Below are 72,089 nucleotides of genomic sequence, written 5' to 3'. Positions count from 1 at the left end.
GGACACGTTCTTCACATTGAAGCCCACGTTGTCACCGGGCAGGGCCTCGTGATGCATCTCGCACAGACTTGACCTCTGTGGTAAGGTTCATGGGGGCAAAGGTGACCTCCATCCCAGGCTTCAGGAAGCCTGTTGCCACACCGCCCACAGGCATGGTGCCAATGCCTGTTGGAGAGAAGTCAGAGTTGTTCCCCCCTTCCCCCAGAACTGACTTCTAGGGAGGTCCCTTGGTTCTGCATTTAAGGACAAAGGGCCACCTACAGAACCGGTATGAAGCACCGAATGGATCGGGAGCTATCTAATAAACGACCTATTGCATAAGCTGGAAACGCTGGGTGCTTTTGCACTTTGAATCCTAGCTCAGAAGCTGTGGATTCCAAGTCAGGATTCGAACCCTGGCCGTCACACACCAGAGCTCCTTGCACTCCACCTTCCAGCCCATGAACCAGGGCATCTGGGGGATGCAGAGCACAGGTGAGTCTGGGGCACGGTTCATGGCGTGCCCCCTCCAGGACCCAGGGCACCCGCCCACCCGGCCCGCACTCGTTGCTGCTGGGCTCCCGCATGTTGTTGCCATGTCAGCCCGAGATGGGCACGAAGGCCACGTAGGCCGGGTTGTAGCCGATCTTGAAGTAGGCGCTCACTTCCTTGGTGATCTCCTGGAAGCGTGCGGCACTGTGGGCGGGCTCAGTGGAGTCTATCTTGTTGACAGCCATGATGAGCGGCTTCATGCCCAGTGTGTGGGCCAGCAGCGCGTGCTCGCGGGTCTGCCGGTTCTTGGAGATGCCGACTTCGAACTCGCCCACGCTGCCCGCCACCAGGAGCACGGCGCAGTCGGCCTGCGGGCGGGATGAGCGTCTGGGGCACAGGGCCTCCGACAGGCCCTCCAGCCGGCCAGGGCTTGGGGCAGGCCCAGATCCCCTGGTAAAGCTGAGGAGCCCGCCCCGGAAACTTACAAAGACCGCCCACGGGGACTCACGGAGGCCCCACCGCCCCGCCCCACCGGTCCTGCCTCCCAGTGAAACTCTCCTCTAGTCCCACAAATGAGCTTTTAGTCCTTCCTGGAGCCCAAGGAGGCCCCTGGGGGCAGACTGCTTTACCTGGGATGTGCCAGTGATCATGTTCTTGATGAAGTCCCTGTGGCCTGGGACATCGATGATACAGTACTTGCCAGTCTCAAACTTCCACAGGGAGATGTCGATGGTGATGCCATGCTCTCTCTCTGGCTTCAGCTTGTCCAGCACCCAGGCATATTTGAAGGAGCCCTTGCCCACCTGGGGAAGGGCTGAGGGGTAGAGTGCACGGATGGCAAGTAGACAAATTACAGCCAACTTCAGGGGACTTTGACCTGCAGCACGCACCCTGCTTTCTGCACTCTGCAACCCACCCCGAAACGGGACGGACCCCAACCCCTGCCACTCCCAGCCGCACGCAGTGGGTGCCTTACCTCAGCTGCCTCCTTCTCTAACTTCAATTGTTCTCTTATTGATACCCCCACACTTGTAGATGAGGTGCCTGGTGGTGGTAGACTTGCTGGAGTCCACATGGCCGATGACAATATTGATATGGGTCTTCTCTTTGCCCATGGCTGAAGCTTCACAAGTCACTGCTGGACAGACAGTGGGAGTGGGTGAGGCCAAAGCATTCCAAGCCTGCCTCCTTCCTTTATTTCCCTCCAACACTGCTTGGGTAGAGCACCCCTTTCCACCTCAGTGCCTAGCCCAGAGTCCAGGACATGGCAGGCATAAGCTGACAAGTAACACTGACCCACCTAGGCTCACACACTGGGACTGGTGGGTATTCTGCAAAAATGGGGAAAGGGAAGATTTCAGTGTGGGTATGCTCACTGTCTTAAGACCTGGTGGATATTTCCAAGCAATCCTAGGATTCCTCATCCTTCCTCCTATGTGGGCCTTCCCCAGAATACCAAGTCTCAGCCAATCTCTACCCTTCCAATCCCCCCTCCCTCTGGCTCACTTCTAGTGCAAGAGACCCTGATGCTCCGTAGTTTGCAGCCAGTCCCCTTAAAGCCTCACCTTAAAGAAAAAGAGGCAAGCTTGATCCAAGGACCAGCGAGAACTACAGCAGCTATTAAGACAGAGAACTTCTTGCCTCTTGCTTTTATAAAGCTAGCTCTGGACCCTCCTTCTGGTTCCCACCAAATCTGAAACCAGAGCTAACTGGTTAGAAAATGCCACTCCCTAACCCCAGGCCCAATTTGGGAGACTTCTATCTTGATTCATTGGGTGTTTGGATGAAGAGAGGGTGGGTGAGGCTCACTAATCCTTTTTCAAATAGACTTGCTGGACGCGTGGAGTGGGAGGAGGGAGGGACTGGATATGAAAAAAAAGAAAATATAGAATACATATGCATAGTACCAGACTTTGTGCAGGTGCTCCCTCAAGACTAAGGTGCAGAGTGGTCATGACCATTCATTCATTCATTCATTCAGCATTTATTGAGGAGTATAGCACCCAACACTGTGCAGGAGGATGAGGACCCCCAAATTAGGAAGCAGTCATGGCCTCTGTTTTGAGAAGTTCTTGGGCCCCTGGAGAGATGGCAATCCCTTCTGGGTCTCCTCCAAGTCAGCAGTCCAGAATCACTTAAAGAGAGAGCTGCTTGGATTGAGTTGAGACTGGCTGTGGCTATTTGGAGGCTTCTCTGAGGCCAAGTATGCCCTCATCCTTCCCCTGGGAAGTCCTTGGCAGAGATCAGTCACACACAGTAAATGCTCACTCCTTTCCCCAGCCCCTTGCCTCAGCTCCTGCTTGGGCCCAGGAGGACAGAAGGCCTATGGGGAGTCTGGACTTCCAGGGTTCCTGGTCCCACTGAGGCCCACCTCCCTGAGTACTGCCCACTTCTCATTTTTTAAGTCACCATTTTCCACCTTTGCTCCTAAAGAACCAAGCAACTAGGATGTCAGAGAAGTGAGGTCCCTAGGAAATTTTGAAATCTTCCCTTTCCCCATTTTGCAGAAGCATCTAAGGTCTAAAGTGATAAAATGCTTCTTCAAAGATTCAGCAATTCCTTGTTCAGCACTCTCAGTATATTTTCTTCATCCATTCACCTTCTAGAAGAAAAGAAGCAGAGCTATAGAGCCCATTTATCCATTCCACTAACATCTAGGAGTAACCACTGCTTGGCTTTGCCCTGAGAGCTACAGATGCAAATATGAATGATACCTCCCTGTCTGTGAGTGTTTGAGGGGCTCACACTCTGGTAAGGGAGACAGACCACGAGAAGCTCTTTTGATGTAAAGATACAGGACAAGGAGTGCCGTCAGTGGGGCCGGCTGGTTTAGGAGAGTTCCAGGCATGTGGGGAGGTGAGGACTGCTTCATAGAGGAGAGACTTTATCGGGTTTTAGACAGTGTGTCCGAGCCCATGGTAGGGGTTGGGGTGTGGGGGGGAGAGTAATGGGGAGGGTGACTCGCCAAGCAGAGGAATCCGCTGAGCACAGGCCTATACTCTATTTGCCCAGAGGGCAGGGAATGGATTGGAGAAAATGGTAGCTAAAGAGATGAAGAGGGAATGATCATTATGCATTAACTCCTCAGCATTTAATTTTCCTAAACTGTAAATCTAATTATGTAATCCCCCTGCTTAAATCTCTTGATTACTCTTTATTGCCCTCAGGGGGAAAATTACCCGTTCATTACATGAGACTGAGACTGAAGGCAGGGGGCCCCTTAGGAGGCTAGTGCAGGAGTCCTGGAGGGAGGTGGTGGGGCCCTAGCCACGCCAAACAGTGGATGTGCATTTGATGTAAGTGGAAAGGGGATCAGAAGGGAGGGAGGAAGACCAGGAATGCTCCTGGGAGCACTTGCCATCAGGATGGGGAGCACAACTTGGTCAGTGTCTTTTCCCTCCTCCCAGAGTTAGGCTCACACCCTCGAAGCAGCTCCCGGAGGACTGTGCCATGAGCTCTAAGGAGTCGGAGCCTAGACCTCTCCCTGATGCGGCAGCCCATGCACAGATGCGACAGAAGTGATCCCTCCCTACGTGAAATTCCCCAGCTTTAACGGGAAACCGTAATGACATCTCATTTCAGCCTCCTCGCAGTAGCACAGAGGCAAATTCAACGTATAAGACAAGTCCACTTCAGAGTCAGGCCTGAGTCTAAATCCTGCCTCCCCGACTCATATGAGCTATGTGAACTAGCTTCTCTGAGCTTCAGTTTCCTTATCTTTAAAGTGGGGAACATGCCTACCTCCTGCTTCTTGACAGGATTACGTGAGATCATCTTGCAGAGTGCCTGGCTCATGGCAAGTGATAAATGATGGGTACCTACTAGCGTCCTGTCTTCCTCTCCCTCTCTTGGGTGGCCAGACTCCTCGGACTGAGAGGGGAAGCACTCCTATATAGACAAAATGATTTGCCCAAAGTCACAGAATACATTAATGAAGAAACAGGATGATACCTCTCAGTCTCTGGGCTTCCAGGCTTCTGAGCCAGACTGTCTCCTCATTAAGAATTATTGTTACCCTTCTTCCATTTGAACCACTTACATAGTGTCTCTGTGGTGTTGGCTGACTCAGAAGTGGAGGAATAATTAGAATTAAGAGGTTTTCTGACTTTGAAATAAGCTGAAGGGTAAGTGTTCCTGATAGAATGACTTTTCCTGCCTCGTGTAATTGGCCGTTGCTAGGGGAACTATCCCCCTTATTTACAAATTTGAAGGGACCTGGCAATTCATTATCAGTTTATTGGAAATAGTATTTACAATTCATAAGCACAAAGTCATCAGAGTTTCTGGAATGGGACGGTTATGAATTAGAATTGAATCTATAGTGACTATCATGCAGGCTTCAGATGGGATGAAATAAAATCACTTCGATTGACAAGCGCAATGCAGTGAGGAGCTGCTGAGATAAATGAAGTTCTACGGTCAAGATGTGCTTGCTGGTCAACTGCGTAAACACAGAGAGAGGTGACTTTGGGGAACACCACACCGAAAGGGTGAATTCCTAAAGGACTAGAAGATGTCTCCAATTTTGGCATGTGAAGTAAATACATTTATCAAGTAATTTATCTGTCTAGATAACTATTAGCCAAATCCCTTTGGTCTCTATAGCTAGTGAGCAGAGGTATAACTATCAGATTGCCCTACTTTGGGCACCTGGGTGGCTCAGTCGGTTGAGCATCTGCCTTCGGCTCTGGTCATGATCCTGGAGTCCTGGGATCGATTCCCACATCAGACTCTCTGCTCAGTGCAGAGCCTGCTTCTCCCTCTCCCTCTGCCTACTGCTCCCCCTGCTTGTGCTCTCTCTCTCTCTCCATGTCAAATAAATAAATAAAATCTTAAGAACAAAAACAAAAAAGATTCCTCTACTTTGTCCAAATTTCTAGACACAGAATGCATTGCAGATACAGACCAAGTCTGCGCTTGGCACCAGTTATTGACAAACAAATGAAATGGACCAGAGTTAGCGATGGGGAGCTTGAAAGATAGAAGTTTAACACCTAATACCGACAAGTCAGAAGAGCCACCAGCCATTTGGTTTTGGTGGGCCACGGAACTAGATCTAATTTGAACGAAATGGATTCACTGCATCATAGATCTATCTTCTGTGTCCCTGGTAGGTATAAAGCCATTCTCTTTGGGGGAAGTTTCAGTGAGATTATGGGTGTCTTCTATGAGGGGTTAACTTGAGGCAGATATGGGGAAGACTCCTTTTCTGATTCCTTCTACTGACTGGGCTCCTGGTATTCTAATTTATAAAATGGAATTTTCCCAACTTCACAATTGTTTTGACTTAGTTCAGCTGAGTTTTCAAGTGTGTGAACAGGTAGATAAAGCCAACTTGTTCTCAGGGTCTGATCATCTGAACAAAGAGGTATCTAGTTTTTAGACCTGCAGAAATAGGAAATCAAATCCTAACTAGGAAGGAGTTACTTCTTTGCAATGAATATTTATAAAATTCCTTTTCTGTGGCGGCCTTGAAATAGGAGATGGACCTTGATTATCTGCTCCCACTGAGTCAACAGACTCGGTCCCCACCATACCTGGGAGCTGAAGTCAAAGCCCTAGAGGAAACAAAGCACTCAATGTTGTAGTGACTCTAATTTGGTGATCTTTCTGCTCAAATAACTCTTGCTCAGGTCTGGAACAAAGGAAGAGGGTCTTTCCTTTATGTCCCAGAGCTTGACAGCTTCAGGGGAACATGGCAGTATGGGAAGTTCTGGCCAAGCCCCAGTAAAGTAGAAAGCTTTTCCTGTGAACTATCAAAGCATCATTCATTAAACAAAAATTTCTTGAGCACTTTGTGCTATTGAACTCCCACCCCAGTGCTGTGGATGGGTATTTTTGCCGAACCTTCCTTTTACAGATGGTTCAGAGAAGTAAAACAAATTATCCAAACCATATAACTAGTATGTAGATGGGAGTGTGGGGGTGTGGGGGTATGACTTTTAAACCAACATGTGCTCCCTTTTAACAACACCATTCTTACCCCAGCCGGGACACACTGCCTCTTTAGAAGTCCCCTAGGCATTATTCTAGTACAGCACCTCCATCTTAGTTGTGGAAACTGAGGCTCAGGGCAAGGGTAATTCAATCTGATTTGAGACCGTAAACATTTATGTGCCAGGCACCGAGCAAGGAGGATCCATGCTTCTAGAAATTCCCAGGCCAGCGAAGGTGATGCACTCGCACCCATACTCCATATGTTCTTGCGGTACAGAGGTCTGTCCATGGGAAGGGGTAGCACAAGCCTTCAGGGGACCCTGCCTAGTCACTTAACCACAGGTGCCTCAACTGAGCCAGCATCCATCCAACAAAGGGAGCCCCTGGTAATACTTACACGATTATTTTCCTCCTCTGATGCTCTAGAGTTAACATCTCTTTCTGCCAAGACTGCAGTTAATTTTAAGGCTCCCAATCTCTATTCACATTGGATCACAGGACAGATAGGAGTATAAATCCAAAAGTGAGTGGATTTTTGAACTTCAGCCCAGAGGCAGGGCAGGGCCCAGGATAAAACTGTCAAGGCTGCCCCTCCTCCAGCTGCAGAGTCCGCTCAGAGAAGCATCTGTCAGGGGAAGAACTGGAGCAAAGGAGAGCCCCCTTTCCTTTGCGTTTCAACCGGATAGAGAAGGAAGTAGGATGAGGCAAGGGTGGTAGTAGGTGGTGGTAAGAAGAGGATGCTAAGGACACAGTTAAAGTTAAATGTCCCAGGGGTTTTCCTTTTGAAAACAGCAAGTGTGTGGAAGTCAGGAGAGGGAAGTCAGCATAGAATTAATTGCCCATTCATTCATTCATTCATTCATTCATCCATGCAGCAATGGGAAAATACATATTTCCAGTTCTACCTTTTTTTTTTTACTGTAAAGCATATGATATGGGGAAAATCAGTTTGTAGATATCTCATATTTTTCTGCACCCTTCCCTCCTTTGATTCTAGAAATTTCAGTTCAGTTTCTGCCTTTATATATCACTGTGTGACTTTCCGTACGCCACCGATACTCTGAATCGCGGGCTCTTCACCTGTAGAACAGGACTGATAACCGTTCCTGCCCTGTCCCTCTACCAGTCCTTAGGAGAATCAGATAAGGGGTCGGAAGTAAATCCATAGGCTCCATGAGGGACCCACAGAGCAACTATAATCAAAGTGAGTAGAGACCGAGAGCTTTGAAATTAACTCTGCTGTGCTGGCAAGAATAGACATTACACCCAGAGCACTGGAGGAGAAAAGTGATTATGTAAATAGGACCAGGGACTTCCTTTATTTGATGGATGCTCAGGGATCATGACAGACTTAGCCATGGCTGTTTCCAAGTCGCCATTCACAGTGATTTGTGCAAAGTTCATTCATGAAAGATCAATGAAGTGCTCAGAATGTGTATTCAGTGTCCATACACTGGTTAATATTTAAAGCACCTATATATCTGAACTCATTGCTGTTAGCCCATGAACACATGCATGTTTTATGAATACTTTGGTTTGCTTTTGAGATAACTTTTATTTGGTCTATTGAGAGAGAGTAAGATACAGGGAAAAAAATTATAAAGCGAAACACGGTTCTCCTTCCTCTGGGATGCTTTTAAGGCAAGTACACTGCTCATGCTCACCTCTCCCACACACACGTATGTATCCTAATCCAAATGTCCCTGCTCCAGGGTTGAAAATACATCAGGCGAACAATTAAAATATTATCCCGAAAAATGTCAGTTTCCACTGCGCAGTGTTTGATAATTTAACTGTTATTTAGCACTTATGGATAACACACATACTTGCAAATTGTTTTACAATCATTTTATGGTTACTCTGTGAGAGATAATAAAAGCAAAACAAGTTTAAATGAAGCTACTCAAAGGGACAGAGTTGTTGTGCCAATAATGTGCTATATAAATGCAAATTATCAGGATTTGTAGCATAGTGAAAACTGCTTATATCATTTTTCATGGGACCAGCATGTAAATACTAGAATAGTTCCCTGATTTATAGATCACTTTTCTCCCCAAAAGATAAGCATACCTAGCCTTGTACTGTTTAACAGACCATCCCAACTCCCAGGGACGAGTAAATCCATTCATTCACTAATCCCTTCAATCAGATCCTGCAACAATGCCTAGCTCATGAAGGGTCCTCAATGTTTAACAACCAAATGAATGAATGATGTGGCATTTTAACAAGGCCCATAAATGTTTTGTAGCCTTTATCCAGAGAATGAGGGTAGGGGGACGGTCATGAAGTAGAAAAGGTCAAGGTCACAACATTTGTCGAAGTACTGAAGAAGTCAGAAGACTTGGCAAGGGCTAAGGTTAGGGAGATGAGTTGAGGCATGGCGAAAAATCTATTTTTCTAACCCTCAGAAAGTGAAACTGGAAGAGAAGAAAGGATGAGAAAATTCACTAGTAATTGGTGAGGTTAATGTTCTGGAGAAGTAACCCCAACTGAGCAATAATCTGTACATTTTAAGTGCCTGAGAAGCCAATAAAAATGTAATCTTGGGAGAATCCTGTCTTCATTAGCATGGAGAGGGCAACAGGCTCGTCAGCGGTGTGAAGAGAGCAATCCACTCTTTAGTTCTGCAGGAATCCGGTTTTATAGAAAGAAAACTTCTAAAACCATTTTTAGAAGCACACTATTAACCACTCATGGAACCAATGTGCTGAGGAATGTGTTTTGGAAAATACTGGTTTAGAGCATAGAAAAATAGGAAAGAAGAGTGGTCCCATAGTGGTCATATTTCTCATAAGAAACAAATCACTCCGTGCCCATGCCTGCTCTCTCTCTCTCTCAAATAAATACATAAAATCTTACAAAAGAAAGAAAAGAAACAAATCATGCTCCTGTTTATATTTGGCACTTAATCGCAAGAGCTGTCCCTGGGGGCACCTGGACGGCTCAGTCGTTAAGCGTCTGCCTTCGACTCAGGTCATGATCCGGGGGTCCTGGGATGGAGCCCCACCTCGGGCTCCCTGCTCCGCGGGAAGCCTGCTTCTCCCTCTCCCACTCCCCCTGCTTGTGTTCCCTCTCTCGCTGTGTCTCGCTTTGTCAAATAAATAAATAAAATCTTTAAAAAAAAAAAGAGATGTCCCCAGACCTTGAATCCCTAGATTTCTGAAAACCACCTATAGCCTATCATTTCTTCTATAGAACATAGTAAGAATATAACTAGAACATTCAAATGACCTCTTTAGTCCTCAGTGATTCTATCAACAGGATAGTCTTTTTATTAAAGCTATTGCTGTCATTTTTTCATACTATTAAAACACGAAACAGCGCCCGTTGGGCTGTTGGACTTATGGGGACTATGGCTGGGCCGACCTGTGAGTACCACACATCGCTTGGCCTCCTGGGGTCTGGACCAGGAATATAAAAGACTTAATAATTCCCACAGATTGTGATGATGATTGAACAAAGCAAGAGCCCGACTGTAAACTGCAAAGGTCATCACTATAGTTGCCACCCCCAAAGACTTGGCTACCCGCAAAATAGCAAGAGTCACTAAGAGTATGTGTTGACCTTCTGACACAGTTTCAAGCACTTTCCATGTATTGCCTTGTTTCATCCTCACTATAGCCCTATGAGCTGCGTACAGTTATATCCCTATTTCACAGCTGAAGCAACTGAGATACAGAAGTCCCACTGGAATACCGGTTTCCTGATACAATGCAAGGGCATCTCCTTATCCGGTAGAAGTGGAATTTCTTCTTGGTCTAAGAGAGAACGTTGGATATTTTTAATGATAATGGATGGGCCAGGACTCTAAGCAAAAGGAGCTTTAAAACACCCTCTGAGCTTGAAATGAATGTCATCAAGTCAACTTTGGGAACTTTCTCAATAGTCCTCTGCCCTCTAATGCTTTTATCAATTTGTGGCACAGAACTGACAAAATTATTCTTTTTTCTTTTCTTTTCTTTTTTTTTTTAAGATTTTATTTATTTATTTGACAGAGAGAGAGAGCACAAGCAGGGGGAGCGGGAGGGAGAGGGAGAAGCAGGCTCCCCACTGAGCAAGGATCCCAACACAGGACTCGATCCCAGGACCCTGAGATCATGACCTGAGCTGAAGGCAGACGCTTAATGGACTGAGCCACCCGGGCGCCCTGACAAAATTTCAAGTTCAAGGTCATAACAAAAGAAGGAGAAAATGCCTTGGTGATAGTGAGAGAAAAAGGAAGTTTTAAATGAATATGGAAAAATAAAGCAATATTTTAAAAACATAAAGGAAAGGGATGAGGGGACTTAGCTAGTACTTTACAATGATGGTGGGAAAAGGGTGAGATGCACTTGTGGCTTCCAGATTGCAAGGCAGAATCATTAGAAGTTCGGAGGCGTCAGACTGGCTGGGTCAAAACCTCACTCTACCGCTTCCTAGCTGAATGACTTTGAACCGGAACTTCATAAGCCTTGGTTTGTACCAGAAAGTTGAAACAATACTGTTATCTACCCCCTTACATTTACTCTGATGCTTTCATGGAAGAATCCATAGAATGGTGTCTAGCATATATTAAACTCTCAATAAGTGGTAGTTTTATTATGCCTCTCTTCGCAACAAATCTGAGAACAAGTCTAGAAAGGTAAGGTGACTGTGCCAAAGAGTAGATCAGTTTCAGTTACGGAAACAGCCACTAGGAGTGGAAACTCAGAGTGCTCGCTGGGGCAGGACACATGTGACTTCTGAATGACATGAGAGAATGTAGGCAATTTCTTTATGGACTGCAAGTTACTCTTCTGAGAACTTTGTGCTGTTTGCATTTTAGAAGAACTGATGCCAAAGCCTGGATGTCGTTACATGCTTGGAAGTCATTGGAGATATCCCAAGTTTGCAGTCTGGCTTATTTCCACCACTAGGGTTTGGTTTGGGACCCATCCGTGGAAGCCTGGAAGGGGAGAGTGTCATCCTTTTCAGTTAAGCCAGTTTCCAACCATTTTTGTTTGGTTTGGTCTTAGCAAATGTGTTATTTTTTTTTAAGATCTTATTTATTTGTCAGAGAGATGGAGCACAAGCAGGGGGAGCGGCAGGCAGAGGGAGAAGCAGACTCCCCCCTGAGCAAGGAGCCTGATGCGGGGCTCAATCCCGGGACTCCGGGATCATGACCTGAGCCGAAGGCAGACGCTCAACCGACTGAGCCACCCAGGTGTCCCTTAGCAAATGTGTTAAACATTTACCATGTGTTGGGAACTTTCTCACAACATCATTTCACCCAATCATCCTTACCAGTAAATGGCAATTGTGTTGAGGGGTTAAATGTTTTATCTCATTTTCATATCAACCGTGTGAAATATGGGTTTGTAAATTTGGAAGTGGAAGATCAGGATGAAAGTGACAGACGAAAAGAGAACTGACATTGGTTGAGAATCGAAAGGTGTTTCCCATTTTTTACTATTCTGAAATATACTGCAGAGAATAACACTGAAATAAAAAACATTCTGTCATGCAAAAATATTGATCTAAATTGTTGATTAACATTGACACTGCCTGAAACTAGTCTGTATTCCTCCAGTGGCTTCTGAATGTCCCCTGGGGAGGGTGTATATCATTCTGATACTGAGCCTGACCTTGGCAATGGACCCATTTTCCCCCCACACAGTGGAGACCATTAGCATCTATTGAAAAGGCGCACCTGGAGAGGTAATATTCTGGGAGCTCCACAACCTGGAGCCTCTGCCCTGTCCTTTCTTCCTTCTCTTTCCCCCATGCTAGTTCTCTCACTCCCCAACCCTGAGCTGATTTAGCCTGGCCCTGGGGGTCCTTGGTGTTGCTGCTGGTGAGCCTCTGGCTTGGGCATAGGAAGGGGATTTTCTACTTTCACTTTGGGATTTGGGCTTTCCCTGTCTAACATTGGACACCTACCCAGGTGGGACTAGAACATTTAGAGAGGGTCAATATCCTTACCAATGGAACTTCACAGCATGTGAAAAATTCACCTTTAAGGAGCTATGATTTATTTTGCCCACTAGGCCCCTTGATGTCGAGATTAGTAAATGAAAATCCAATAACTTTCTTTATAGTGAGTTGGTCTTTGTCTTATCTCTGCCTTCCTGTACGGCTACAAGAGGAGATAGTGAATGTAGAAATTGGACAGAATACTTCCCTGTGAGGCGATTCGTCGTCCTGACAAAACTCCAAATTTAATCCCTTATCATTTCCTACCCTTTGCAAGGGCAACTCAGCATTAGGGAGAGTGGCTCTGACACCCACAGATCCAGGCTCAGACTCCAAGAGCTCCCAGGGATTGGTAACGAAGGGGAGGCACAGGAGGACCTGGGCTTCTACCCACACAGTAACACAACATCCTGAGGACAGACTGCCTGAGAACTCACCTCAAGCTTTGCTACCTACTAGCTGTGTGACCTTGGGCAAGTCGCTTAACTTTTCTGAGTCTCAATTTCCTCATCTGTAAAGTGAGGATGATAATAGTACCTATTTCTTAGGATTGTGAATATCGTATGAATTAATCCACATTAAGGGCTTAAAACAGTGCCTGAACATAAGTGCCCAATAAATGTCCACTACTGTGTTTACTTCTACTTGTCATTGAGCTATAGAAAGGAAGCATCCAGGTCAGAGCTGCCCTGAGAAAAAAGATCTCACCTTTCATGGACAGACTTTACTTGACAGCTAGATCTTCACTTTAAGTAAATAAAATGCATTCGCTATTTGAATTATCCACCTGTTTTTCATCTGGTCACTGTGGCAAATGCTGAGATGTGGGGATAAAATCTATTCATTTATTTATTCATTCAATAAATACTCATTATCAGGCTCTGGGCTAGAGTGCAATAGAGGTCCACATAGCATGTGTCTAAATATTTAACAATTATAAATCAAGGTCACAAGTCATTACATAAAATGGGCTTTCCCCCTTCGACAAGTTCACTTTCAAGATGACCTAGAAAGCCAGGTTTGAGTTTAGAATTCTTGGAACTCTCAAAGTTCTGTGCCCAGATATGTCAGTTCCAGGATGGCTGGCTCTGGCCCCTGCCTATCACCTGATACCTGCTTTCCCCGCCCCACCCAGTTCAGTTCTTCCCCTGCGTCCTTGTGCACAAGCACATGGGCGCTCTAGCTTGCGTGTCCCAGCTGCACGCAGAGCTTCACCCACCCCAGGCTGCTCACCCTGATGGCATCATCCCCCCTGGTGAGGAGAGACCCAGGAAAGAGGTGCATGTAGGCAATGGAAGTGAATCCTGGACCACTGGGGTAGATCACTCCAGGGTCCTGGGCATCTAGAAGGAGCGTGTAGTCTTGGGCAAACAATTCTTTGGCCCTGTACACTCCTTATCCTGTGGGAAGAGGCATTGCCGGAGGAGGGTAGGACCGCATGCCAGGGAGGAGCATCTTGTTTGCATCTAAGGTCACTGCCCTCGACACTGGAGATGCCATGGTGAGAAGACAGACATGGTCCAGAGCCGATAACATGAATAAACGATAAACAACTACTTAAATAAATAATTACTCCAATTGTGTCGATGCCATGAAAGAGAAATCCAAGGTGTTGTAAGCATGTGGCGAGAGAGAGCTCTGACCTCCTCTGGGGTTTGTGGGAGGTTTTCCTGGGAAAGCTCCATGAGCTGAGAGCTGGAGGATGTGGAAGGTATAGAGGGTATGAGAGAGTCTTCTAGACAAAGGAAGGATTATGTGCAAAGACCCTGAAGTGGGAAGTAACTGAAGAAGGAATGGCAAAAGACTCGAGATGTAGGAAGGGCTGAGACACTTTACAGCATGAGAGGAATTTCTGTTTTGTAAGGACTTACTTAGGAGCAATGGGAAGGCGTGTAAGGATTTTAAGCAGGATATCACTTGATGGGGTGGGGGTGGGCAGGGGCACATGTTGTGAGCCATTTGAGAGGCTGGTGCAAACACTTCGCTGGCTTCAAAGGGATGTAGAGAGAAGTGGATGGCTCCACGGCCTGGAGCTAAGTGAACGTGGAGGTAAAGCGGGGGACACATGCAAGAGGAATTTCAAGTGTCCGGCTTAGCAACTGGGTGGGTGGGGCACGGCTAGTGGGGCAAGCCATACCGAGTTTGAGGTGATGGTGGGAAACCAGGTGGAGACATGGAGAGGGAGCTGAGAGAAGATGCTTGGGCTGGACCTGTCGGTGGGTAGAAGGCAGTGAAGCTCTGGGAGGAGATGGGGGTCCCCTCAGTGACGTCTCACTACAGGGCTCTCTCCTCAGGGAGAAGAGGCCAGAGGTGGCTGAGCCCTGGAAAATTCCACAATGCCCTGTTGGACTCCATGACTTCTCATCCTTTTACCTCCATCATTCTGGTCCAAGCCACCATCATCTCTGCTCCCCACAAGGCAGTCAGAGTGATCCTTTTAGAACACGTGAGATCAGGGGCGCCTGGGTGGCTCAGTCGTTAAACGTCTGCCTTCGGCTCAGGTCATGATCCCAGGGTCCTGGGATCGAGCCCCACGTCGGGCTTCCTGCTCCTCGGGAAGCCTGCTTCTCCCTCTCCCACTCCCCCTGCTTGCATTCCCTCTCTCGCTGTGTCTCTCTCTGTTAGATAAATAAATAAATAAAATCTTAAAAAAAAAAAAAAAAGAACATGTGAGATCATGTCTTTCCTTGGCTCAACCCCCCCCAACAGTCCTGAGCTCACTCAGAGGGAAAGCCAAAGTCCTTGTGGTAGACCACAGGGTCCTTCCTCCCTCCGCCCCATTACCACTCTCACCCGATGGTCAACTGCTCACCCTCTTATTTGGCATCAGAGCATTTGCACTGGATGATTCTTCTGTCTGAAATGCTTTGCTCTCAGATATCGCATGGCTTGCCTCCTCAGATCCATGTCACCTTCTCCGTGAAGCAACTCTAGCTCACATCTAGCACTCTCCACGTAACTGACTACTAGACTGTAAGCTCTGTGAGGGCAGAGATTTTTATCTTTTTATTTAGTACTGTGGTTTCCCAGCGCCTAAAAGAGTCCCTGGCATATACTTGGTCTTCAGTACAATTTGTTGAAGGAAAAAAAATGAAGGAAAAAAATTAAAACATCAAAGGAAGCTAAGATGTATCAGGCATTTAAGAACAATGATGCCCAGTACAAGATATTTCAAAAGTGAGTGAGTGATCTGCTTCCACCAAAGCTGAAATAAAGTGAAGACTGAAACGTGATCTTTACATTCCTACATGACCTGATCGATTTGGAGAAAATGATCCATGATCTTTTTCTGCTTTTACATTCTATAACTCTTGGGCCGTGCAGGTATCAGAACAATGATGTGGGCTCTTTATAGCATCTTAAGATAACTGAGAGATCTGTTTAGTTCCAGAGAGAAATTCCATTAGACACAGGGCTTTTGTCTTTTTTCCCCAACGTCTCTAGGAAACAACAACGCATTATTTTATGAACTGGAAAAAATCAGCCTGAGAATCTTTGCTGTTTACATTTGGGAATAGTGTGTGGGCATTGGCCTCCATGGGTGGCCTCAGGGATTCAAGCCTTCCAGTGGAGGATTCATCGCTGTGAGGTGCACAGCCCCTATTCCCAAGAGACCCTGCTGGAGCACAGTGAAAAAATGACCAGGTCTGGAGTTACAATCTGGGTCCAAATCCTAGATCTGCCACTTGGGGAAGAGAAGTCATGCTGATGGAGGGGACCTTTTCGGAGCCTCTGCTTCCCTAACTGAGGAGGGCAATAATATGGCCAGTCAACTACACACGGATACTTACTGGGATCCTTAATATTCTGTGAGTCAGTCACTACTGGGAGCATATCATATATGAAGTCATCTGATCTTCACAACCCTCTGAGAGGGTTCTATTTTCATCCTTCTTTGGCAGTTGAGGAAACTGAGGCACAAAGATATTAAATAACTTGCCCAAGGTCACCCAGCTAGTAAGAGCTGGGCCAGTCTGCCAAACTATGGGGAGAGCCCAAATGTCCATCGACTGATGAATGGATAAAGAAGAGGTGATACACACACACACACACACACAATATGGAATATTACTCAGTCATCAAAAAGAATGAAATCTTGCCATTTGCAATGACATGGATGCAGCTAGACTGTATTATGCTAAGCAAAATAAGTCAGAGAAAGACAAATACCATATGCTCTCACTCATATGTGGAATTTAGGAAACAAAACAGATGAACATATGAGAAGGAAAAAAAAGAGAGGCTGGGGCAACCATAAGAGACTCAATGATAGAGAACAAACTAAGGATTGCTGGAGGGAGGTGGGTGGGGGATGGGCTAGATGGGTGGTGGGTATTAAGGAGGGTACTTGTTAGGGGGCACCTGGGTGGCTCAGTTGCTTAAGCATCCGACCCTTGATTTCAGTTCAGGTCATGATCTCAGGGTTGTGAGATCCAGCCCCATGTCAGGCTCTGCTGGGCATGACACCTGCTTAAGATTTTCTCTCTCCCTCTCCCTCTGCCCCTCCCTTCACTCACATGCTTGCTCTCTCTCTCTCTCAAATAAATAAATAAATCTTTAAAAAAATAAAAGGAGGGCACTTGTTAGGATGAGTACTGGGTGTTATATGTAAATGATGAATCACTAAATTCTCCTCCTAAAACCAATATTACACTATATGTTAACTAACTAGGACTTAAATAAAAATTTTAAAAGAAAAAAAAAAGAGCTGAGTCTCTGAATACAGAACTGGTGTGCTCACCCACCCCCTGCAGCAGCTTCCAGACACCAGGGAGATTTACCACATATTGTGGACTGCCCACCTTATAATCATTATACTTAATTATCCCAATGACCTGCAACATCATTATCACATCTCTTTCTTGCGTGAGCCTCTCGAAAGTTCAGTCACTTGCGTAAGAGCACAGAGCCGCTCTGTGGCCGAGCTGGGTGGACGCTGAGGTTTATGGCTTCCAAAGCTTGCTCTCTCTTCCTTCCACACCAAAGTGCCCCGTCAAAATAAGGCAGCACAAGGAAATGCTTGACAACTTGCAAAACTCTCCACCGGTAATGACAAGCGTGTTACCTTTCTCAGAAGTTCTGGCCCTCTCCAGAGCTCGCAGGCTACCTACCATTGCCTTACGGGTCGGAAAACCGTTTCAGAGCAGGGAGTTCATTTGCCAAGGTCACACCGGAAACAGGAGAGCTGGGCTTGGGAGCAGTGAGTCCCACCCCGTGGTGCTGACCATGGTCTCCGTGTCCCTCACACGGGGGACCCGGAGGTTCAGGGGTACTGGCCAAGGTGCTCTGCATAAAAATGGTGTACCCTTCTACAGAGGTGATTGTATTCAGAGATCTGGGTAATGTATCACGCTTATGTTAAACATAGTGGTATTAGCGCGCTGGCATGTAGCATTCACCCAAGTGTTTATAATAAAACACGAAAACTTCAACAAGACAATTTTGCCTTTGCTACTGCAGCCTAGGACCACCCCCAGGCCCCCAGGGACATAGATTAGCCCTCTCAGCCCGGAGGGGTACTTAGGAAGCTTGAGAAGCTCCTCCGTCCCGCACCAGGATCCCAGGGACAAAATGCAGAGACAGCAAGGGGCATTTGTATCTTCCGGTCGTTTTTGTACTGGTGGAGGTGCTGATTGCTTAGATGTGAATAAAACTGCTCGGGACGTGAGGTGAGATGCAGAGGTGTCTTATCACTGTATGTTGTGTGTTGTTTCAGCCCCGCGTAGACACTGTTTCGTATAGAGTGTAGGCGGTGACTCCCGGCTTTGGTGAGAGCCTCTTCGTTCCCGCCTCGCAGACCTCACCGCATGTATTTCCCTTCTGCACCACCGGGGGGCACAAGTACCAACAAGAATGCTCCCTCTCTTTTCAAGAAAGCAGAGAAGTTACCTTTGGCTGAAGCAAGGTCCTTCTGCCTCTTTGTTAATGGAAAGGGTAAGGGCCCTGCCAGGTCGGGTGGGTGGGGATGTGGGTGGGGGTGGGGAGGGCAAATAACAAGGGGGCGGAGCTTGAAGCCACAGAGCTGGAGCTTGGGAAACGAAACAGATGAACATATGAGAAGGAAAAAACAAAGGGAGAGGGGGAGGGAAACCATAAGAGACTTTGTTTCCTCCCTGGGAAACTGCCACCTACCACCTGATGATCACTTGGGAATATTGAAACAGAGGTGTGGGTGCCTAAAAAATGAGGTGTGACTCTAACAAATTCCTAGAGAAGTAGAAATGTAGACAATGCGTGAAGCCTGGAAGGATTTGAGAGAAATTGTAGATTGCCTCGAGCAGGCTTTTTGTGGAAATCTGGGCTTCGAGGTCACTGCTCTTAATTACTGTACTTTCCATGCCTCCCAGGAAATGCAGAGACTCTGCACATATGCGAGAATCTTTATGCAAATATTTGTGTTCGTCTTCAACAACTCTGGAGAAATTAATTGCTTCTTATGTTTTTAAACACGTGCATGCTATCATTGTAATTATCCGACAGATACTTAAGCTCCTTTTATAGGCCATGCACCATGCCAGGCACTGGCAAGATGTAGGTGAATAAAGTCATTTTGCTCTTGAGAACATAGTCTAGTCAATTGTTTCTGTTTTCGTTTTTGTTTTAAAACAGGGCCCCAGGTTGAGAAGTCCTTGCATCTGAGGGCTACGTGGATTCCTTGCACTGATAGCAATGATGATTCAAGAGGCTCTGTGCCCTTTAGGATGTGATAGATTTGAGTCAAGTGCACACACAGAAGCTATTTTCTTAGTAACCATTTTCTCCTTTTAAGAGCCCTAACATAAGGTCAGCATGATCAGCTCCCAGCGATGTGTCGAAGGCGTCTTGTTGGGACAGATTCACTGAAAAGTGTCTGATGGGCTTCTGTGGACCCCATTTGACTCAAGGTCACTTTACTATCCGTGCAAACCCTGCAAGAATCAGGCTGAGAGCCAGAAGTAGGGGGCTGAATCTTGTCTTTGCCTTTGACTGAGTGATGCTGGGCTAATCACTTGGATTTTTTTGTACCTCAGAGAATCAGTAATAATGGAGAAACATGCCAACAGAGTTCTTGTGAATATGACAACAATATAGGTGGAAATGCTGACAAATGTTTTGTTCCTCACGTATGTGTTGATAATCTTGCAATATAATGGAGATCAAATTATAATTTCCCTTCTTTTTTTCCTGGCAACAATTTCCTGTGTTCCAACAAGCTTCCCACAAGTATTTCAGAGAAAAGCACCATTAGCCCCCAAAATGTTTTAGATTTAGCATTAACCTTATAAAATTTATAAAAGCAAATGAAATGCCTCTTGCCCATTTTCCCTTGGAGGACCCAACCAGGCACATCTTCACTTCCTTCAGGTGCTGCTTTCCTTTCCTCTTTTCCCACCTTCTTTCTGTCTGTCCTCCCTTTCTTCCCCTGAAAAAGAGGGGGGCTAAGATCCATTTGGCCAAGTAAGACATATAAATAGTTTTTAGGGTTAGCAAGGCAAAAGAGAAAAAGATGCTTTCATACTCTGGTGTTGGAACTACAAATTGTTACAGTCTTTTAAGAGGACTGGATGGTTATATTTCAAAATTTTAAAAATATGTGTCATTTGACCCCATAAAGTCCACTTCCAGGAATTATTTCTACAAGAATTACAAGCATAAATGTGTATTTCATATAAAGGGAGATGATCATTATGATGCTGTTTAAAATATGAAAAATCAGAAAGACTATAAATGCCATAGGGTGTTGATTATGGTCCACTGATACCATCGACTGCTAAGCGACCATTCAAAAGGATCTCATAGATCTATACGTGTATTGGCATGGAAAGATCTCTAAGACATTATAAGCAAGAAAACCAATTTACTGATACATTTTACTCATAGAACAAATATTTACTGAGCACTTGTATTTCAAACTCTGATATCAATGCAAGAAATATGGCAGTGAGCAATTTAGGCGAAATTCCTGCCCTCATGGGGTTCACATTATAGTTGAAGATTAATGTTTAAAATGTGACCCCAGGGGCGCCTGGGTAACTCAGTCATGAGCATCTGACTCTTGGTTTCGGCTCAGGTCATGATCTCAGTGTCATGGGATCGAGCCCCATGTTGGGCTCCATGCTGGGTGTGGAGCCTGCTTAAGATTCTCTCTCTCCCTCCGCCCCTCCCCCCTCACACTCTTGCATGCTCTCTCTGTCTCTCAAAAATAAAATAAGATAAAATAAAATAAAATGTGACCCCATTTAGGTTAGAAAGAACCATATATGGATGTGTTTCTAAATGAGTTGGAAATGACACAAAGGATATAAAGATGAATCTGACTTCGTCCCTACTCTTGTGGCTTTCAGTGGGTAGGAAGGATGTTCTTAACTCAGAGACAGGGACATGGGGAGAGGATGGGCCCAGTCCGTGTGCCTGAGTCCAGAGAGGTGTGCTGGGACATAAGGTAGAAGAGCAGTCAGGCATTACTGGACTGGCAGGAAGAGTACTAGATGATTCTTTTTCTCTTTTACACATGCATTTTACAAACAGAGAATATACAATCATTGATGACATACTATCGTACTATCAACAACCCAAAGAGTTCTGCAACCACATGGCTCCATGAGAATTCAGCAATTATACATTCCTCAGTGCTCATCTTGATAAGTGTGCTCTTAATCCCCTTCACCTGTTTCACCCATCCCCCCCACCACCACCCCTCTAGTAACCATCTGTTTGTTCTCTATAGTTAAGAGTCTGTGTTTTGGTTTGTCTCTTTTTTTATCTTTGCTCATTTGTCTTGTTTCTTTAATTCCACATATGAGTGAAATCATATGGTATTTGTCCTTCTCTGACAACTTATTTTGCTTAGCATTATACTCTCTAGATCCATTCATATTTTTGCAAATGGCAAGATCTCCTCCCTTTTTATGGCTGAATAATATTCCACTGTTTCTCTTTCTCTCTCTCTCTCTCTCTCACTTCTTCATCCATTCATCAATTGATGGGGACTTGGGCTGCTTCCATACCTTGGCTATTGTAAATAGTGCTGCAAAAACACAGGGGTGCATATATCTTTTTGAATTAATGCTTTCATATTCTTTGGGTGAGTAGTGCAATTACTGGATTATATGGTAGTTCTATTTTTAAGTTTTTGAGGAACCTCCACACTGCCTTCTACAGTGGCTGCACCAGTTTGCTTTCCCACCAACAGCACATGAGAGTTCCTTTTTCTCCACATCCTCACCAACACCTGTGGTTTCTTGTGTTTTTTATTTCAGCCATTCTGACAAGTGTGAGGTGCTATCTCACTGTGGTTTTGACTTGCATTTCCCTGATGATATGCATCATCTGTTGAGAATCTGTTCATATGTCCATTGGCCATCTGGATGTCTTCTGCCCATTTTTAAATTGCATTATTTGTTTTTTGGGTGTTGAGTTGTATAAGTTCTTTATATATTTTGGATACTACCTTTTATCAGCTATGTCATTTGCAAATATATTCTTCCATTTGGGAGGCTGTCTTTTAGTTTTGTGGATTGTTTCCTTTGTTGTGCAGAAGCTTTTTTTTTTTTTAATGCAGTCCCAATAATTTATTTTCACTTTTGTTTCCCTTGTCTCAGGAGACATATCTAGAAAAATGTTGTTATGGTCAATGTCAGAGAAATTACTGCCTGTGTTCCCCTCTAGGATTTTTATGGTCTCAGGTCTCACAGTTAGGTCCTTAGTCCATTTTGAGTTTATTTTTGTGTGTGGTGTAAGGAAATCGTCCAGTTTCATTCTTCTGCATGTTGCTGTCCAGTTTTCCCAACACCATTTGTTGAAGAGACTGTCTTTTCCCATTGCATATTCTTGCCTCCTTTGTGGAAGATTAATTAACCATATAAGTGTGGGTTTATTTCTGGACTTCCTATTCTTTCCATTGGTCTAGGTGTCTATTTTTTTTTTTAATTTGCCAGTACCATACTGTTTTGATTACTACAGCTTTGTAGCATATCTTAAAATCTGGGATTGTGATTGCTCTAGCTATTCAGGGTCTTTTGTGGTGTCATGCAGATTTTATGATTCTTTGTTTTAGTTCTGTGAAAAACGGTATTTTGATAAGGATTGCATTAAATTAGATCGCTTCCTTCCCCTTATCTCTTTATTCTGCAGAGCACTGAATGCTTGTTCAAGCTGTCACTTACTAGCTCTTTAACTTCTGGTCTTTGAGTTTCAGTTTCTTCATCTGTAAAATGAAGAGAAAAATTTCTGCCTCAAAGTGCCATGAGGATCAAATCAAAAGACACAGAAGAGAGCTTTCCCATCTATAAAACACTGTGAAAATATAAAATAAGCTTATTACTAATAAGGGGCCAGATTGAGGAACCAAGTTTTCAAGTAAAATTTTCAACATGCTTTAGAAAGAGCTCTCTGGTAGGGTATAAAACATGCTCTAGAGAGGGGAGGCTAGAATAAAGAGACCCGTCTGGGTTGTTGCAGGGGCAGAGGTAAGTGGTGATGAAGGACATTGGCAGTGGGGATAGACAGAAGGGACCCCCACATGGGAGGGGGGTAGAGAAGAAGGCAGCAGTGATGACCCTGAACTTGTAGTCTGAGTGACTGGGAAGAAAGGATGTGAACCACAATGAGTAATTTGTTTATGTGTTTAACAGTATTTATTGAGTACATGTTTTTCCCCAGGCATTGGTCCGGGGGCCTGGAGCACATCCATGAGCCCTACACTTAAGTTCCCTGCTCTCATGTGCGTACATTCTGGAGGGGGGTCCTGCATCTTTGCCAGCGGCTAAAATGAGGTATCCATAGCCCAGTCTAAGGATGAGCTTGAGTTGACATGATCTGAAATGCAGACAGTGTGTGTCTGTCTACAGGAAAGAGAATTTATGTCTAGGACAGGTCTCTGAAAATGTTGTAAGAATTTTTTTTCTTTCGTACTTTTCATTATGGAAAATTTCAAACATGTGTAGGTGTAGAAGGACTGGTGTAATGAACTCCCTTGAATTACTCAACACACAAAGCAGGGTGAAGGGAGGTCCTGGATGCCAGAGGATCCTGTGGGCAGGAACGGAGGTGGGCACAGATGGGCCACAGGCATGTTGGATGAAACAGCATGCAGCGAATCCTCAGTGACTTCAGCAAGTGCTCATCTACTGCTGTGATGTCCCAGGGCCTGGATGAAGAGGCCAGTCTCCTCTGAGGATGGACCATTTTGCACATCTAACCATCCATACCTTCAACGTCGGATTTGAAGCAGTCAACCAACCAATGGGTGGGTGGCGATGCTCTGCCTCCTGGCTGATGGTGCAGGTGATGACAGGCCCTTACGGACCAGGTGGCTTTCCATGTTCAATCCACACCTTCTTCAGTGACTCACAGAGCTCGTCTGGGATAGGTGGCTTTGGGGCCAAAGATACAGACATTCCCATCGGGCATTATTAAGAACAGCTCCTCCAAGCAGAGCAACAGACTCAAATCTACAATAAAGAAGCTTCAGCATGGATGTGGACATTAGCGTGGGGACCGGGCCAAGCTAGGTCCTAGCAAATTAACTTGGCTAGAAAAAAAAAATTAGCTCTAGTTAAGCAACCACAAGGAGAACCTAGAATGAATCACTCATGTTTAAAATTCTGCCCTAGGGGCGCCTGGGTGGCTCCAACGGTTAAGCATCCCGACTCTTCATTTTGGCTCAGGTCATGATCTCAGGGTGGTGAGATCGAGCCCTGCAATGGGCTCTGTGCTGGGCATGGAGCCTGCTTACGATTCTCTCTCTCCCTCTCCCTCCGCCCCTCCCGCACTCCCTCTCTTAAAAAGTTAAATAATTAAATAAATGAAATTCTGCCCTAGGCTAAGGTTGTTATTCATTGGCCTTAAAGACAAAAGTGCAACATTATTGACTGAGGCCCTTGTGGGCTGATAACAGCCAGTCTCCGGGCAAGAGGCCTGCGCTGCTACCAGCATCTCTGCAAGACACTGGGAATTCTTTGGTAATGACCGTGCTCCCTCGAGGCAGGAGGCTGGTCACACATCCAGTCCAGCTGAGGCTCCAGGACCATATGGTGGTACCCTCTACTCTGGGGACAGTGTTCTCATTGGCCCCTGGACCAGACTGTTCTGGCCAGAGCCTCCCTTCCCAAACAGCTTGTCTTTGGACTGATTTCCCTATGACGGGGTCCCCTCGTCCCCAGGGTTTAGAAACAAGCACTAAGATTCCAAAACAAATTTCCTTCTGTAAAAGTTAAAACCATCACAACATTGGTGTAGCTCTTACCCTCGGATCTTTCTGCTTATGATCTGCAGCTTATAATTACATATCTTTGCTAAGAAAGTATACTGTTCTGGTAAACTGTAAACCATGAACAAAAAACTTCTAATAAAGCAAAAATATTAAACAATTTTAACTGTCTCTCTATATAAATATAGATATATATAATTTTTCCCCTAAATAATCTATTCTGGACAGTGTACGATAATAAAAAAGCACTGAACTAATGTTCAGCAGATTCTGAGGGAAGGGTAGCCCCTTGTGCTTGAACATTGAACTGTTAGATTAGATTCACATCTGAAATAACCAGGGCACCAACTCTCACTCTGAGGTTTCCCCTGAAGGGAATGAAAAAGTCAGAAAAGGTAAAGATCATGCAACCAGCAGTAGAGAAAATTTGAGGCTCTGACCCTGCCCCGCCCTGCGAGGTCACTGGGTCCCCAACTGGTCTCTGCATGCTGGGTAACAGAAGGAAGACTGCCCAGGGGCGCCTGGGTGGCTCAGTCGGTTGAGCGACTGCCTTTGGCTCAGGTCATGATCCCGGGGGCCTTGGGATCGAGCCCCGCATCAGGCTTCCTGCTCGGCAGGAAGCCCGCTTCTCCCTCTCCCACTCCCCCTGCCGGTGTTCCCTCTCTCGCTGTCTCTCTCTCGTTCAAGTAAATAAATAAATAAAATCTTAAAAAAAAAAAAAAAAAAGGAAGGAAGACTGCCCAGAAAATGGTTTATTTTATACTCTTTTCTTGCACAATATCCATCTTTCCAGACTATTCTTCACTTCAGGAAAAGATTAGGGCAGCTTCCCGATGCTGGGTGGTGGTATATCTTCTAAGTGATCTATGTAAACCCATCTTTTTCAAAACTGACAGAACCATTCTCTCCCAAGGTTCAACCTCCCCAATGTCATCAAGCTTCCCCATCCTTCTCTTGACATTGAGAAGAGTCCAGAGGTTTTAATATTCACTGATGCCGTAGCCATACTGCACCCGGCGTTAGAATCAGCCTCGATCCTAATTTTAGCTCCTAGATCCACTAGCTGGGCAACCTGAGGCAGATTTCTTAACCTCTCTGAGTCTCAGTTCCTTCACGGTGCACAGCGAAGGTCTCCATCTCATAGAGATGTGAGGGTTAAGGGAGAAATCCATGTCTCATGTGTCGAGCACACGGAAAACACTCCCTATTAGCTGCGGCTGCTCTCATCAGCGTGTATAGTATTATTAAAAGGGCAAGTGGTTGCTTTAGTCATGTGGCAAACTGATGACCTGCACAAAATTTTGATTACATTCTTTGTATACTTCATACTGAGGGAGTCAGAGCCATTATACATTCAATAAAAGAAATGGATTCTGTTAGACAGCTGGTTTACAGACTCATCTTGGCCACTTATCAGCCACCAACCTTGGCAAGGGACTTTCTCTGAGAGCCTGTTCATCTCTTTTCCAGCTGGACCAATCATACCTGCCTCCCGGGCCTCACTGAGCTGTTGAAAGGGGACACGAGATGGCCCGTGTAAAGTGGTTTGGAAAAGGTTTCAATACTATCCAGATTGAAAGGTATTATTGTTGGTCTGTGGGAAGCTGAGCTTCTGTGAGCGTATTTTGATTTGCATTTGGACTTGGGGCCAGGTGTAAGAGACACCAGTCCTGCTCATTCTTGTAACACTGGAACTTTCCGTAGGTGTTCAATATGTTGATTTATTTTGTTGAGAAACCAGCTAGGAATCTTGAACCTCTCTCCTTTGTCTCTCTCCCTTCCTCCTCCAGGGTTTGATTTTTCCTCCCACATAATTTCATTTCACTGTTGGCAGCCACTGTGGGTTTTGCCTATTGTGAGAAGAATCTGCTCATGTTAAGAGGCCATCAGCCCGGAACACTGAAGCAATCACCACTCTTCTGTACTTGGAGGAGTCAGCATGGGAACTGCTTTCTGCAGCAGACATCGCTCTGCATTGGAAGGGCAGCCTGCAAAGGAGTGCAGAGCACAGATGTCTGACCCTTCAACAGACTTCACCACAAGGGGACAAGTCCAGAGTCCTCGATTCCTGGCTTTGGGGCCTCCCTGGACCAGTTCCTGCCCACTTCTCCAGCCCCATCTAGCCTCTCAGCCCTGAGTTCACTCCTTCTGGGATGTCTTCTCAGTTTCTCCAGTGTGATGCCCTCTCTCTCAAATCAGGGCACCCCCTTCCATCACCATGGGTATCCTAGCTCCAACCCCTTCACCATCGGGATTTTTCTTTCTAGGTTCGCTTATTGGTCTTGTTGCTAGTAAGTGGCGTAGATTCTGTGTTGGCTGAGGTCGTATGAGTCCTGGGGGCATTTTCACCTTCCCTGGCAACAATGCTCCTTCTTTCCCTTCCCTCCCCCTTTTAAGTAGACTATTTTTTAGAGCAGTTTTAGGTTCACAGCGAAATTGAGGGGAAAGTACAAAGAGTTCCCACACATTGCCATATGCATGACCTCCCCCATTATCAATATCCGCCCCCTCCCCAGAGTAGTACATTTGTTGCAGTTGATGAACTTACACTGATACATTGTCATCACCCAAAGCCCATGGTTTACATTAGCGTTCACTCTTGGTGTTGTATGAGTTTGAACAAATGTATAATGACACCAATTCACCACTATGGTATCATATAGAGTCGTTTCACTGCCCTAAACATCCTTTGTGCTCTGCCTATTCATCCCTCTCTCTCTATTTCCCCTAATCTCCAGCAACCACTGATCTTTTTTACTGTCTCCATAGTTTTGCCTTTTCCAGAATACTATATAATCGGAATCAATCATATCATATGTAGCCTTTTTAGATTGACTTCTTTCACTTAGGAATATGTAGTTAAGGTTCTTGCATGTCTTTTTGTGGCTTGATGGTGCATTTCTTTTTAGTGAGGAATACTATTCCATTGTCTGGATTACCACAGTTTATTTATCCATTAACCTACTGAAGGATATCTTGGTTGCTTCCAGTTTTTGGAAATTATGAATAAAGCTGCTATAAACATCCATGCGTAGGTTTTAGTATGGAGATAACTTTAACTCCTTTGAGTAGATACCAAGGAGTGTGATTGCCATATCAGATGGCAATAGTATGCTTAGTTTTGTAAGAAACCATCAAAGTGTCTTCCAAAGTCGCAGTACCATTCCCCTGCCCTTTTAAGTCACAGCCTAGTCCACTGTGCCAGGATATAATGCTGACTGCTTAGGCAGAGAGCAGCCCAAATCCTCGTGCCCAAAGGTCTGAGATACACTGTTGTGGATGTGTGCATGATCACATTCCAGGGCTGCTCCCTCTGGTTCGTACTCAATTAACCAAATGTGTGTTATTGGTGTGCTGAATGGGGGCAATTTATCTTGCACCCAACTCACCTGCTGTTATGAGGGCCATTGAAAGCCACAGAAGTGCCGCTATATGTTTGCTACATGTATGTATGTAAGAACAGGGAAGGTTATCTCTTCTTTGAAAACAGCCCGTGACATTTTCACACCATCCCACTGTCTCTCCTTCTCCTCTTTCCTGCATCCCTCTTACCAACTGGCTGGTCATTACTCTCTATTCACTGGGATTTGCCCCCTGACTCAGTTTCCCTTTTCTCTCACCACCACATGACCCACACTTGGGCTTCTCAGGTCCTTGACCTTCTCGTTTCTAATGAACTTTCCCTCACTTTTCTCCGGCCACTCATTCCCATCATCCTACTCAGAGCCCCCACTTCAACAGAATCTGCAGTCCTAAGAAATCTCAAACAAGTTTCAAACAAGTCACTCTCTCAATATCAAAGCCTATTTGTTCAAATTCACCACAATTCTTTGAATTCAGCTCCTCTGATCCCTTGATCCCATCTTTATCTCATGGTCCTTCAGCCCCCTCCTGTTTCCTCAGCATGCCTCATTTAATGTAGATCCTAGGGTCCATCTTCCCATCATGCCTTGCATTTCCTCCTGTTATTTACTCCTCCCTGGCAAACCCCAATCCTGGCTGAAGATCCTCCTGCCTCGTCAGTGCCTGTCCTGAGCAGATCCAAGTTGCTGACTGACAACCACACCATGAGGCTAACTGGCTTCACTTAGAGCCATGATCTGAAACTGTTCAGGGGTGCTCGCTCTCCTGACATATCTGCCACGGATCCTAGTTAGTGTACCTATTTTCTGAAATGACGTTTCATACCTTCTCCTGTCTTCAAACCTCCCACATTCTTTCCCCCAGTCCCAGCTAATGAGGTAGCCTCAAGCTCCTTGAGATTAGAGCAGCCAGAAGGCAGCTCCCTCATTTGCTCACACCAATCTAGAAACACTTTGAATTTGTCCCGGGCTTCTGCTTCTCTTCTACCATAGGGGTGAAGCCTCTCCTTGCTAACAATAATATTCCTTCCCTGGGCTCAGGATAGGCTCACTTCTCCAGGGATTTGTTCTCCAACTATCACATCCTTCTCCAGAATCATCACTCATCTCCACTGCATTCTTCCTTTTTGTTTTTGTTTCTTGGGGCCTGGGATAGGACCGAAGTGGGAGAGTATAATTTACATGAAATACACATATCATATTTACATAAAATATCATGAAATAACACCCCAGAAATTTATTTTGCGCTCTGTCCTGGTCCATCCTCACCCCCACAGGCAACCATTGTTCTAATTTTCTATCACCGTACATTAATTTTTCCTATTTTTTGACTTCATATAAATGAATTGTATAGTATGTACTCTTCTGTGTCTGGCTTCTTTTGTTCAATATAATATTTTTTTAGATTAATCCATGTTGTGTAGATCAGTAGTTTTTATTGCTGAGTGGTATTCCATGTGGGATTATACCACAATCTGTTTACCCACTCGTGGATATTTGGGCTGTTTCCAGGATTGGGCTACTATCAATAAGGCTGTTCTGGACATTCCGGCACAAGTCTTTTTTGTGGACATATGTTTCATTTTTATCTCATTTCTGGTTGTAGGATGATGTATGTTTAACTCCATAAGAAGCTACCGAACAGCTCTTTAAAGTGGCTGTACCATTTTGCATTCTCATGAAAGCAATGTATCCAGGTGCTTCACCTCCTCCTCAAATTTAAAATTGTCTGTCATTTTGATTTCAGTGGTTCTAGTGATGTGAAAGGAGCTAGGACAGTGCTTGGCATCAAATTCACCCTCAGAAGAGGTTAGCTGTTGCTCTTATCAGAGCAAGTGCTCAAACTTTTTAAATAAAGGGCATCTAAATTCCTTCTTTCCAGTAGTCCTATTTCACTCTTCTTTTTGTTCAAAAGCCCTCCAAAACCACATTATAATAACACCCAGTATTGACCACACATCTATTTAAGTATTGTCATATTTAAATAGATGTTCATACATCAATAGATGTCTTGGTTTCATGAAGAGGACAAGGCAGAGACATCATCAGTGTCTCCCAGGGTGAACAAGTGCTCAATAAATAGCAGGGGTTTGCTTTTCTCCTGCAGCTGCCAGGAGAAAAGCTCCCTCCACCGGACTTTGCCCTGGGATCTGTCCCCATACCCCGGGGACTACTTTCTCTTTGGAGCTGGGCAGCCCCCATGGGGGCCTCAAACCTTGCCCTTCTGACAACAGGTCTGCAGGTCTCCACGAACAACACCTTCTCCAGTCCGCAAATCTGGGTGTCCCTTCCTGGGCACAGCTTCTTTCGGGGGGTGGGGGAGGAGGGAATCTGGGATCTGGGCGTGGAAGTGCGCTCAGGAATTGAGGCCTGAGCTGGGCCAGGCAGTTTTGGGCTCTAGGTCTCAGATGCTCCTGAGCCAGCCCCCCAGGGAGGGAGAGGGAGGGATGCACTCCTTTTGGTAACGTCTGCACCCCAAGTCCTCCTCCCATTCTTACGTTTTTCTCCGCCCCCTGACCACGCTTAATTACTTCCTCTAGGTCCCTCCCTACTGGCCGGGGCATAGGTGCCGGCAGCAAGAACTCTGGGCGCGACAGCGCGCTCCCTGTGGCGACAGCACTTGGCGCGGTGGCTGGCGCGCGGCGCGGGACGGTCCACGATGCTGGAGAACGGCTCCTTCTCCCAACTGCTGCGAGGCGGGCGAGCTGGCTGTGCGCCCGGGCTGGCCGGGGGCGGGCAGCGCGCGGCCCTCCGGGACCGCCCGTCCTCCCTGGGTGGCGCCCGCACTGTCTGCCGTGCTCATCGTTACCACCGCGGTGGACGTCGTGGGCAACCTCCTGGTCATCCTGTCGGTGCTCAGGAACCGCCAGCTCCGGAACGCGGGTGAGCGCCACGCCCGCTGCTGGGGCGGACCCTTCCCTGGCGTCCGGTCCCGATCCTGACCTCGCCATCGGTCCCGGGCGCCCCTTTCCCTTTTCTCGAACCGCGTCCCCAAGTTGGGTCCTGTGCTCAAAAGTTTGGCAGAGCTGCTGCCTTTCCCCGACGTGCGGCTCTGGCGCCCGCGTCTCACCGCTGCCCGGGGCGCACTGGGTGCGTCTGTGCCGCGTGAACTGAGCAAAGTTTTTCTGCGCACTTTTTGGCAGGGCGCCCGCTCTGTGGGAACCCACGCGGCTGGAAGCTTCGGTCATCCAAGGCGCTCCAGTTTGTGCGGGTCCAGACAGTGCCCCTATCCGGCCACAGGAATCTCAGGATCTTTAACACCTCTCTCCCTCCCTCTGCAGTGGGTGCTGAGACAATGAAGCCCCCGGGGGATTTTGTCAGAAATTTACCTCCAGGTGATCTGAAGACCCATTTCCAACCAAGAGAGTGCAGATGCAGAAATCTGCAGGCTCTCCTTGGGTGGAACTGCATTGCTTTGGGATGATGTGGTCTTTTCTGAAGATAGGGAATTCGTGGGATTAAATGAAGATTAAAATAATGATTTGGCAAAATAGTGTTGCAATCGGGAAAAGTATTTTTCCCCTTTCTTTGCACTCTCCTTTCAATTTTTCCATTCCTTAGATCTGCAAGGGAACAAAACCAGAGGGAGGGAGTCTCTGAACTCTGACCCTGAGAGGTCACTGGAGCATGCTGACCATTTCAGTGTGGGCGGCTCAATGGCCTGTTTTCCAATTAGTAATTTTCTAATTTGGGTGTTAGGGGCAACTCAAATATTAGAGTGAATTACAATAAAAAGACAACAGCAGAAAGCCAGGCTTGTCTTGTCTTTAACCATGCTTTTCTAAGGAGCCCCAGACCATTCAGAAAGGCCAATTGTAGTAAATGGGCATGTGTGTACTTTGTGTGGCTGACTCCAGTGTATTTATCTACAGAACAAAAAAAATAAAAATATGAGCTTCTGTTTATAATACGGGAAACAACACTATCAAGTAGAAACAAGCTTTCTAACTCAGTCATTTCAGTAGTGGTGGTTAGTATCATCTGGAATACCTTTTTCAAGATATTGTCATGTCCTTTGACTAAAAGCCTATATATTAGGGAAGAGCAGGTTACGGCGAGGGGAAAGTTGTAGTTGATATTTTCGATTGAATCGCCCCTTTGCAGCAGCCACAAACACGAATCTCCTGTACAGAGGCAGGAAGGAGGCAGGGCTGGGCCCCCCAGATTCTGACACCCAGCCATTTCTCTCCCTGACTAACCAGGTGGGGTAGGCTATGGTTCCCTGGTCAGTAAAATTTGAGCTGCCTGAGGTTGGAGAGGTGGTTGAGGGGGGTGAATACAGCTTCCTTTTACCTGAGGCAGATAAGCAGCTTCTCCCGTCCTCCATCCCAGGAGGGCTGGCCTCTTCTGTGCTCCTAGTGGGGCGCACAGAAACTCTACTGATGTGGGAGCGTGGCCCAGGTGGGTACTGAGCTTTCAATTGCTGGCCCATCCCCTGCTCTATCCTTCCTGCCTCCTGTTGAGTCGGCTACAGCCCAGCACCAGAAACAAATGCTAACACTAGAGCTAAATGACATTAATTCCTGACACATTGGTGGCTGCTCCAGTCATGCAATTTAACCAGCTTTTATTTGACCGCTGGCTTTATTGATAACATTCATGAAAAATCTACTGTTGACTTCCGTTAAACCTTGGCAGAGTGAGATTTCAAAAGATGCTTAAAAACTGAGAGCCCTCGGAATTTGCACTCATTCCGCTAGGAATCAAGGTGCTCTACGGAGAGTTTAGAGTGACTTTAAGAAACCCTCATCTGAGACCTTTCTGTAATTAAGTCTGGTTCCTTAATTCATCGCTAATAAGAAGATAAGACTGTGGCGAAGGACACATAACCAAGGCACACAGTCCATATTAAGATCATAGACCTTTCTTAACAGACGTCAGTATCCTTCACTTGACTATGACAAATGTACTTCCTCTTGTCATCCATGACAGGGGTGATCCTGATAGCTGGGTGAGGGGTTAGATGAATCGTCCTTTTTCCCAGGACTGCCCCTGTCTGTAGCTTCTGTTGCTGCATGTGTTGGGTTGACTTTTTCAGAGATGACACTAGAGAAAGGGAGGGAGGGATGGAGGGAAGGTGGGAGACAGATTCAGGGCATTGACCCAACTTGGAAAGTAAGACCAGGTGTGCGTTTCACTCTTTAGTGTGTGCTTCCTGGGGACCTGTCGTATTTAGGGGTCTCCTGACAGGGTCTGAGGACATTTCCTGTGCCTGCCGTGGCCACGCTTGCCCTGGTCTAGACTTAGCCAATAATAATCTCTGTGTTTTTGGTTTTTATCTCTCCTTTCCCTGCTTTTCTGGAACCTTCCCCCATCAAGTTCTTTCTCTCTCTTCTGTGTTTTCTTTCCTTTTTTTTTTTTAAAGATTTATTTATTTATTTATTTATTTGAGAGAGAGAGAGAATGAGAGACAGAGAGCATGAGAGGGAGGAGGGTCAGAGGGAGAAGCAGACTCCCTGCCGAGCAGGGAGCCCAATGTGGGACTCGATCCCGGGACTCTAGGATCATGACCTGAGCCGAAGGCAGTTGCCCAACCAACTGAGCCACCCAGGCGCCCTCTTCTGTGTTTTCACTGTTTGTTTCTTTCCCTTTAGCCCACACATGTACACCCACACACAGGCACACACACACAAGGGTCTCTGGTGTTAAAAAAAAAATCTTTCCTTGATTTTGTGTCTTTTTTTTTTTTTTTTAAGATTTTATTTGAGAGAGAGAGAGCTCTAGCTAGGGAGCTTAGGGCAGCAGGGTAGAGGGGGAGATGGGAGGGAAAAGCAGACTCCACACTGAGCAGGGAGCCCAACTCGGGCTGGATCAATGGACCCCAAGATCACGACGGGAGCAGAAGGCAGACACTCAACCGAATGAGCCTCCCAGACGCCCGGATTTTAGGTCTGTTTCTGAGTTCATCGCTACTCTCTCCTTCCCTTCACAGCCAGACATCAATTTCCATGAACTGACTACCTCCTTGCTTCCCATTTCCTCTTTAGCGCTCTGGAGACTGGCCTCCAAAATGCCCCTCTGTGCAGTGTGTGAGCCTCAGGCCCAAACCCCCCTCAAAAACTTCCATTCCTTTGGCTTACCTGATGCTAGTTTTTGGGTCTCCTTCTTTTCCTCTCCTAGACACCTGACCCCTGGGCGTCATTCCTGGTTCCTTCATTCCCCAAGTTCCCATGATGTTTGCAGTCTGATATTTCTCAATATTCCCCTTTCCTGCCCTCTCTCCTCTCACTGCCTCATTTTACACGCTCACCATCTCTCTTAAAAAAAAAAAAAAAAAAAAAAAGATTATGTGACAGAGAGAACGAGAGAGAGCACAAGCCAGGGGAGGAGCAGAGGGAGAAGCAGGCTCCCCATTGAGCAGGGAGCGGATGCGGGACTCGATCCCAGGACGCCGGGATCATGACCTGAGCCCAAGGCAGACGCTTCACCAACTGAGCCACCCAGGCTCCCCGTGCTCACCATCTCTGGGACAAACTCTGTCCGTAGTGTCCGGACGGCTTTCCCTGCTTCCTCCTCCAGCAGCGGACGCCATCCCATCCGTGGCTGCCCTCTGTGTGTACAGCATGGGACTCCGGGCACTGCTCACACAGCCCTGCCCCGGCGCACCCGCCCAGCACCACAGCCTTGTCTCCCTCCTGTCATCCTGCTTGTGAGCTGCTACCGCTGCCATGCCATCCAGCCTCCTATGCCCTGCCTCATCTTGGGGAGCTCCCTGCCTCTTTTCTGCCAGTGAACCTCCTCCAGACCCCGTCCTCAACTCCCCTCTGTGGCGGTTGACATTGCTTAGTAATGGCAAGCAGGGCGTGGGGACCGTCTCCCGCCTCCGGCTTCCCTGTGCCCTCCCCAGACAGCACCCGCCTCACCGGGCTTGTCCAGTTCCCTCTCTGCCCACCGCACTGTGAGTCTGCTGAGACCTGAGGCTTTGATTCTGTACATAGTAAGAAATAAATACCGGTCTGTTGAGACAAACTGAAAACGGACAAGGCACCAGGAGAGCAGCGGGACAGAAGGAATGAATCGTGCGTCACGAGGTGGGGCGGACTCAGTTACAGCACTCAGCACTGCTCAGGCCACCAGCAGAGTCCTCACGGAACTGAATGGCTTCCAGCACGAAAAGCCCATGGCACACCTCACCCTTGTCCTTGCACAGAGGTGTGCCTGCTCCCGTTGCTCCTGAGGGCCTAGCGGTCTCCAGCTCTGCCTGGTCTCCCCCAAATTGTGCTTCCCTGCCTCCTTAGGGTGTTTGCCCCCTGCTGGTCTGGTCTGAGATTGCCTTCCGTTTGGGCTGCCTGTAGAATGTGAGCCTCCCGCCATTACCTTCGCCATCCAGACGGCCACACAGAAGAGAGCTGAGAGAAACATGTCCTTACTGAAAGGTCGAGGTAATCTCCGTTAGCAGAGGGGAAAGCCCAGAGTATCAGGTATTCCTGGCCCTTGGGCACAGTGCCCGATTTCCCAGGCTGTCGGGGAGGTGTTTTGTTTTTTTTTTTTTAAAGATTTTATTTATTTATTTGACAGAGAGACACAGTGAGAGAGGGAACACAAGCAGGGGGAGTGGGAGAGGGAGAAGCAGGCTTCCCGCCGAGCAGGGAGCCCGACGTGGGGCTCGATCCCAGGACCCTGGGATCATGACCTGAGCCGCAGGCAGTTGCTTAACCAACTGAGCCACCCAGGCACCCCCCTGGGGAGGTGTTTTGAGTGAGTGGATGCAAAGCCATACATAGGACAGTTGGGTGATATGTAAAGAGAAAGGATATGAAATACTTGACATTGGGATTGCCCAGAAAAACACGGAGGATTTGGTTGCTGAACACACAGGTCCTCGTCCAGAGTCTGCCCTGTTCTCTGGGCAACCCAGTGTTGCTCAGTCTGCACCATCTTTTGCCTGGAAGCAGCGACTACATTGCAGGCTTCCTGAGGGGAATTTTCAGCCCAGCAGGTGTTTTGCATCCCCAGTCAGATTGGAGCAGAGCCCATCTTCTCCCCTTGCTTGCTGATTGAGGGTGTAAATGATGAATGAATAGATAGACTCTTTCCGGATAAAGGCTCTTGGAAGGCTTGAAGGAAATACTTAATAGACCCACAGTACCAGTGCTCCAGGCATTGTAGGGTAAGGTGGAACTCACTTCGTCCGAGTTTTATCCTACCACTGACCACTCATGGAGACGCCACTTAGTGACCGGTGTCTTTTGACCCTCTCAGCCGGCGGGGTTTGGAGTGCTTGTTATCAGCTGAAGACCAAACTGGGTTAACTTGGATTCCCTCCCTGATGTGGCTTGAGCTCTCCACTTCAGGTTTCTGCTCTGAATACTTCCTTATCTCTTCACCAAGCAAAAATGAACACATTTTAAATCCCATAATTATGTCTTTAGCTGAACAATCAGGAAAGCTCATAATCCTCTTTAATTCCTCCCCTGTAGCTCTCAGTAGCCTGGGGGTATGAAGACTTTTGTGTTTGACTGCCTTTTTTTTTTCCAGAAATTGGGGCTCTGTATTTAGCATGATATATCACAAAACTCTGAAGATACCAATGCCACAATTAGGTCTTACGATTTAAAATACTTCTTGTTGAAAGAGTAGAATTTAGGGAGTTGAGAAGTAGAGTCCCCAGTACTCAGGGAGTTTCCACCCTAGAGGCAACATCCTACCTTCTTCATGGTCCTCCCTGCACTGTGACTTCTCCTATCTTAACTCCCAGGGATTGTAGTCCAATGTTCGGAGTCTCTTTCTTGTTCTTTCCACACAACTAATAATATAAAAGCAGCAGTAATAAATAATAGCTAATATTACTGTGTGCTTATTACGTGCTGGGTAAAATCTCTCCCATTTAGAAGAAAGAGAAAAGAAAAAAGACTCTGTACAACCGCCCCCCCCTCCCCCCACCACCAAAGGGATATCCCTTTGCAAGTACCACTCCATTTCTTTCCTTCTCTTGAAGCCAAAGCCGATTGGGAGAGCAACCTACAGTACAAAAGTTTATCCTCCAACATTGGGCAGAACCGTGCCCTTGCTAATACCACTCCTGACCTTCTAACTGCCAGGTTTAATGGGCGCGCTTTCCTCTTCTTTCTCGCTTTGGGGGATGACTAAGAAACTCTACACCCTTGCCCTTGACATTTCTTTTTCCTAATTTCCTCCTGTTTCTCTTCTTTCTCTGTTATGGCCATAGGCAATTCACATAATCTGAGTGTCAGTTTCTTGAAATGGAAATCACCCGATCAACCCTAAAGGATTCTTGTGAGAAACAATTCAGTCAATTTATGTAAAGGCACATTATAAACTTTAAGGTGATATACCAATTGTGGTTTTGTTGTTAGTGTTAAGTGTAATTGAAGTAATAAAATGCTACTGTAAGAGTCTCCAAATGATCTCTGGTGATGATTATGGAAAGATATTTTGTAATAGGCATCTCAGTTAGTCGTAAAAAAAATAGATGCTTATGCTTTTAAATACGTTCTCTTAAGTGGTTGAAATACCCCCATCCTGTTTTTGTTTACACGATTAGCTTGCTTTGCAGGCTTTTTTGTTTTTAATTAAAGCAAAGTTACATTTCAACTCGGCCCTTACATGATTCATCCGCACTCTCTAAGATTTTCACAAATAATGTAATTTTAGTGGAAAAAAATCTCTGCCCTCAAGGAATTTGGGAATCAAATTAGGAGTTTACTTTAATATAAAAGTGCCTTGTTTTTAGTATTTGTAAGGCAATCAAGTTCTTAACAAACAATCTGCCTACTGATTTCCAATGCTTATCTCCAGAAAGTAACTGATAAAAATATTTCACTTTCATTTGGAGATTACTAGTATTTCCTATGCCCTTCCTTTCCCATACGAATCCCTTTTGAGAAAAACAGCATTCTAAGAAGGAAGCAGGCCAGTGGCAAGGGTCTTTGTGATTTTGTCCTGCCCCTTGGTGAACTTTCCTGCCTGGCCAGCCCCATCCCCAGGCCGTCTTAGCTCTTCCCCACTGTTCCCTTGTCCTGGCCTCTCTCCTGGCTCAGCACACTGAAAGGCTGGCTAGCTGCTGATTCTCTTGTCTGTTGACCCAACAGCCTTGTTGGCATCTCGCCAGTGGGGGCCATGTCTTTGACCCATCCCTGTGCCCTGCCCAGACAGGGTAGGCACTCAGTATGTTTGAGTAGGTAAAGGATGGAAGAAGACCCCAAGGCACAGGAAGTTTACCCTTGTTAGAAATGATAGCTTATCTGTTGAATTCTCGTTTTTAACCTTTGCCATATCTTATTTTTATTTGTTTAATTGACTCCTCTGAGACCAGGAGCTTTGTAAGGGGAGGGGGTATGCCTCTTGCTCACCATGTTTCCTTCGGCCTTGGCAAAGGCAGATCTAGTCCCTAGTAGATACTCAGAAATATTTGTTGAAGAAATGACTCCTTGACTATTTATTTCTACACTGGCTTTTAGCTCAGTGACCAAGGACAATTTAAATTCAACACACTCTTTTTCTGGGCCTGCTGGGTGGGCACAGGGAGGAGGGGCAAGGGTGGCTTGAACTTCTGGAATTCTCCTATCTGATGAAGACTAGATCACTCAAGGCTTGTTGGCTCCCTCCTCCCCCCACCAGGGTTACCAGATCCTTCTCAAGAAATAGATTTCCTGGAAAAAAAGGGAAGAGGAAGCAAGGAGGGAGTGGATTGTGGAGGGATGTGCTTTGTGTAGGAATGTTAAAAGGGAATTCCATATTAGTGAACAAAGGCCTTTTGTTGAAGGCTGTCTCCACTAATACACCCTGTCTGGTGGAGGCAGATGGAAATAAGTCACGCCAGGACGTGTGACATGAATATTCATTAGACGCCTGTGCATAGCGGGATGAGCAGTGCTGTGTGCATCTGGATGGGTTTCTCACCTGTATTTGGGAGAACTAGATCTCCCTTGACTACCATCCAGACAGGACCTGGCTTCTTACAGATGGGAGACAAACAAGAATTTTATTTGCCTAATTTGGATTGGTGTCAAGAAATCTGGGAGACAGTACGATGTCTGGGCAGATGAACCTACAGCAGGAACTGGTTGATTTCAGCCTTCTAGAAACAGCCGGAGTAATAGGGGAGGGTAATTTAATCACTCTCCATGTGGAGTTGAATGTGTTCTTCCCACTATTTACAAGCTGCTTGCCAGCCTCTGGGGCATTATCAGGGATGAGCCACATTAACAGGCGGAGCTGGACTGGCTTTCGGGGGAAACGGCTGGCTGATCTAGCACCCGCTCCCAGCAGCCCTTGACTTTCTCTGCACGTGCTTGCCAGTGCGAACAGCTTCTTTGCTGCTCAACCAGGAGCCCAGAGGGCCCTGCAGGGACCAATATTCCTGTGTCCGAAAGAAGTGATTTTCTTCCCAGAAACAACCAAGTGGAATGCGTGTAAAGAAAAGGAAGGAGGGTCCCCAAAGAACAGGAGGGAAGCAATTAAGGAACAGTCATGGAGAAAGAAGTTTCAGGAACTTGCCCAACTTCGAAGTGGCAGAACTGAGATTACCCGGGTCATCCCACCTTCAAGCACCACCTCCCAATGTCAAAAAGACACATACAATTCTGGGAAGAAGCAAGGGCTCCTGATCCAGCTGAGAACAAGAACTTTGAGAGAGGAAATGCCCCCCATCTTGAGACCAGGTGAGGTCTGCGTAGGAGAGTCAGAGACTGACATCCACCAGTGGAGATAGTAAACAAGACTGGGAATTCAACGGAAAAGCGGGAGACCCCCTCCGTACCTGGAGCAGGTCCTCAGATGTGCGTTTCTTGCCTGGCTGTACCGGACAGAAAGAATGTGAGGGGGCTTTACCCCGCTCATAAATAGATCCCTAACATAGTTGAAGGGGAAGGAATCCAGCATTTCAACCTGAAGCCAGACTCCTTCACACCCCATCTCTATATGAATGTCTTGAGAGACAGGAGAGCTCACCACCTTGTAAGCACTTTAATTGTCCAAACCAAGGCTGCCTGGGGGGTCTTCCACGTTCCCACCCCCACATGGAGTGCATCCTGTGGAATGTTCTTTGAGGTGTGGTGAGTGAATGTGTGTGTGAACAGGGGAAGGCTGGAAGCACCCCTTTCTCTGCCTTGTGGGTTTATAACTGTAATCGTGGAGTCTACCTCACCCGAAGGCCTGACTCGGGGGGCCCCCAGCAGGGTGGCTCTGAGCCTCCCTTTTTCTCTACCCCCTTGAAGCCAGACCGCAGCCTGGCCTCTCCGATTGCTGCATCTTTTGGACCCTTTCCATCTGCCTGCTGCTTTTGCACCCCCGAGGTGGTCACATCAGCCAACGCAGTATGCAGAGCACACGCCTGGTGGTGGTGGAGCCAACGTCCTTAGCTCCACGAGAAGTCCCTCCCTGTGCCCTGCCCAGACAGGGTAGGCACTCAGTATGTTTGAGTAGGTAAAGGATGGAAGAAGACCCCAAGGCACAGGAAGTTTACCCTTGTTAGAAATGATAGCTTATCTGTTGATGGACAGATAAGTTCACCATGGACCCAGACTCACTCCCCCAGTGGAATATTATCATGGATGGCTGTGAATACAACCCGGACAACTACAGAACCACCTTCCATCCGGTTGGTTCCTCTGTGACATATCCTGATCACTATCAGAGGTTTGATGTGAAGACCTTTGCCTTTGTATCAGAGGCCCAAGTGCTCTCTAGCCTGGTCTGCTTCCACTGCCGTGCGTTAATCTGCAATCAACTCTCTCCTGATTCCCCTCTGTGTTCTGTGACTTGCCCTGTGTCATCCAGACAGCGGCAAGCCACAGGTGCCACTGAAGAGAAAATGATAGTAAGTCCCCCAGGACCCATCCTCCTGTTGTCAGATGGCTCTTCACTCAGAGATGCTGTGGACTCGAAAGGGCACGGGGCTGCCGGATATGTGGCTTTTAAGACTGTGGCGGCTGTGGGTACCTGAGCAGGCCTGGTGGCAACTCTAGGCCTCATTAGCTACCTGCACAAGAAAAGAACCATGATGTTAAATCACTAAGGATTTTCAAATAAAGTGGTTGAAGTAAAAAAAAAAAAAAATCATTCCATCTGCCCTCTGGGTCCAGCCACTGTAGGGCTGGCAGCTCGTACCTCACCACGCGGCAAGAGGCCAGAAGACTTGAAAGACGATGGATGGTGCCTACTGCGTGCCTGGGGGCCTCTGCTGGCCAGAAAGGATAGCAGCTCTTGGGCATGTAGTAGGCGCTCAAAGCAGACACTTGGTGAATGGAACGAGCAGCATCAGGGATGGAGCTTCTCATGCTCTGAGCTCTATTTTGGCCACACTTTCAGATTCTTGGTGCCTTCTTCATGAGTCAGTGTTTGTTTTAGAATCCAAATGCTTTAGAAATAGAAATACTGGATTTCTAAATTTGGCTTTAGTCCCGGCTCTTCCCTAGGATTCTGACCCAGAACATGCTGGAAGCATATTAATCAATGGATGTTGCAGTTTCCAGAGGCTTTCTCTCTGGCTCCTGAGGAACTCTCGGGCTAGAGGACACTCGATTCAGAGGAGGGAGGCAGTTCAGAAAGCTGGAGAAGGTGCAGGCAACACAGGAGGCTGTGAGGCCCCACAGGACCAGACTCTCTGCCAACATGGCAGCCTGGCTGTGAGTGTAGGCCCTAGATGAGGGAGGCCGGGGAATGCCAGAACACATGGTTCCTACTCCCAAACCTTTCTTCCATCCCACCTGCAAAGTGCAATTCACATTTAGAAAACTGAAGTAAAGACACTTAGAAAGTAGCCTGTTGGGGTGCCTGGGTAGCTTGGATGGTTAAGCATCTGCTTTCAGCTCAGGTCACGAGCCCAGGGTCCTGGGATCGAGTCCCATGTCAGGCTCCCTGCTCAGTGGGGAGCCTGCTTCTCCCTCCTTCTGCTGCTCTCCCTGATTGTGCTCTCTCGCTCTCTCTGTCAAATAAATAAATAAGATCTTAAAAAAAAAAAAAGAAGAAGAAAGTAGCGTGTTGACCAGTGTGGGAGAAGGTTTGCATCTTCTGTCAGAGAGATTTGTAGGAAGGTGGAAGTATGGGCGGGGAGGGGTGCTTGTGAAGACACTTGCCTGATTTTCAAATGCTTCTCCCTTAGAATCCTTGCTGGAGTGTAAATGATGCAAAACTCCTGAGCATCTGTGCTTATGGTGAAAAGTTATCATTCGTGAGCACCCACGATGCCCCTGGGACTTTGCCCCATTATTTGATCCTCACAGCTGTAGTATAAAGTACAAGGCATTATCCCCATTCCCCAAATGAGAAAAATGAGGCTTGGAGTGTTGGAGCGCTTGGGTAACTTGCCTGAGCCACACAGTGAGTAGCGGAAATGCAGTCTGAGCCCTGAACTCTGCGTCTCGAAAAGCCACTAGGTCTCCAACCCCAATGCTGACAGTAACGTGGTTACTTTTACGTGACTGGATAAGGGTAACTGGATAAAGGGTAGAATATTCTACCGGCTAGGAATTGTGGGGTCTCTTGTTGGCTCTTGCCCCCTCTTTCCTGCTCCAGGCAATTTGCTCTTGGTGAGTCTGGCAGCGGCTGACCTGGCGGCGGCCTCGTACCCATCCCCACTAGTCCTTGCGGCCATCTTCCGTGACGGCCGGGCCCTGGGCGAGGTGCACTGCGAGGCCAGTGCCTTCGTGATGGGCCTGAGTGTCACTGGCTCCGTCTTCAACATCATTGCCTTTGCTGTTAACCGCTGTTGCTACGCCTGCCGCAGCGGGGTCTACCAGCAGATCTACCAGCCCTGGCACAGGCCCCTCTACATCTGCCTCGTCTGGCTCCTCACTGTGGGGGCCTTGGTGCCCAACTTTTTCACGGGGTCCCTGGAGTACGACCCGCGCATCTACTCCTGCACCTTCATCTGGATGGCCAGCACCTGGTACACGATGGCAGTGGTGGTCATTCACTTCTTCCTCCCCATCGCTGTCATGTCCTTCTGTTACCTGTGCATCTGGGTGCTGGTGCTTCAGGCCCGCAGGAGGGCCAAGTCAGAGACCAAGCTGTGCCCGAAGCCCAGTGACGTCCGGAGCTTTTGGACCATGTTCGTGGCGTTTGCGATCTTCGCTATCTGCTGGGCCCCACTGTACGGCATTGGCCTCGCTGTGGCCATCGACCCAGAAGAAATAACTCCCCAGGTCCCGGAGGGGCTCTTTGTGGCTAGCTACCTCCTGGCTTATTTCAACAGCTGCCTTAATGCCATAGTCTATGGGCTCCTGAACCAGAACTTCCGCAGGGAATACAAGAAGATTGTCTCAGCCCTCTGGAACCCTCGGTGCTGTGTTCAGAATGCTTCCAAGGGCAGCCAAGCTCCACCTGTGGGGAATGCCCAGCACCCTGTCCAGTTAGACACTCTCTAGCCTGGGTCACCGGCGGGGCACCAGATTCATGAAACGGTAGGGAGAGATCTGCTCCAAGGGTGAGATCGGGCAGCCCGCTGGGCTACGCGGTCCTGTTGACGTGACAGCCCACAGTTTGTGGAACTTCATCGTGTGGACAAGAAGCCCGTCAGCACCATGGGTTCAAGCTGGTCAGGGGAGGCCTACAGGTGAGCACAGCCCCAGCCCTGGCAGACACTCTCTCGGTGCGCTGGGGGTCTTGGCACATACTCAGCCAAGGAAGGGACAGAATGAGGACAGGCTTGGGGCAGAAGAAGCCAATGACTTCCTATGAGCTGCTCTCTCCTCCTGCTTGGGCCTCCTTGCTGCTTTTTCTCTCTTCCCCAAGGGCAGCCGGAATGGATAGCTTCCTGTTGGCAAGTGTGAAAGAACGAGCTCTGTCGTGCTGGGAGCCAGGTAGCTCTGCGGGGGCCGCAGGAGGCTGGTGTGGTGCAGAGAGCACGTGTTACATTGACTCTCCCTACACTAGCATACACACACACACACACACGTGCGTGCGCGCCTCGGGTATCTGGAGCACGAAGTCGGCCTGGGTTCTCCACCATGTTCAAGCTGTGTGACTTGGGGCAGGCCCCTGACCTGTGTCTCCCTCGGTTGACTCACCTTACAATGGACATCATGCCAGTGCTGCCTCCCAGGGCTGTTGTGGGGATTCGCTGGGATGATAAGCTGCAGAGCCACTGAGGACGGTGCTGGACCCATGGCCAGCCCTCAGTAATCACTAACTGTGTTCTTATTCCTACTACACAGAATGAAAGATAATCTTGAAGGAGAGAAGGGGTGATGCACAGACAGGAAGTGGAGGAAAGCGAGTGGGGAAGGTGCGTATGGAGACGGGGGAAGGGCACGTATACCTACACGCTTTGTATTTGCGGACGCCTCAGGTCTTCATTCAGCCCCGAGAGATTTAGCTTCCTTCTTCAGCTCCACAAACATGACTGACTAGTCTGTAACCAGGTCCAGCAGGAGAAACAAAAGGCAGGTTGCCTCTCCTCTTGGGGGTCACAGTCTGTTAATGAATAGTATCGGCTGACGCTCACTGGGTGTTTGCTTTGTACCAGGCACTGTGGTAAATGCTTGATAGGCATTATCTCATGTAATCCTTACAAAACTCTTTGAAAAGGGATCTTGATCTATATTTGTAATAAGAAACTAAAACTCAAAGAAGTGAAACGATTTCCTGAGTTCACGGAGCCCAAGTCTGTCTGATGGCAGCACCCCATTTCTGCCTGACAACCCACACCCTAGAATGTGTGGCAGGAACAAAATGGGGTAGACTGAGTACCCCAAGTACATAGGGTGCCTGGGGGGTTCCAAGAAGAGAGAAAAGTTACCTCAGCCAGCCGGTCTGGAATACTGACCTCTTAGCATTATTCCGGATGCTCTCCCTCCCCTTGTCATTTGAGGAGTTAGGTTGGGTGCTGTGCCTAGCCACCTGGTCATGTGGGAACTTGTTAAACATGCAAGTGCTCTTGGGTTCCACCGAAAACATTCTGAGTGTGGAGATCCAGGGAAGGGCCTGGGAGTCTGATTCTGACCCTGGAGGTCCTTTACCAAACTGTTAGGAATGCAGGGGTTCCAGCCCTGGTTGCCTGCCTATTGGGATCCCATTGCTGGGTGTGGAGAGTCCCGTCCAGGGAGGCCTCCCAGTTCAGACCTCAGTCTGAGAGGGAAACACAAGAGACGTAAGGCTTCTCCCTGAGCTTCAACCTTTTCTTGGCTCTGCGTGAAGCCTGAGCTCATCAGGTCAGGCATGTGTTTGCTTTCTGTTCTCTCTGCCTCCTCTCCCCAGACACCAACAATAGGGATTTGCCTTTCATTCTTGACTCAGGAGCAGCGGGGTGTCCCCCACTGCTCCCTTTATTTCTATCTGTTAACTCTGAATTGAGTGCATGGTAAAGGCTCAGTAAATATGGATTGAAGAAACAAAAGCTCTCTTCAGTGTGCTGGACCCACAGATGTTACCTGATTTGCCAATTCTGACAGTTCGCTAACTGGGACATTTTCTTGTTTCCATAGGTTTTGGTGATGATCCAGGAAGCAACAGAATGAAAGGGCATAGGGAGAACTCTAGACATTAGGCCATGTATATACTCATATGGAGTGGCCTCAAGCTACATGCCTTGATTTTAAATAAAGACAATTTTGCTGCAATATTGCGGGAACTCTATCCATCCTCTACCTCCCCCGCTCTATATCTATTAAAGAACTTGAATTTGTAATGACAAATCTTCCCACAAAGATAATTTCCCACAAAGATAACCACATAATTTAACTTGTGAATTTTATCAAACATTTAAGAAAGAAATAATACTGACTTTACACACACTCAGAAAATAGAGGAAGAAAAAACACTTCTTAATGTATTTTGTGAAATCAGCATAACCCTTCCTTACAGCATTGCAATGTCATTTAAATGAAAGAAAAATCACACATAAAAAAGAGAAAAATTATGTTCCTCACAAACAAAGATGCAAAAATCTGTAATGATATATTAGCAAATTGATTCCAAAAATATACGAAAAGGATTCTGCGTCATGACCAAGGTGGGGGAGGGTGTTCCCTGGGAATATAAGGTTAATTTGACATTTGAAAATTCGATCAGTGTTTTTATTTATTTATTTATTTATTTATTTATTTATTTATTTATTTATTTAGAGAGCATGAGCTGGGGTGGGGAGGTGCACGGAGAGGAAGGAGGGAATCCCAAGCAGGCTCTCTGCTAAGCTTGGGGCTCAATCTCACAACCCTGAGATCATGTCCAGAGCCGAAATCAGGAGTCAGACACTTAACCAACTGAACCACCCAGGTGCCCCTGTAATTTAAAATTTTAACAGAATAAGAGAGAAAAATTATTTCAATATTTGCAAAAAAAATCATTTTACACCATTCAACATTCATTCATGATACAAAAATTTGGGAGGAAACTAGGAATAGGAGGAAATTTCCTCAATCTGGTAAAGAGTATCTTTGAAAAACCTACAAATGATAGCATATTTAATGGTGAAATCATGACTGTTTTTTTTCCCTGAGATGAAAAAAAGATGTTTGCTCTCACCATTTCTTTCAATATTTTACTGGAAGTCCTAGCATTATAATAGTTAAGAAAAAGAAACAAAGGGAGGCCTGGAGCGGGACATCAGTAAGGTGCATGAGATCTCAGCTCAGTTGCCTGGACTTGGGCCGGGGTTGAAGGTCTTCCACTGGACTCTTTATGAGAAGACCCATTATGAAAGAGAGTCCATTTTCCCAAGTCTAGCTTCCTAAAGGGTTGAAAAGGATGTTGGGTTTTTATTTGTAAGTAATCTCTACACTCAACATGGGGCTTGGACTAACAACCTGGAGGTCAAGAGTTGCATGCTCCACCGACTAAGCCAGCCAAGCACTCCAAGAATACTTACATGTCTTAAAAAAATTTTTTTTTTGAGTATGGTTGACACATAATGTTACATTAGTTTCAGATGTGCAACATAATGATTCAACTCATCTTTATACCTTATGCTGGGTTCACCACAAGTGTAGTTATCATCTGTCATCATACAACACTATTGCAGTATCAATGCTTGTATTTCTTGATCCTAAGATTTGCCAGAAAGTGAAGCAACTGAAATTATAAGTGATGAGAGAATGTGTTATAACCTATGATCTCTTAGGCTAATAGAATAAACAAATCATCTCTTAAAAGTGCAATAAGATAATATAGTTTCAGAGAGGTAATTAAAGCTACTTACTTGAAAAATGTATATGCCTTTCACTCTATTGTAATCAATGTTCTTGCTGTCTCTTTTATAAAAGTAAGTCTCCAATAAAATAATTGTTGAAAAAAAAAAAGAAAAAGAAACAAAGGACACATACTGTAAAAAAAAAAGTAAAACTCTCTTTATTCTCAGATTATATGATTCTGTATGTAGAAAACCTTATAAAATCTTAAACAATAACAACAACAACAACCAAGCTACCAGAATTAGTAAGTGAATTTAGTAAGGGCACAGGATGCAGGGTAAATTTTTAAAAATCTATAGTTCTGTAACACTAGTAATAATAAATTTAAAATAAAATTTAAAAACAATACCAATACCACAAAAATAATCAAATATAGGATTAATCAACCAAAAGATGTACAAAGCCTCTCTACTGAACATTACAAAAGACAGCAGAGAGAAATTAAAGAAGACCAAAATCAACAAAGAGAAATACCATGTCACGGATTAGAAAAATATTATTGAAATACCTATTTTCCTAAATTCATCTATGGAGTCAATGAAATGTCAATCAAAATTCTAGAAAGATTTTTTTTAAGATACTGGCTATCTGTTTATAAAACATATATAAATGCAGATGATATGGAATAACCAAAATAATCTTGAAAACGAACTAAGTTGGAGAACTAACAAGATCTATTTCAACATGTATTATAAAGCTACATTAATAGAGGCAGTGTTGTTTTGGCATAAGGATAAGCAAATAAATCAATAGAACAGACTAGAATCAAGAAATAAACCTATACATACACGGTCAATTGATTTTTAACCAAACCACCAAATCAGTTCAATAGGAAAGTAGACTAGTTTGGGGCATCTGGGTGGCTCACTAGGTTAAGTGTCCAACTCTTTGGTTTGGCTTGTGTCATGATCTCAGGGCTGTGAGATTGAGCCCTGTGTCAGGCTCCACATTCAGCAGGAGGTCTGCTTGAGATTCTCTCCCTCTCCCTCTGCCCCTCCCCTGCTCTCTCTCGCTCTCTCTCTCTAAAATAAATAAATAAATCTTTAAAAAATAATTTAGGAAAGTAGACTAGTTTTAACAAATGGTGCTGGAAAAACTGGATATCAAAAGGAGGGGAAAACCCTCTTCAATGCCTCCCTTACTCCATACTCAAAAATAATTCAAAATAGATTATAGCCTTAAATATAATAGCTATAATGATAAATATTCTAGAAGACTGCACAAGAGAATGTCTTCATGCTCTTGTAGTAAGCTAAGATTTCTTAGCTGAGCTATAAACTAACCATAGTCTTCACCATGGTACATCAGACCTTATTGAAATTAAAATTTTCTGTTCATCAAAAGATACTGTTAAAAACATAGATTGGGGGGCACCTGGGTGGCTCAGTCGTTAAGCGTCTGCCTTCAGCTCAGGTCATGATCCCAGGGTCCTGGGATCGAGCCCCGCATCGGGCTCCCTGCTCAGTGGGAAGCCTGCTTCTCCCTCTCCCACTCCCCCTGCTTGTGTTCCCTCTCTCTCTGTGTCTCTCTCTGTCAAAGAAATAAATACAATCTTTAAAAAAAAATAGATTGGAAATTATATCCACAATACATATATCTAACAGAGGAGTTGTATCCAGAATACCTAGAGAGCACATACAATTCAACAACAAAAAAATGAACAACTCAATAAAAAATGGACAAAAGAAAATAATGAATCTTGACTTAAACTTCATTACTTATATAAAAATTAAGTCAATTGATCACAGATTTAAATATATAATGTAAAACTATTTTTAGGAGAAGATAGGAAATATTTGAGATGTAGGGCTAAGTAAAGAGTTCTTAGACTTGACAATAAAAGCACAATCCATAAAAGAAAAAAATGGGTTAATTGGATCTCATCGAAGTGAAAAAGTTTCATCGAAGTGAAAAACTCTCTGTAACAGACCCTGCTAAGAGGACAAAAAGACAAACTATAGACTGGGAGGAAATATCTGTAAATCACACATCTGACAAAAAACTAGTATTTAGAACATACATAAAGAATTTTCCAAACTCAACAGCAAAAGCCTAAACATTTCCATTAAAACGAATAGTTAAAATAAAAAATGGTTAACACCAAATGTTGGTGAATGTGCAGAGAAACTGCACTGCTAGTGGGAATGTAAAATGATACCGCCACTCTGGGAAACAGTTTATTGTTCCTTATAAGCTAGCCATGCGATGACCATATGACCCGGCAAAAAACCTGTACATGAATGATCATCCATTCAGCTTTGTTCAGAATAGTGAAAAACCATAAACAACCCAGATATCTTCCAGTGGGTAAATGGTTAATCAAACTGTGGTACATCCACGTCATGGATGCCACTTACAAAAAAAAAAAAAAAAAAGGAACAAACTATCGATACAAGCAAAATTTTTTTTAAAAAATATTTTATTTATTTATTTGACAGAGAGAGAGACAGCAAGAGAGGGAACACAAGCGGGGGGAGTGGGAGAGGGAGAAGCAGGCTCCCTGATGAGCAAGGGGCCCGATGTGGGGTTCAATCCCAGGACACTGGGCTCATGACCTGAGCTGAAGGCAGAGGCTTAACTGACTGAGCCACCCAGGCATCCCTATAAGCAACAATCTGGATGAATCTTTAGGGAATTATGCTGAGTGAAAAAAAAAAAAAAAAAAAACATCCCCAAAGGTTATATTCTGTACGATTCCATTTCTGTGACATTTTTTAAATGACAAATTTTATAAATGGAGACTAATTCATGGTTGCAGAGTTTAGGGATGGGTGGATATGGTTATGAGGGATCCTCATGATGATGGAACTGTTCTGGGTCTTGACTGTGACACTGGATACAGGAACCCATGTGTGTTATAAAATCATGTATAGCTAATACAGACACACAAAGGAATGTGATGGGAGGACTGTAGCAATGTTGGTAGCTGGCTATGATATTGTACTATATTTTTACAAGATGTTACTGTGGGGTGCACTAGGTAAAAGGTACATGTGGTGTCTGTATTCTTCCTTACAACTGCATGTGAATCCACAGTTATCTCAAAATAAAAAGTTTACCTAAAAAACGAGCAAAAGATTTGGTCACTTTGCAAAGGAAGATACATGAATGGCTTATAAAAACAAGAAAAAATGTTCAGTATCATTAATCATCATGGAAATGTAAATTTAAACCATAATCACATCAAATTTTATACTTTTAAGAGTGGCTAAAATCAAAAAGCCTGAAAGTATCTAATGTCGACAAGGAAGTAGAGCTCCTGAAACTCTCATACACTGCAGGACGGAGAGTAAAATTAAATTTTGGAGAACCATTTGACAGTTTCTTGTTATCATACATTAATACACATAGCTTTTATTTTTTATTATAATTGGTCTTATGACTCAGCTATTCTCCTCCTAAGTATTCATGCAAATAAATGAAAACATATGTCTGTACAAAGACTTGCACACAAATGTTTATAGCAGCTTTATTTACAATTACCAAAAGCTTAACAACTCAAATGCTCATTAATGGAAGAATGAATGAGCAAGTGACAGGTTTTGTATTTTTCTAAATGGTCCCTTAAGAAGGTACATGTTTATTCTAATAAGATCCCATGGTTCCAAACAATTTGGGAGTTGCTTTCAGAAACTATAGCACTTTTTTTTTTTTTTTTTGGTGTGCATTTTCAAAGGTATACATTTCTGTCTTTTGGTGATAGATTTAAATTTTGGAAGTGCAAAAAATAATTCAAAGAGAAACTGGGTGTATTTGTTTGTTAAAAGAAGAGGTGTAATTTTCAATCCTTGCTGCACATTAATGTCACCTGAGAAGTTAGAAACTAAGTTGTGAATGCCCAGCCATGCTTACTTAATTGCTTTGCAGTGAGATAGTCATTGGCTTTGTTTTGTTTTGTTTTTTAAATACTTAATCTTTTTTTTAAGACTTTATTTATTTATTTGAGAAAGAGAGAACACGAGTGGAGGTAGGGGAGAGGCAGAGGGAGAAGCAGACTCCCCGCTGAGTGGGGAGACAGATGCAGGGCTCCATCCCAGGACCCCAAGATCATTACCTGAGCCGAAGGCAAATCCTTAACTGACTGAGCCACCAGGCACCCCTGGTTTGGGTTTTAAAGCTCCCCAGTAGATCTGACCTGCAGACAGAGCTGAAAACTAAGACTGGAATTGAGGTTGATTTTCTTGTGCAATTTAGAGACTGACTTCTAAAGGTAGATCCCAAAAAAGGAATTTCCACACATCCCTGGGACCGCAGGGTTGAAGGAACCAGTGTCCGTGTCTCAAGAGGACTATCGTGAAGAAAAATGTACATTTGAATGTCTGCATTTTAGAGCATTTCCTGACAAATGTTTGCCTATTTATTTATAGACACAGCAGAGGGCCAATGTAAATGTAAAGGATCTACTGACTGGCCTAATTTCCTTAGCAGATAAGTTCAAGTGGTTAAATATAAAATTTTAAAAATGCATTTCTGTTTTTCTAAGGTAGGCTAAGTAATAACAATTCTTTGTTTTTCCGGTTTGGGGCAATGAAAAAGACTCTAACTAATAATACAGTTCTGTGTTTCTTCTCTTTGGGAAATCTCATGGTGACAAGTTGTAATCTGAAATCTGAAAAATGTTCTGAAATGTACCCATAGAGCATCAGTGTAATTTCTTTTGTAGTAATAAGGTATAAGCTTGGAGATCGACAAGCCATTTGAAATGCTCTTGGATGAGGCCGAACTGTGAGTGATGGCTGACCCCACCCTGAAACGAGGTCAACAGAGAGCCTGGCTAAATGAAGGAGTCTGCCCTGGACCGACTTTGGGTGGCCAGTGTGCACAGCCAAACAACAGGCCAGGCCAGAGGGAGGGATGGTGGCATTGATCTGCCATGTAACAAGTCAGCTGCACTCAGCGATTCTTTCTGCCTTACCTGGGCTTGGAGAAGGACATGCAGAAGGGGGTCACTTCCCTCTGAGCAGCTCACCATCCTGGGGGAGGGACTTCAAAGCCAGGAGAAAACTCTTCTTTCCTAGGCTTTCCTGCTAGACCCAGCATAATTTTGCTCTCTACCACAGAAGGTCAGTGATGATGAAGGAGAGGAGGGGGAGGACCACAGCGATAGTTACAAAGTCAATTACCAGCGCTTGAGTACTCACATCCCCGCAGGACAGATCCCATGGGAGGGCTTTATACTGCTCATCACCTTTATTATTTCCACGGGGTAGGTGTTATAATGGCCATTTTATGGATGAAGAAACAGAAGCTCAAGTAACTTGCTTCAATGTCTACATGGATCCACCCTAACTGAGTTCACAATGGAGAATCTGGGATTCTCTCCAAGCCTCAGTTTCCCCATCTATGAAGCAGAACAACTACATCTGCCTGATACCGCAGGAGCTGGTGTTAAGACCAGACTAATTAGACATGCATCCGTTATGGGGTAGCAGGTGACTCCTGAGAAGAAAGTCTGTGTCATGGGAAGCCCCGTTGTGTAAATGCTTCATAATATACCTATTTGTTTGACAGGCACACAGCAATACTAGTATCCATTTAGATCGCCTCCAAGCAAGCATTTTTTTCCTCAAAATATTTTTGACTTTGCTTCATTATCCAATCAGAGCATCTCTAAGGGAGCCCTTTCTTCCCCAGAACCCCTAATCAGGGAGTAATTTCTCTTCAATAGCACAATAACACATTTTTCTAACTGCATATGGAAGTTTAAAAAACAGAACCTTCTTAATGATTGCCCAAACTGCAATTTCCAAATCAAGTCCTGTATCTCCATCACTCCACAGAAGGAGCCTGCACACTTCTGTTGATGAATGCATTCTAAGGAAGGCTTTACTTCAGCAGAGCAATCCATCTTGATCTGGGGCATGAAAACTCCCATGCTTCGTTGGCTATTTGTCTTGCTTAGTATGGATTGCAAATCACATCATTTTCTTCTTCATCCTGCAAAGAGAAATTGTAGCCCACTCTTATCCTGGGCTGGCGTGACCCACTAGGAGTGGAGATAGCTACTCAACATACACAGCCAACATCACTCCTAGGAACAAAGCCCCATCTGGGCCAGGAGAAGAAAGCAAGCAGGATGTACCTGCAGGCTGCAGAGGTGCCGTCTGGGCAAGGTTTTCTGAGAGCAGCATTGTCTTACCACCTTGCAAAACCTGTGCTCTTTCTCCTGAGCTGCAATGGCCGGTTTAGGTAGGATGACCCAATGCTTTTGGAAATGAAAGAAGGAACCGTTCATGACTGTGCAAAGATCATGTCCAAATCAGGCTCTCCAAGGTAAAGTGGGCCTGTGGTTTCCCTAGGGTTAGGGAAAATCCACTGATACAAGGGAAAGAGGCAAGAAAACTTTGAGATGCAAGATCTGTCAGAACCAGAAACAGTACCCTTAGCTTCTGCGCACATTTAGTCAAATGCTTGCAGGACAAATGGAAGAATTCAACCCATTAATGGCTTAAACGGAAATACGTCTCTAAATGCCTCACCAGCGCCATGCGTGCAAGGCTTGCTGAGAACATTCAATGCCGTCATGTTTGTTGAGCGCTTTGCTGAGCCTGACCCGGAGAAGGTGTCCATCACTGGGGCCAAAGGTGGTGGTGGCAGTGACGGAAGAGAGAGGAACCGTCTCAGTAGCGTGTCAGTAGTGGTTAGTGGTCCGATAGCGATATTGCTGTGCTGGGGGAGAAGAGCTGTGAATGGAGGGCCCCTCCAAGGCGCCATAGCCAGTCACCACGAGCAAGCTGGTCCGCCGAGGAAGGTGCAGGAACAAGAGGATGGGGGCAAGCTAGTATGGTGAGCAACTTGAGGTGGAGGTGCCATGTGGAGGTGGAGTGAGTGAGGTGGAGGTGCCATGAGACCCTCTGTAGTTTGGGTTTGCCAGTGTAGCTTTCCAAAGGCAGCAGGGCATGGGGATCCAATATCTGAATTTAAATACTCACCTGCCACTTGCTGGCAGGGAGAACTTAGCCTCATTGTCTAAATTCTCATACTCCCGGGCTCCCTATCTGTGACATGCAGAGGGTAATAGACACCCATGCTGGTCCCAGGGGCCACTGAATGACTGCACGTAGTCAAGTGGCTGGCATAAAGTCCTTGTTCAGCAAAGTAGTTGTCGCACCCCTAGAATTTCATATATACTGAGGGAGAAACTGAGGTAGGCAAGATCAAAAGCAAATTCATGCGCTTCACACTCTTTCTTGAAACCAGGTTGTTGTTTTAAATACATTGAGCCCACATGGCTTAGAAAGCCACTTTTAAAGAAAACAAAATCTGGCGCGCCTGGGTGGCTCTGTCAGTTAAGCATCTGACTTCGGCTCAGGGCGTGATCTTGGGGTCCTGGGATCCAGTCCCATGTTGGGCTCCCTGCTCAGCAGGGAGTCTGCTTCTCCCTCTCCCTCTGGCCCTCCCCTGCTCCCACTTCCCTCCCCCTCCGCTTGTGTGTGCACGCTCTCTCTCAAATAAATAAAAGAAAAAAGAAAAGAAAAAATCTAAAGTCCACTAAACCCTAAGCATCATGCCCTGATTTCTATTTTAGACTCTTTCACAGACTTTGGTAGAATGTACCTTTGTAAATTACACCCTTCCTCTTAACTTGGAGGCCAGGCCCTGTCTACAGTATCCTCCAGCTCTGAGGCTTCACCGAGTCTGAAGGCCGGGGGTCAGACCTCAGGGTGAGATCCGAAGGCATGACAGGTGCCTGTGGACACATAGGGCAGTGCAGGAGCTGGGGAGGGTCAGGACTTAGCAGAGGCTACTTACTGGAGTTCAATAGCTGTGTTAAGCTGGGGGGTGGGGGGGTGATGTGGCCCAAGTTATATGTTGACACAATCTGGGTGTTCTAGTAGGACATGAGGAAGAGAAAGCCCGGAGGGCAGGGGGCCGTTTGAAAGACTTTAATTCCAGGAAAAGCACAGAGAAAACTCTACTTGGGGTGGTAGCAGTGTAAATAGAGAGCAAGTGGTCAAAGCTAGCAACATGGCAGGGATCAATCTACAGATTTCAAATAGGTTATAACTAGTTCATTCTGCCACCCGGAAGTTACGTCATCATGCCTTGGAACAACCCACCTTCAGGCTTCAGGTCCCATTATCTTCCACCCCATCCCAAAGCGCCAACCAAGGAACTGACATCCCTGCCTCCTCTTGGCTCACCTGTGAAGCACAGAGCTGAGTCCACCTGCATCCACACAACTCATCATTTGTTCTGTGAAAATGCTTACTTGGGAAGGTTAGGTTAATGCCAATATCTCATTTCGCTATGTGCTTCAGGAAATCCTTATACACTGATCAACTGATCGGTTTAAGACAAAGAGTGTGTTTATCCAGGCAAACAGCTCTGCTATGAGAAGGAGAGATTTTGCTCATCTCGGCAAACGGCTTCTTACTAGCCAAGTTTACTTCTCAAGAATTGCTAATTCTAAGCCACTACGTCACAAAACGTATTACCCAAAATTAGTTATCCATCATAAAAGACTACCTTAGATCACTTAAAACCAGACCCCCACACCTTGCCAATACCCTCCCTGACCTCTCGTCTGAGATACTACCAAGACTCAGTAGGAATTCTCCCTTCCTGCAGCCAGCCTGATGAACCAACTTGGGCCAAGAGGCTTTCTGGGGACCTTCTGCAGAGCTGACAAGCATCAAGCCAAACCCACCAACTCTAGGGCATCTGGAGAATAAATCTTTTAAATTGTCCTCAAATTTTAGACTCACAAAACTTATTTTCTTTATGCTCTACTGAAGTTAATATAGATCCCAAAGGACCAGTGTTAAGGAAAGCCACTTTCTAACCCTCTTTTAAAAATTTTTGCAGAGTACTAAACTTGTATTCATTAGTATGATACAAATATAAATGAAGGGCAACCTTAATATCTCTTAATACAACATGAACTATTTAATCTTGGGTTCAACTAAAGCACACTGTAGTAATATGTAAGTAGATCCATGGACCAGAAACAAGTCCAAAGACAGAGTCATATATATTTAGAATTTAGAATACAAAATCTGTTATTACAAATTAGGAAGGAAACAGTGTATTTAGTAAATTGTACTTGGATAGCGATCTCTTCATTTTGGAGGAAGTAAAGTAAGATCCCTTACTCACACCATACACAAATATGAATTATAGCACAAAACATATAACAAAACTATGAGGTCTAGAGGAAATAAAGAACATTTTTATAATTTGGGGCAGGAACAGTTTTTCTAAAGAATGGTATGAAATCCAGAAGCCTCAAATGAAGATTAATAGATTTAACTACGTAAAAATTTAAAGCCACTACTTGGCAAAATATATTCTGAATAAAGTTTTAAAAAGCAAACAACAATTAGGAGAAAATATTTGTAATATTTTAAAAAGTAATAATATCTAAATTATGGTTTATAAAAAACTTACAATATAAAAATGTAAAAATAAAGGTCAAATAGACATAATGCACAGAGGAAGAAATAGAAAAGACTGTTAAACATTTGAAAAAATATTCACCCCCAAATTTTAAAAAATGCCAATGTGATATTATTTTTCACTCACTAGATTGGTGAACTGATAAAAGATTGAAGGTATTCAATATTGGGGAAGGTATGAACATTGCCATTCACTATTGTAGAAATGCAAGGTTGTTTTTTTTTTAAAAGATTTAATTTATTTATTTAATTTATTTATTTTACACACACACACACACAAACAAGCAGGGGGAGCAGCAGAGGTAGAGGGATAAGCAGGCTCCCCACTGAGCAGGGAGCCCAATGCAGGGCTCCATCCCAAGACCCTGGGATCATGACCTCAGCTGAAGGCAGACCCTTAACCAATTGAGCCACTCAGGAGCCCCGAAATGCAAGTTTTCATAAAATATTTGTAAAATAATTTTTTTAGTGCTTATCAAAATTTTAAATGTGTATACCTAACAATTTAACTTGTGGAAATATCTGTACCATTTGACATAATAATATATAACACCTCCTTATTTGTAGTGCTGAAAAATTAGATTCAGTTTATTTTTTTTTTTTTTTTTTTTTTAAAGATTTTATTTATTTATTTGACAGAAAGAGACACAGCGAGAGAGGGAACACAAGCAGGGGGAGTGGGAGAGGGAGAAGCAGGCTCCCCGCAGAGCAGGGAGCCCGATGCGGGACTCGATCCCAGGACCCTGGGATCATGACCTGAGCTGAAGGCAGTCGCTTAACCAACTGAGCCACCCAGGCGCCAGATTCAGTTTAAATATATCAACAGAATCATGGTTACATAGAAAGCAGTATACAGAAATTATGGGATACTGTGCTGGTGTTCATGGATTGTTACATAGGTTTAAGTGAGAAACAACAGATTGAAGATCCCCCCATATTATATCTTCTATGTATGTATGCTCATCTATTTATATTCTGTATATACATAATACAAGGTCTGCAGATACGTTTACCTAATTTTTACTTTTGGGGAAACGGATGGACTGTTATTGTAGGGAGAGACCCTCCATGTTTTACTTTATCTACCCCTTTATTGTTTTTTGTTTCCAAATTGAACATGTCTTATTTGGGGGAATAACAGTTAAAGATAAAAAATTTTAGTAAGAGTACCACTAGCTAGGACTCTTGTCATCTATCACAATATCACTTATGGCTTAACCACAGCAAAAGAAGATGAACAGAACAGGGTCTGGATGAACGCTGAGGCTATTGATGCTAAGGTGGGGCAGAGAGAGGCAGACATTGTTGCATTAAGATTGGGAAGAAGTACACCCAACACCTAGAACCAGGTGTTCAGGGACAATGGTGAGAGATACAGGTCAAGGCTAACAGCCAGTGTCCATGGTCTCAGAGATTTACAGGATATCCTCTCCCCAGGTGGCAGATTAGGAAAGAAAACTGGAATGTGGTTGGCAGCAGAAATCAGAGGCCTAGCCAAAAGCCTAGAGTACAGGGGGTGGGCCTCAGACCCTAGGGTGGAACCATGGCAGATAGCAAGAGCGAAGGAGAACCTTGCGAGTACACATCAACCTGAATCAGATGGGGTGAAAAAGCCAAAGCTATGGACTCATAAAAAGAAAGTAAAGAGAAAGGCAGACTCCAGTATTAGAACATTGGTAAGTTATCCGTTCACATAAAACATGACCACTGAGCCACACGTTCTGAACTCTGGGTGAGAAGACTGTGGAGAAGGCAAACAGGCCGGTGTTGGTGCCATTCCAAGTAACTGAGAAAATGCTGTGGACCCTGGCGCCTTAGCTGGCTCTCCAAAGCTGTACAATCAGAATGTGTTGGTATAGATTGGGGATCAAAAACAGGACCCCACAACACAATCAGAAGAAATATTAGAACTAGTGCTGACTCAAACGGAAGATTTCTAGAATTTCTGATAAATACTCCTCAGAAGAGGCTTCTTATTTTGAGGGTCATTAGGCATTGAGAGACTGGTTACACATCTCCACGTTAGGTCTAAGCCCATCAATCCTGATGGTTGTCTCTCCTGAGCTTTCCGGAAGCCAGTATCTACCTGTAATTGATGGAGTAGCAAGCAAAAGAGACACCAGTGCTGTTTTAGATTTATGACCTCTTTTTTCACTCAAGGTAAGAACTCCAGAATTCAGAATACTATATTCTTATCTGATGCACGGGACTAGATTAAATGTTGAACTATATGATAGATGAAGCTGAATTAATTAATGTCAGTCCTCGTATAAATTGCTTATGATGAGAAACAATGAAATTAAGGAAAGTAGATGTGATACATCATCATTCCTCTTCATTTAATCCAGCTGAGAGGTGGGCCAGACGAAGGCACATCACATAAATGAGAAAAATGGGCAGAGTTGGTAATACATTTACATTCATTTCCTTTTCAGAGTTGTCAGGAGTTGTTTTCATGAACCTAAAATTCGTATTTAGTGTACAAACAAGCTCCACACTTTCATTTAAAAGCAATCTGGCTTGTTCTATCTGGCAATAATATAACCCTTTATTTTAGCAACACAAATTTGCATGGAAGATCAGGGGAAGTTTTCAATGGCTGAGATATTAAAGCTTTAACACCTTTATAGTTAAGTCCTGTATGGAATGAGCTCCCTTGAAGCTTGGAACATATGACAGGAGTTGATTTGGTATTTTTCCATCTTGGCTCACATGCATGTTGAAGTCAAAGCTAAACCATCCCTAGGAAGTACAGAGTCCGGTCTGATGATCAAGTCCACAGTTTTTTCCTAGTCACCATCTCCCTGTTCTCTGCGAGGAATGGGTGTTCGGTGGCACAGCAGAGAAGCGTCCTGACTTAGAGAGATTTCAGAGTGCAGGGCATCACCCAAGTATGTCAGAGAGGAGAAATTCCTTCAGACTGCAAAAATCTAGTTTGCTAATTTTGTTACCAATGGATATGCAACAGAAATATTTTTCGAATTCATTAAACAAGTACATAGTTGCCAAGCCTAGTAGGTGCTGAGGACACCAAGGTGAGCAAGTCAGGATTCTGGTCCTGGAAAGATTCATGGTCAGGAAGATAGACACCTGAACAGAGAATGTGGAAGGTACAGTAACAGATCAAGAACAAAGTGCTGTGGGAGCGTTTTGCAAGCTTGTGGGAACTGTGGATGTCCCCCCAGAAACAACGCCTTCGGGCAGTGCTCAGATTAGATAGAAGGTCACTGATCAGAGGGAGAAGGGTGAGTGAGGCAGACGGAAATGCAAAGGAAAGGAGTAGAGGCCTGGAATGCATAGTCTGATTCTTTGCCTATCAGATTGTCAACGATTAAAAGATGTACAAGATAGTGTGTGGGTAACAGTGTTGGAGTGCTGGTTGGAGTGGAGGCTGGTCCGAGCCTTGTTGAGGACAATTGGGCAGATCGCTCATGATCACAAATGCACCTGTGCGTAACCTAGCAATTCCTCTTTTAGGAAGTTGTCCTAGAGATATACTCATCCTCGTGCAAACTGTCATAGGTCAATCATTGTAGCATAGTTTGCACTAGCCAACTATTGGAAAGAGTTGAAGTGTATGTCACAGGGGACCAGGCAAATAAACTTGAGCAGAGTCTCACACTGCAACACTGTGGTAGCAGGAAAGAACGAGAAGGCTCTTTATAATCTGAGTTGGAATGATCTCCAACATGTAGTACTAAGGAAAAGCACAAGCTACAGAGCAGCGGGTATGGAAGACTACTGTAAATAAAGTGGACAACATAGAATAAAGAATGAATATAAACCTTCAGTAATGTATGCAAAAAAAAGTCTCTGAAAAGGCACAAGAAAGTTACACATGGGTTGCCTCAGCGCAGAGAAACTGGGAGGTGGGTTCCCTCTTTTTTTTTTTACTTTTTGTTGTGAGAACCGTTAAGATCTACCCTCTCAACGAATTTCATGTGTGTAAAACAGGACTGGTAATTAGAGTCTCATTTTCTATATGTTAGATCTGCAGAACTTACTCACTGTGCATAACTGAAACTCTGTACCCTACGGCCAACACGTCCCCATTTCCCTCTCCCCTTAAACCCTGGCAACCACCGTTCTACTCTCTATTTCTGTGAGTTTGACGATTTTATATTCCACAGAAAAGTGAGATCATGCAGTATTTGTATCTGTATCTAGCTTATTTCACCTAGCTTTAGAATCCCACCCAACACTTCCTGGCCGCCTGTGGGACAGTGCTTGGCCCATTTCTGGCCACAGTGGGCTCTCAATAAATCCCTCTCCCTCCCACCCTCCTTTTCCTTTCCTCTTTCTACTCTGTCCAGGCTTAGCTGGATAATAGGGTGTTCACTGAGGCAGGCTTGAAGAGGAGGGCATTTACCTCCATGGTGCCCAGCGCTTTTCCAAGCCCTTTTGCTATATTAGAAAAGGCAGTTAAAAAATGAGACCCATTGTTTTAATTATTTGTTTCCCAGGGGACACATTACCACAGTTTCATGCATCTCAGAGGGAGGGCTCATGAATCAATATGGCAGAGAGAAAACAAAGTGAAGATGGAATTGAATGTGAGAGGCTACACAGAAGTGCACTCAGATTAGCTCAGGCAATTCCATTTAGCACGGCCCTCGCCATCAGCAAAATATCATTCCTCCGGACTTCACTTCCTTCCTAGAATGACAAAGTGGATGAGCAAGGCTCAAGTTGTCATGCAAGCAGTTTATCATCATGGTAAGAAAGAGGAAAATTTGGTTTAGAATGTAGCATGCTTTCTAAGGAACCAAGGAGACTGGAGATTTTGACTGTCAGGAGCCTTGTGGCAACAGGACCTGAGGACAACAGGACCAGAAACCTCCAGGGCCACCCTGAGAGGTGACTGGGAGGGCAGGAAATTCCCAGGGACTTACACATTTGTTCTGGCAGAAAGTAGTATTTTGGTTTCTACATTTTTATAAATTAGAAAGTGCCCCTCTACTCTTCTGGCTTTCTTCCCTTTTTGGTTTGTTCTTTCATTTTATCCAACACCTATTTGTTAAATGCCTATTATTTGTTCCACATTGTGTAAGGCAATCAGAACGCATAGAAGAATAAAACAGTTTCTGTCCTCAAGGAGCTCATCCTTTTGCATGCGGTTTCCCTCCTCCCTATTGAATTTGCGTTCTGCAGTTCCGAATGTCTATCAGTATTTGACATCAAATGTGCATACACACACACACACACACACACACATAGCTGTTGTCGCTAAAAGACTGGTAGTGTAAAACTATAATAAAACTTTCCATTTCTCTCTGGAGAAATCATCCCAGGCCACTATTATCATCCCAGTAATAATAGTGAATCCAAGACTTAGTATGCGAACCAGACTACCTGAACTAAGTGGTCAAACTTAGCATGATCAGTAACGGACCAAACTGACAAGAAGTACCTCTTGGCATAATTCAATGGAAAATACGCCTTATTTGCATCTAGTTAGTAGGAAACAATCAGATGAACCTGGAACCTGGGCATCCTACAAAACAACTGGCCTGACCTTTTCAAAAATGTCAATGGCAAGTGTGGTATCTACCTTCCAAGATGGCTCCACAATGATCCTAACCTCCTGGTACTCACGCCCTCGTATAGTGCCTTCCCACATTGACTAGGGTATTGCAGAATAAACTGTGTATGGCTTCTGAGGCTAGGTCATAAAGGACATTGTGGCTTCTGCCTTGTACCTTCTTGGATCAGTTGCTCTGGAAGAAGCTAATCATCATGACCTGAGAAGGACACATGCATAAATATTCCTATGGAGAGGTCTGTTGGTGAGGAACTCTCCTGCCAGCAGCTAGAACCATCTGATCAGCCATATGAGTAAGCCACCTTGGAAGTGATCCCCCAGCCTCAAACAAGCCTTCAGGTAACTGAATTCTCAGGTGAGCTATTGACTACCTCATGATGGACCCCAAATCAGAACTGCACAACTGAGCCTTTCTCAAATTCCCAACCCACAGCAACTATGAGGTAATAAATGTTTAGAGTTGTTTTCAACCACTAAGTTTTGTGGTTATACAGCAATTTATTATTTGATTAGACAGCAATAAATGGCTAATACATCGTGAAAGAAAATAAAAGGCAAAAGGATGATTCTAGATTAAAGGAGAACTAGAGGAACATGACGACCCAGAGTAAGGTATTGCTTTTCATTGAATCCTGGAAGTGGGGGCACCACTAACAAGATAGTTATTTGGAAGATGGTTGGGGAAATTTGGATAACATTTTTGAATCAATGTTAAAGTTTTTGGGTGTGATAATGGCTTTGTGGTTAAGGGGGTTAATGACTTTGTTCTTAGGAGATGCAAACTGGAGTAGTCAGGTGAAATGTCATGATGTTTGTACTATTTAATATTTTTCAACATAAATTTATGGAAAGAGATAAAGCAAATGCGATGAAATGAATGTTGGTGAGGGTTAAGTGTTTGTTTTATTCCTTTGATTTTTTTTATACATTTGAGTATTTTTAAAATAAAAATTTGGGAGGAAATGCACATGCAACTTGAGCCAGCAATTACCTTCCAAGGATTTATCCTAGGTCTGACTGAACCCAGGTCTGAGTTCAACTGGCCTCTAGTAACCAGAGATAAGCACAAAGATATAACTACAAAAAAAAATTTAAGATTTATTTATTTTGGAGAGAAAGAGAGCACAGAGGGGAGGGACAGAGGGAGAGGGAGAGAGAGTCTTAAGCAGACTCTCTGCTGAGTGCGGAGCCAGATGTGGGGCTCAGTCTCAGACCCTGAGATCATGGCCTGAGCTGAAACCAAGAGTTGATTGCTTAACCAACTGCACCACCCAAGTGCCCCATTTTTTTTTAAAGAACTACAAAAATTTTTATTATCTTTTATATAGTAGTCAAAATGCAATTTTTACATGGATATTTTTGTGCTATTCTTTATATTTTTAGATCTATTTTAAACATGCCCCCCAAATTATAGAATTCAATTGTCAACTATCTAAATATTCAACCAGTAGAAGAATCTTTAAGTTACATCAATACTATGGAATACTATTTCACCATCAAAAATTATGTTGGAAATGAATATTATCAGTAGTTTTTAAAAATCTGGCCAAGTGAATAAAAAGCACATAATAAATCAGCAGGAGTAGACTGATCTTATTTTTAGAAAATGTGTGTAGAAAAATATGTGGAAGGATAATTCCACAAGAAATTCCACCATGGGGCTATTTCTGGGTCATCGAATAGTAGATATTTTTTCCTTCTTTTTACTTGTCTGCATTTCCTAATTTTCTTCAATGAATATGCACTGGCTTTGTTTTTGGTGCAAAAAGGTGGTTTATTAAAACACGGGGACAGGACCCATGGGCAGAAAGAGCTACACTGGGGTTGTGAGGAACAATTGATTATATACTATGGAGTTGGGAGAGGTAAGGAAAATGGGAGTTCTTTTCAAAAGAACTTTCACATGCTAAAGAGGACCTACAAGATACCAGAGACCTTACCATCGTCAAGTTAAGGTTGTTTTTCCCTCTAGCAAAGCAATAACATTAAGACAGTTGGGAGCTTCCTGGAGGAATATCATACATATCCCACCCAGGACTGGGGAGAGTGGGGGAGGCTGCAGGGTGTCAGCTTATGCTTTGTCTTCAGCTAGCCTTTAGCTCCCTCATCATTTCCACCCTGAAAAATTTTGACCCTTAAATCCTTAAGGTTGTTGAAGGTGGAAGGTTTAATCTTCTGTAATGTCTTCGTGTGGAATAGGGGTGTAGAGATGTCCATACCTATGGGTCAGTATTGGTCAGTTGGGGAACATATAGGGGAGTTATGAAAGGGACAGGCAGCTGAATCCAACACAGACAACGTATATGAACTTTCTAGAGTAGAAAGGATCATCCGTCAGCTGGAAGTTATGTCATCGAAGGAGTCTTGGTATCAGTCAGGGAGACACAGGAAAAGACAACAAAATAAGGTTAATAAGAGAAAAAAAAAAGGGGTGCCTGGGTGGCTTAGTCGGTTAAGCATCTGCCTTCGGCTCAGGTCCTGATCCCAGGGTCCTGGGATTGAGCCCCACATGGGGGGTCCCTGCTCAGTGGGGAGTCTGCTTCTCCCTCAGCCTTCCCCTGCTAGTGCTTGCTCTCTCAAATAAATAAAATCTAAAAAAAAAGAGAGAGAGAGAGAGAGAGAGAGAAAATCCTGATAAAAACGCCCATTGATAGTTGACCATAATTTTCCTCCAGTCCAGGAATTTTAACCAATCATTAAAGGAAAGAGAGGGGTTGTTTAAAGCGCTAATTTGAACATTATGTCAGGTAGAAACCCAGAAGTATTTTGGGGTAATCTGGAATGTATACACAGCATTCTGTTTTTATGCTAGCACAAGGTTATTGTTTTGAAAAGATGGAGCTGCTGTTTCATTTTGGTGTCCTATACTTGTATGCAAACTGGTTGCTACCCTCACAACCTCGTTCATGTCCAGGTTGACCTCGTTCATGTCCGGGACATGAAGTGTGGACATAAAGTGAACCTTGGTGCTGTTAAAAAGAAAAGTCCAGTTTCCCCAACAAATTAACCTCCAGGTGAGTCCTAACCAACCTTAATGAGTAGAATTTCTTCTGCATAGTTAAGCTGGACAGTCCAATCCAAAGGTGACCCTTCAGTCCTTCCTGTACCCTTGCCCCAGACACTGCGGGTTCTCAATGGTCCCCTTTTGGGAGTCCCTAGCAGAGTTCCTATGTTTCCCCCTATTTTCACTTCTTCCGCAGCTGCCCCCGGAAGGCCCTCATGCCGGTGTCCGCTCTCCTGGCCCACCATGATTCCTGGCTCCCTCAGGCAAGAGGCTCCTTCTGGTTTTGCCTACCACCCTTGTCAGTGCCATTGGCCTTTACTGCTGCCACTGCCCCCTCCCGAAGGTTACAGGGCCCTCTCTCCCCCTTTCTCAGAAAGGAAAAAAAATCTCTGTCCCTAAGGCTTATCCTCAGACCTCAGTCACATCAGCTATTTCTCAGCTGCTTAGCCCAGGAGCTGAGGCAAGGACTCTGAGTCACAGACTCCAGTCCTCATGCTGAGATACATCCACAGCAGGTGGGAAGAAAGCATGGAAGCTTCTCACACTGTCCCTCACTGTGCCCATTCTGTGGGGAACTTGCCTTTTATTCTTTTTAAAGATTTTATTTACTTATTTGAGAGAGACAGAGCACAAGCAGGGGGAGTGGGAGAGGAAGAAGTAGACTCCCCGCTGAGCAGGGAGCCCGATGTGGGGCTCGATTCCAGGACCTTGAGATCATGACCCAAGCTGAAGGCAGACACTTAACTGACTGAGCCACCCAGCTGCCCAGAAACTTGCCTTTCAATTCTAAATTGTGGCCCACTTTCCAGCCCCTGAAGGCACATGCAGATTCCTTGGCACTAACCTCCTTGACCTCACGTGTGTAGTTCAGGCCCAGTGGCTTTAGGGTTGTCAAAATGCCTTCACATCCACTTCCACATTTGATCATCATGTCTACCGTGAGGTCAGGTACTCCCATTTGAGAGAGGAGGCTCTGGGCTCAGCAAGTGACCACAATGGGCCCCTGCTCCCATGAGGCTGCTGGTATAGGAGGTGCATGGGTTTTCCAGACGGACCTGGGTGCGAATCCTGATTTGCCATTTATTCACCACTGGGCGTGGGGTAAGTTATTTAATTTTCTGAGTTTCCTAAGCTATGAAATGAAGATAAAAGTATTTAGCTAATTGGGTTTGATGAAGATCAGCAGAAAAGACTAAATGCTCAGCAAATTTTTGTTTTCACCCCTCAGTTCAGAGATCTTGTGGCCACACTCTGCTGTTTCTCTTAACAGAAACATCCCAGCCCCTTCCAGCCCGGGGAATAACACTCTCATTTTTGACGAGCTATGTTGATGACAGAATGGTTCCTGGCTGGGAAATGCAGTCACAGTTTGAGCTCCTATGAAGGGCTCCTCAGTTCTAGCAGGAGCATATGCAGCTGCGGCTTGCTCACAGCCAAAGTCACCTGGAAGCCGGGGGCCCAGCTGTGTGGACCATTAGTTAGCCGAGCTGCCAAGCTGTGGGACGTCAAGAGCAGAGGCGAGGCTGACTTTGAAGGCGGCAGGGCACAGACTTGTCATCCATCAGACAGCAGTTGAAGACAAGCGGGGATCCAACAGGTTCTTTGTGTCACTCAGGTCCCGGAATACTGTTCACCCCACCATTACATGACTGTGCATTCGCATAGATTATTTCCCCAGGGGAGTTCAGAGAGACCACCCGCTCTGCACGTGGGGGTCCTGGGAGGTGTGTGAGGAGGCCCTCACGTGGTGCTGGCTGTGGGATGGGTGGGGGCTGGGAGGGCCTGGCAAGTGGACAGATCCCCCAAGGTTTGCCCCCTCTCCCTTCTTGGGTGGTAACGGGGTGGGGAGGCTGCTGGCTGGGCCTGCAGTGACCCAGGTCTGGCTTCAGCTGACCTGTGGAACAGCATGCGGGATGGAGAAGCAACCACTAGATGCAGCCTTCTGTGGGCTTCCAGCTCGGAGCCTAGGTAGCAGTCTGGGCCTAAGCCATAAATCAGATGAGAATGGATGAGGGGTTAAAAAGCAAGCAGGTGGGGAATTTCAGAGAACCAGCATGCGGTAGCACAGTGGATGGAGGGAAGAGGAACTTGGAGACTTGGAGCCAGAATTCAGGGATGAGCAGTAACTTTTTAAGGGATGTCTGTGGCCTCTGGCAAGACTGAGCCATGACCAGCTGAGGAACCAAAAAGAGAGAGTGTTATTTATTTTTCCGTTTCTTTTTTTTTTTTTTTTTTTTAAAGATTTTATTTATTCATTTGACAGAGAAAGACACAGCGAGAGAGGGAACACAAACGGGGAGTGGGAGAGGGAGAAGCAGACTCCCCGCCGAGCAGGGAGCCCGATGCGGGACTCGATCCCGGGACTCCAGGATCATGACCTGAGCCGAAGGCAGTCGCTTAACCAACTGAGCCACCCAGGCGCCCCTATTTTTCCGTTTCTGATGTGATGCCTGATACATGGTGGCTACTCACCAAATTCTGTTGAGTGAATGGATTAGTCTAGTGAGCCAAAGAATCAACTTGATGTTTCTCCTGAGAACTGGTGGGAAGCTGTTGTCCCTCCTAGCTGCTGCAGGCATAAAGAAAGACATTCAAGAGATTATTTTTATTCTTTTCTTTATGCACTGGGGGCTGTCGTTAATCTTCCAAGGTACAAGAAGAATCTAAAATATCTCTGGTCCTCAAGAAGAATAGGTTCTACTTCTTTAAAGAGGGCCAGAATTTTCCTCAGATATGCTTAAAGCAGTCAAGAGACGGATTTAAGAAAAATGGAATACTTCCTATTTGTTGGCTGGGGGGGGGGGGGCTGTAAATTACTGGGTAGGATCGTGGGCTCAACCACTGGAACGTTGCCATGCAGTGACTACTAGAGCAGAAAAACCACCAGCTCATGTTGTTGGGGACAGTGCAAGGTCACACAATGACACATGGTGGGGGTTGCTTTTGCCTAAAATCCCCCAGTATCCTCATAGGATCTGCTTTGGCTAAAAGGTGTGTACAACATGAACCGTCAGAGTCTGGTGCAGACTGGTTTGTGGAGAGAGCTATTCCCACAGCTTCTCCTCCCTGGACTCTTGCAATTTGTTTTTGTTCATTTATTCTTTATTTGTTCAAACCAAATTCAAAATTATAAAATAAAACCGTCTAGTGTTATTTTAGTAGATCCGATTCATCTCCAGCCTGCCAAATCTTTTCTGATCCTAATTATGCAATAAAATAATCAACGTTTACTGAGTGTCTACTCCATGCCAGGTACTTTGTGGATCGCCTTTAATTTCATAACAAACCCATAGGTAAGTATTATTTACATCTTCATTTTATAGGCTATGAAACTAAGGCTCATCCCAAGATGAATACTAGAGGTAGAGTTTGACACAAGTATATTTCACTCCCAGTCCATGCCTTGTCCACATTTATAATACACTGCATTAGCCACTTTGATGAGGATACCGTTGAGGTCTGAGCCTGGGGCCAGGGCCTGGGACTGAGCATAAGCCCTGCTATTCGGAAGCTTCCTCTGGGTCACGTTCTTGGCCTAGCGGCTCTGAACCTGGTACTTTGCTCTTCCTACAGATTTCTCCATGTTGAGTAGAAAGGTGTCATGGCATTTCATGTAGGGTCTTGCCCAAACAGAGGTACCTCTAACCCCTACCCTCCTTATCTTTTGGTTCAACCTAACTCCTTTGCTAAAGAAGGGCGTTAGATTTGTCCACCATGTCTTGTTACTTAAAGAAAAACCATGCTGAAACTTATCATCAGGTTTTCTCTTCCAAGTTTATATTCCCTGCCTCCCTCTCTCTTCCTTGTCTTGTTTTACTCAGGATTTGAGGTGTCCTATAGGGAAAACCTACAACATAATGGTAAGGCACAAATAAGCACTATTCAGAAGGACAGAGGAGTTTTAAGTCAGAATAGGAAGACTGACCGGGGCAGAAAATAAAATCCAACTATGCAGACTGTAAAGGTTTTCATAGTTGATAAGGTTGAGCCCAAAGCTGTTTGAGACATGACAAAATTCTTATCACAATGGGGAAAAAAGTTCATGCTGGGTACTCAGGAGGAAAAAAGCCTTGTTTAGTATTTAGTTTTACAAGAAAATATTCACATCCTGTTTTGTTAAGAGTACTAAAAGCAAATATGCTCACCTTCAACTCTTTCCCAGAATCTTGCTTGGGATTCACCTCATACCTGTCGGAGGCCTGCATAATCCACTTTCTTCCTCTGCATAAAAAGTGGAATTAATTCATCTGGTTTCTAGTACCTTCAACAACTTTTACAAGTCCGCAAAGAGGCTTCAGGTGCTACTTAAAATCACAGGGGAAATTTCTAGAAGAAAAAAAAACACTGACTCTTCTTACTGAAAAGGATTATATGCATGGGCTATGATATAGGAAAGACGTTAGGGTTTGAAGCCGATGACCAAGAAAGAACTCTTGAGACATGTTTGGTGCAAAAAGGTGATTTTATTAAAGCACAGGGACAGGACCCATGGGTAGAAAGAGTTGCACCACGGTCATGAGGATCGGCCCATTATATACTTTCAAGTTGGGAGGGGTTTGGGAATAGAATTAAGTCTCTCTAAGAAATTTTGGAAACAAGGTTTCCGGGACCTCCAGAGGGCTAGCTATTGTTGGGAAGCAAGGTTTCCAGGACCTTGAGAGGGCTAGCTATTGTTGGGAAAAGGTCATTTATTACTGTCTAATAAAACCTTAGTCATGAGAACCTTCAGATGTATATCAGTGGACCATATGCTTGGGGGATGATTTCCAACATGTATCTCGGGGGCTTTAGAGATAAAGGAAGTTTCTAAAGGAATTTTTATACATTAAAGTAGACTTACAGGATCCTGGGGGTGGGAGGTGTTCAGGCTAGGTGGGTCTTTTGCCCTTAGCAAGGTGTGTCAACATCGACATCCAAGCAGTTGAGTCCCTAGAGGAATGTCACTCTGCCTGTTTCAAGGACCTGTCAATGGACTGTAGGTAATAAGGAAATTTAATAATTTTTCTTCTCCCTTTGTTTCCCACATCAGGATATGTATCCGTTCCACAAATCTGAGCACTTACTATATGTGGAATTAAATGATAAGCCTAGACTTTGAATCAGTCTTTAAAAATATTAAAGGAAATTATGTTACCATGATATTTTATAGAGAAAATAATTTATTGCTTAAATTGAAAACATTGCAAGCCCTGCTCCTCTTTCAGTTGTGAAATGTAACACAGCCCAAGCAGTGCATAAAGTATACATGTGTGACTGAGCTATAATTATACGGCAAATACCCACATAACTGCCACTCTAGTCAAGAAAAAAAATCTTGTCAACACTCTAGAAGCTCTTCTCGTGCCCATTCTCTGTCACAAACGTCTCCACCCAAGGAGTTAACTACTACATTAAATTGTGTAATAATCATTTGTTTACTTTTATCATTTTATGACCAATGTGTATAACCTAAATACCATTATTTAGTTTTGCCTATTTTGAATCTACTATGAAGGCATCATACTGTGTATCATTTTTTATGCCATGATCATCCATGTATCCTGGTTTACATGTGTGCATATTTTGCTAGAGAATACAGCTAAGAGCAGAGCTGTGGAGTCTTAGGTTTATGTGCATCTTCAAATTCACTGAATACTATCCAGTTGTTTTTCAGAGTGGTGGTGCCAATTTATACTCCCTGATCTGGCACCGTTTGGTAGTGTAAGATATTTTAATTTTGCCAATCAGGAGGATATGCAATGTTACCTCCTTAATTTGCATTTCCCTAATGACTAATATGTTGAAGGATAAGCATTTATTCTGCATTTGGATCTTCTCTTTTGCAAAGTACCTATTGAGGATTTTTATCTCGTCTTCTACTAGGTTGTTATTTATCTAGTCTTACTGATTTGTAGGAGTTTACCATATATTCTGCATTCTAGTGTGTTATTGGTTTTTTTTTTTTAAAGATTTTATTTATTTATTTGAGACAGAGAGAATGAGAGACAGAGAGCATGAGAGGGAGGAGGGTCAGAGGGAGAAGCAGACTCCCTGCCGAGCAGGGAGCCCGATGCGGGACTCGATCCCGGGACTCCAGGATCATGACCTGAGCCAAAGGCAGCCGCTCAACCAACTGAGCCACCCAGGCGCCCGTGTGTTACTGGTTTTATGTGACACAAATATCTTTTTCCTCTCTGTGGCTTGCCTTTTTATTCTCTTTACGGTGTTTTGTTGTTATTTTGTGGGTTTTTTGTCTGTTTCTTTTTGTTGTTTTCTGGTTTTTTTTTTTAAGTTCTTCATTTAATGTGGTCCAATTTATCAAACTCTTCCTTTATTATTACTTTATCACCTCTTGAAAGAATCATCCTATATTCTTTAGAGTCTTGCCTTCCCCACGGAATTGACTTTGTGTATGGTATAAGGTAGGAATGCAACTCCATTTTTATCCATATACAATACCTTATTGTTGTCTGAGCACCATTTACTCTAAAGACTGGCCTTGCTCCATGAATCCACAGTACCTTTTCTGTGGATGTTTCTCTGCCCATATATTAATAGATTTATTTCAGAGCTCTCTACTCTGTTTTACTGATCTAGTTATCTCTCCCTGCACTAAACCACATTTTCTTAACTATTGTAGCTTTAAAGTGAGCCTTGATTTCTGGCAGACCAACTTCTCTACACTATTCTTAACCATTTGGGGCTCGTAGCAATTTCCATAAAAATCTTAGAATCATTTTGTTGAATCCTACAAAAATCTTGTTAGGACTTTAGAATTACAAAAATGTCTAGATAAGTTTGTGGAAGAATTTACTATGTAACAATACCGAGTCTTTGCATGTATGATTTTTCAATTTATTTAGGTTTGTTTTCATTTCTTTCAGTAACATTCATTCTTTTCTCTGTAAATTCTTGAACACAGTTTATTTGTTGTTTTTTTTTTTCCAAGATACTTCATATTTCTGAAGGAGGAAAACCCAGAAAATTCTGCTCCATGGTGTCCTTTGCCCCTGGGACTGGCATAGGTGACCCAGGCCACCCACCAGATTCACTTACATGAGATTTTAATTTAGAAGTGAAAAACTTGAGCTTTTTTTCCCCTCCAGTTCCCCCCTCCTCTCATTGCCATTTGGGCTGCACCATGCTTGCTCAGAGCTCCCGGCTCCTGCTAAAATAGTATCACC

At 44.9% G+C, this 72,089-nt stretch overlaps 1 protein-coding gene and 2 pseudogenes across 1 annotated transcript; 2 read left to right on the top strand and 1 right to left on the bottom strand.

Moving 5' to 3' along the window:
* Positions 1-1,586, bottom strand: part of LOC118013535 — a 2,151-nt pseudogene extending 565 nt beyond the window's left edge.
* A 28,964-nt stretch (positions 1,587-30,550) lies between these two features.
* MTNR1B (melatonin receptor 1B) lies at positions 30,551-43,521 on the top strand. The gene is given in 3 exon segments (XM_035008765.1): positions 30,551-30,574; positions 30,576-30,774; positions 42,370-43,521. Coding segments are annotated over 3 exon segments (1,074 nt in total). The 3' UTR covers positions 43,221-43,521.
* Positions 43,522-72,040: 28,519 nt separating this feature from the next.
* The window catches only part of LOC118013130, a 745-nt pseudogene continuing 696 nt past the window's right edge, over positions 72,041-72,089 (top strand).

Source organism: Mirounga leonina, unplaced genomic scaffold, assembly GCF_011800145.1.
Source record: "Mirounga leonina isolate KUSES-001 unplaced genomic scaffold, KU_Mleo_1.0 Mir_153, whole genome shotgun sequence".
Lineage (NCBI taxonomy): Eukaryota > Metazoa > Chordata > Mammalia > Carnivora > Phocidae > Mirounga > Mirounga leonina.
Note: the sequence above shows the minus strand (reverse complement) of the source record. Positions and strands in the feature narration are given on the sequence as shown.